General features: G+C 45.6%; 2 protein-coding genes across 2 annotated transcripts in view; one reads left to right on the top strand and one right to left on the bottom strand.

Moving 5' to 3' along the window:
• Positions 1-1,150: 1,150 nt before the first annotated feature.
• Positions 1,151-35,843, bottom strand: DNAJC11 (DnaJ heat shock protein family (Hsp40) member C11). Its single transcript, XM_087702048.1, has 16 exons — positions 35,716-35,843; positions 26,461-26,590; positions 21,957-22,030; positions 14,036-14,137; positions 13,762-13,890; positions 13,506-13,628; positions 11,597-11,670; positions 11,066-11,255; positions 10,319-10,404; positions 8,410-8,526; positions 7,195-7,350; positions 5,458-5,527; positions 5,073-5,130; positions 3,786-3,928; positions 2,328-2,457; positions 1,151-1,252 (listed from the first exon to the last, which is right to left on the bottom strand). The coding sequence occupies exons 1-16, from the start codon at positions 35,788-35,790 to the stop codon at positions 1,227-1,229; spliced, it is 1,683 nt and encodes a 560-aa protein (XP_087558174.1). The 5' UTR covers positions 35,791-35,843; the 3' UTR covers positions 1,151-1,226.
• A 14,937-nt stretch (positions 35,844-50,780) lies between these two features.
• CAMTA1 (calmodulin binding transcription activator 1) overlaps positions 50,781-60,948 on the top strand; it is a gene marked incomplete in the record, with an annotated part of 220,140 nt that continues 209,972 nt past the window's right edge. Inside the window, 1 exon segment of the mRNA XM_087702256.1 lies at positions 50,781-51,176. Within this exon segment, the coding sequence (XP_087558382.1) occupies positions 51,152-51,176 (25 nt within the window).

Genomic DNA, 60,948 nt, shown 5'->3' with positions numbered 1-60,948 from the left:
CGTCACCCCAAAAAAACCCGGAGGGGGGGGGGACCCTCCTGGTGCTAGCTGTGGATCTCGATCGGTCGCCAAGATCTGAGGGAGAAACGGGAATAAAACCACAGCGGGTGGAATAACAAGCGCCGAAAAGGGCTGCTACGAGGATGATGATGGTTATTATTATCCCAACCTTTGGAAGTTGAAAAATTAGGGGGGGGGCAGCGCAAGGGAAAAAAGGAGGATTTGGGAAGTGTGTGTCTGTGTGTGAACCAAAACACCAATTGTTTTCTTGCCTGGCGGGCATTGGCTTAAAATCCGGGAGAAATACCTTGTTTTAAGACCCGACCACGCGGCCTTTGCGGCGTTGAGGAGAAGCCGGCGGGTTTTCCAGCGTCGGAACATCCAGGATGGTTTTTTCGGAAGGGGAAGGGGATTCGGAAAATGGGGAGGGGGGGTGTATCTTTCCCCCAAAGAGCCCATCTGCTGAGGAAGGGGATGACTGCCTTGGTCTTGCATCTGGCGTATCGTCCATGCCAGCCCTCGCGGGGGCCGAGCAAGCAGCGGGAGTCTTAAATAGCACTGGGTTCTTGGCGGGTGAGGGCGGCTGATCCCGTAGGCGGAGTTAACTTCCTTCGGCTTCCAACCGAGAAGATCCTGGTTTGATCTAGAAAGAAGGCTAGCGGGATCCCGGCGGGGGAATGAAGCGCGGAGAGGGTCACGCTGCCCGTCTCTGGTCCCTAATCGGGTGGACGGCTGATTTCTCCCCCCCGCTTCTTTTTCATGTTTTTTACGAGAGAGAGAGAGAGAGAGATGAGGTCAGCGAGCTTTACCCGCTGGAGATGGCGAGAATCCGAAAAAATGCGGAGGTCGAAAGAAACGCCGGGTGTCGGAAGTGTCGGGACGATTGAGTGGTTAAAACTGGCCTTGCCCCTTGGACAAGGGGGCTGCGTGGGGGGCGGAGGACGTTGATCTTGGACACCTCCTGCCACCCACAGCGTGCCTGGGGTGATGGGAGGGTGGGGAGAAAGCACCCTGGGGCACCTGTAAAAATAAATTGGCTGTTCCTTCTCAATTCCACGGTCACGGGTGTGAAAGCCGCTTCATCCCCCCCCCCCCCCAGGTCTCTCCAAAGGGTGTGGAAGCTGTTTCGAATCCAGGAACGGAAGCCGGAGGGGGGGAGTGTGTCTGTTGAGGCCGGGGCAGAAGGTAGCCCCCCCCCACTCCACCCGCCGCTCTCGGCTGCTGCATTAGCTGTCCATATCGATCCGGTGGGCTGTTGGCGGAAGAAGAGAAAAAATGAAAGAGAAATTAAAATAGGCCGGACGGTTATGGGGGGGAAGGAGTGCATAGGGGTCAGCAGATCAACCTGCCCCCCCCCCCATGGAGAAAATCTCCACCCACCAAACAGGGATGTCTCCCCTCTTAAGGAGGATCAGGAAGAAGGGGCTTCTCCGTGGTGGTTCCTGGCCAGCTTTCATGCTTAAGGCGGGACTAGAACTCCCAGGCTCTTGGCGATTGGCCTAAAGTTATGCTTTTCATGCTTAAGGCGGGACTAGAACCTCCAGGCTCTTGGTGATTGGCCTAAAGTTATGGCCAGATCTAACTGCTGGCAGTGGGCAGAATCAGTCTTCAATACTGTATTCTAAGCACTGTAACACCAAGGAAGGAAGGAAGGAGAAAAGGAGGGAAGGAATAGAAAGAGAGAGTGAGGGGGGAAAGGAAGGAGAGAAGGAAGGAATAGAAAGGAGTGAGGGGGGAAAGGAAGGTAGGAAGGAAGCAAGGAGAGAAGGAAAAAGAGAAGGAATAGCCCTTAAGACTTATATACCGCTTCACAGTGCTTTCACAGCCCTCTTTAAGCGGTGTACAGAGTCAGCCTCTTGTCCCCCAACAATCCGGGTCCTCATTTGACCCACCTCGGAAGGACGGGAGGCTGAGTCCACCTTGAGCCAGTCAGGATCGAACTGCTGGCAGTGGGCAGAATCAGCCTGCAATACTACATTCTAACCACTGTAACATCGAGGGAGGGAGGGAGGGAGGGAGGAAGGGTGAGGGGGTGAGGAAGGAAAGAGAGAAGGAAAGAAGGAATAGAAAGAGGGAGTGAGGGGGGAAGGAAGGAAGGAAGGAAGGAAGGAAGGAGAGAAACAAGGAGAGAAGGAAGGAAGGAATAGTCCTGAAGACTTATATCCCGCTTCACAGCGCTTTTACAGCCCCCTCTAAGCGGTTTATAGAGTCAGCCTCTTGCCCCCAACAATCTGGGTCCTCGTTTGACCCACCTGGGAAGGACGGAAGGCTGAGTTCAACCTTCCAACTAATTTAACGGGTGGTTTAAAGGATTTTAAAGGACTTACACTGCTTTGGTATCCGAAGGGCCTCGTTATCCGCCGACATCACTTGGTGGAGAACGCCGCGAAACTGGTAGAGCACTTTCAAGTTTTTGTCTTCGCCAACGCAGGGGTCGTAAAATCCAGGCAGGCCGGCCTGTGGGAGTAAAAAACGAAGGCTCCTGGAACCGGCTCCCCCCGTGGGAGAACGGAGCTCCTGAGCTCGTGCAGAGCGGCCACCCAGAATAGAATAGAATGGGAAAGGAACAGAGTTGGGCGGGGCCTCGGAGGTCTTCTAGTCCAACCCCCTGCTCAGGCAGGTAAACCCTATACCATTTCAAACATAAAAATCTCTTCTTAAAAATCTCCAGTGATGGAGCACCCACAACTTCTGGTGGCCAGCTGTTCCGCAGGTTAATCGTCCTCACAGTTAGGAAGTTTTCTCCTTAGTTCCAGGTTCCTTCTCTCCATTAACAGAGTTTCCCATTAACATTAGTTTCCCTCCATTAACAGAGTAAGAGACTAACACAGTTGGAAGGGACCTTGGAGGTTTTCTAGTCCAACCCCCTGCTCAAGCAGGAGATTCTAGACCATTTCAATCAATCAATCAATCAATCAATCAATCAATCAATCAATCAATCAATCAATGAGAATAGAGCTGGAAGGGACCTTGGAGGTCTTCTAGTCCAGCCCCCTGCTCAAGCAGGAGAGCTAAGACTATTTCAGATAAATGGCTCTCCAACATCTTCTTAAAGACTTCCAGTGTTGGGGCATTCACAACTTCTGCTCCACTGATTAATTGTTCTAACTGTCAGGAAATTTCTCCTCAGTTCTAAGTTGCTTCTCTCCTTGATTAGTTTCCACCCATTGCTTCTTGTCCTGACCTCAGGTGCCTTGGAGAATAGCTTGACTCCCTCTTCTTTGGGGCAGCCCCTGAGATATTGGAAGACTGCTATCGTGTCACCTCTAAACTTCCTCTGTTTGACACACAACTTCATACAATAACAGAGTTGGAAGGGACCTTGGAGGTCTTCTAGTCCAACCCCCTGCCTAGGTAGGAAACATCATACCATTCCAGACAAATGGCTATCCAACATCTTCTCAAAGGCTTCCAGTGTTGGGGCATTCGCAACTTCTGGAGGCAACTTCTGTCCCACTGGTTAATTGTTCCCACTGTCAGGAATTTCTCCTAAGTTGCTTCTCTCCTTGATTAGTTTCCACCCATTGCTTCTTGTTCTACCCTCAGGTGCCTTGGAGAATAGCTTGACTGCCTCTTCTTTGTGGCAGCCCCTGAGATATTGGAAGATGCTATCCTGTCTCCCCTGGTCCTTCTTTTCATTAAACTAGCCATGCCCAGTTCCTGCAACCTTTCTTCATATGTTTTAGCCTCCAGTCCCCTCATCCTCTTTGAATCCTTCGCCCTGAGCCGAGAAGAGCCGAGGAAACATGTTTGTCTGCCTCACTCCGTCCTGGCACCGTCCTTACCTTGGAGGCTTCGGTGAGGATGAGTTTCGAATCCTTGACCAGGCACTGTAAGGGCACAGTCACATCGATGACCTTGGCTTTCTCATCCCGCCTGCTCTGGTCATTGACGAACTTCCCATACCAGGAGTTGACGATAATCAGGCCTTTTGAGGAAGGAGAAGGGAAACGGTGTCAGATTGGGGGGGGGGGGCGCTTGTCCCCCAGACTCCCCAAAGCAAGGAAATATCCCCCCTGAGAAATCTACCCCCTCATCCATACCCACCCACCCATCTATCTAATCTTTCATTATCTAACATCTATCTCTCTCTCTTTCATTATCTAGCTTTCATTCATTCATTATATATTTATCTATCTTTCATTATCTCTCTATCATTCACTATCTATTTATCTATCATCTATCTATCTATCTTTCATTATCTATCTGTCTTTCATTATCTATCTATCTTTCATTCATTATCTTTCATTCATTATTTATCTATCACTCATTATCTTTTATCTCTATCTTTCATTCATTATCTATTTATCTTTCATTATCTATCATTCATTATCTATTCATCTATCATCTATCTTTCACTCATTATCTGTCTTTCATTATTTATCTATCACTCATTATCTTTTATCTCTCATTCATTCATTCATTCATTCATTATCTTTCATCTATCTCTATCTTTCATTCATTATCTATCTTTCATTATCTATCATTCATTATCTATTTATCTATCATCTATCTTTCATTCATTATCTATCTCTCTTTCATTCATTCATTCATTATCTATCACTATCTTTTATCTATCTGTATCTTTCATTCATACCTATTTATCTATCTATCATCTATCTCTCTCTCTCTCTCTCTATCTATCATCTATCTATCTATATCTATTTATCTATCTATCTCTATCTATCTTTATCTCTATCCATCTATCTATTATCTATCTATCTATCATCTATCATCTACCTACCTACCTAATTATCTATCTATCTATCTATCTATCTATCTATCTATCTATCTATCTATCTATCTATCTATCTATCATCTATCTATCTATCTATATCTATCTATCTCTATCTATCTTTATCTATCTCTATCCCTATCTATTATCTATCTATCTATCTATCTATCATCTATCTATCTATCTATCTATCTATCTATCTATCTATCTATCTATCTATCTATCTATATATATTTATCTATCATCTATCTATCTATCTATCTATCTTATATCTATCTATATTATTTGACAAGCGGGGAGGAAGGAAGGGCGAAAGTGTCAGACCAGCTTTACGCACCCATCCTGGCTTCCTCTGCTTCGATGATCCGCCGGACGGACTCTTGCATCAGCCGCACCTGCGTAGCAAGGTTAAGCATGTCAGGCTTTGCATTGGGACGTCATCCTCAAGCCACGATCAGGCCTGTTTGTGGCTTGTTGGCTTGGCAGGCTGCGGGGGGGGGGGGGGCCCTCCAGAAGCCTTGATACAGAAAGCCGGGCGCGCTCTTCTGGAAATGGGAGTTTCTCAACTTTTTAAGACCTGTGGACTTCCGCTCCCAGAATTCACCAGCCAGCCACAGGGAATTCTGGGAGCTGAAGCCCACAAGGTCTTAACAGTTGCCGCGGTTTGAGAAACGCTGCTGCAAATATTCCTGGCGGGGATTCAAAGGGAGGCGGAGACTTACGGCAGCTTCAGCTTCCTGCTTCTTCTGGAAGGTGTCACTGGCGCAGCTCTCCCGCTGCTTCTCCAAGTCCCTAAGGCCAGAAAGGGGGGATTTTGTGGGGTCCAGATCGGCTCCTCCCTCCCTCCCTCCCTCCCTCTCTGCCAAGTCCCTGGAGGGGAGGTCCAGCAGGAACACGGGGACCCCTGGCAATGCGTGTCTGTCTGTCTTTCATCTCTCTCTCTTTCTCTGTCTCTCTGCATTTATCTATCTATCATTCATTATCTATTTAGCTATCTTTCATTCGTTATTATCTATCATCCATCTATCATTCATTATCTATCTATCTATAATCTATCCATCTTTCATTTATCTATTTATCTATCATCTATCTCTTTTGTCTTTTTGTCTATCTATCTATCTATCTATCTATCTATCTATCTATCTATCTATCTATCTATCTATCTATCTATAATTTATCCATCTTTCATTTATTATCTATTTATCATCTATCTCTTTCATCTATCTATCTATCTATCTATCTATCTATCTTTCTTTTTCTCTCATCTATCTTTCATTATCTATTTATCCATCCATCTATCTTTCATTATCTATCTATCTATCTATCTATCTATCTATCTATCTATCTATCTATCTATCTATCTATCTATCTATCTATCTATCTATCATCTATCTATCTATCTTTCATTCATTATCTATTTATCCATCCATCCATCCATCCATCCATCTATGTTTCATTATGTATGTATGTATGTATGTATGTATGTATGTATGTATGTATGTATGTATCTATCTATCTATCTATCTATCTATCTATCTATCATCTATCTATCTATCTTTCATTCATTATCTATTTATCCATCCATCCATCCATCCATCCATCCATCCATCCATCCATCTATGTTTCATTCGTTATCTATGTATGTATGTATGTATGTATGTATGTATGTATGTATGTATCTATCTATCTTTCTATCTATCTATCTATCTATCTATCTATCTATCTATCTATCTATCATCTATCTATCTTTCATTCATTATCTATTTATCCATCCATCCATCCATCCATCCATCCATCTATGTTTCATTCATTATGTATGTATGTATGTATGTATGTATGTATGTATGTATGTATCTATCTATCTATCTATCTATCTATCTATCATCTATCTATCTATCTTTCATTCATTATCTATTTATCCATCCATCCATCCATCCATCCATCTATGTTTCATTCATTATGTATGTATGTATGTATGTATGTATGTATGTATCTATCTATCTATCTATCTATCTATCTATCTATCTATCTATCTATCATCTATCTATCTATCTATCTATCTATCTATCTATCAATCAATCAATCATTATCTATCCATCCATCCATCCATCTATCTTTCATTCATTATCTATTTATCCATCCATCCATCCATCCATCCATCCATCCATCCATCCATCCATCCATCCATCCATGTTTCATTCATTATCTATCATCTATCTATCTATCTATCTATCTATCTATCTATCTATCTATCTATCTATCTATCTATCTATCTATCTATCTATCTATCATCTTTCATTCATTCATTCATTATCCATCCATCCATCCATCCTGTCAAATCTGCCATCTGACAAAAGCTGAAAAGGCCGCAGCCCTCAGCTCCGGTGGTCAACTTCCATCAGAGCTAGGCGAGAGACCCCCCCCACCTCCCCTGCTTCCCACAGCTCTGGGCCACTCACTTCTCCTTCTGCGCCCGCAGGTAAGGTTGGATGATCAGCCGGTCCATGGCGAAGTAGAAGATGAGAGGCCCAGCCGTGGCATAGAAAACGGCGCTGGGCAGGAGTTGGTCGGTCAAGTGAATGGGGAAGAAATAGGTCTGGCTGGCTCTGTTCAGCCTAGATGGCAGGAGAAGGAAGGAAGGAAGGAAGGGAGGGAGGGAGGAAGGAAGGAAGGAAGGAAGGAAGGAAGGAAGGAGGGGGGGAGGAGGAGGAGGAGGAGGAAGAAATACGTTAGCGTGCACAAATTCTAATTTCTTTGGTTGCTGTATATATTTTTTAATTTGGGGGCAGGCAGTTTCCAAACCAAGCTTTTTCTGCACGCTGCAATGGTGGTTTCCCCTTGAAAGTCCAGAATGCAGCTGCGCGAGCGATACTGGGTGTACCAAGGTACGCCCACACTACACCTATCCTCCGCAAGCTGCACTGGCTTCCCATTGGTTTCCGGGTGCGATTCAAGGTGCCGGTTATCACCTTTAAAGCCCTACATGGCCTAGGACCCAGATACCTGCGAGACCGTCTCCTGCCGCACACCTCCCTGAGACCGATAAGATCGCACAGGATGGGCCTTCTCCGGGTGCCTTCAGTTGGACAATGCCGACTGGCGACGCCTCGGAGTAGGGCCTTCTCTGTTGCCGCTCCGGCCCTATGGAACGAGCTACCCCCAGAGATCCGGACCCTCCCCACTCTCATGGCCTTCCGAAAGGCTATCAAAACCTGGCTTTTCCGGCAGGCCTGGGGCTGTTGACCTCTGGATTGAGGTCCAGCCCCGCTTAGACTGGGTTCATGTTGTGTTTTTTCTTTTTAATCCACTGTGTCTTATCTGTTTTTAATCTTTTAATATTTCCTATTTCTGTAAGCCGCCCGGAGTCCTCCGGGATTGGGCGGCCTATAAATTCAATAAATAGAAATAGAAATAGAATAGCATCTGTGGCATCCGTGGGTCTATGAATGAATTCCTCCTTGAGGAAATAGATCCTCTCTTGCCACTCCAGCTCCTATGCGCCAACTAGGCCCCCGTCCGTCAGAGCCGAGGGGTAGAAAAGAGACTTTAGACTGGGGCGATGCCCGTCTATGCCATCCCTCCTGGCACACGCACAATGGTGAGACCTCTGCCCCCTCCGCCCTGCCGGTTCTGGCCAGGAGGAGCAGGGATTCAGTGACCGAGGGCTGACTTACTTGATCTTCAAGGAGACGCCTTGAGGTACCCCGACGCTGACCGTCGCCCCCAGGACGCTGTGTTTGGAGATCTTCCGCTCCGCCCCGTACTCCACCATGGTGCCGAAAAAGCCAGCCCTGGAAGGAACCAAAATTGAGATGCCGTAAAGGAAGCCAGGATAGCGGCGTTGGAAGGGACCTCGGAGGTCTTCTAGTCCAGCCCTAGACCATTTCTGTCCAGCCTCTTCCGAAAAGCCTCCGCAACCTCTGAAGGGCGGCTGTTACGTCCATTCATCCTCCATCCACCCCTCTGTCTGTCTGAGCTATTTCAGAATCACGAAACCGTAGGGCTGGAAAGGACCTTGGAGGTCTTCTAGTCCAGCCCCCTGCTCAAAGCGGAAAACCCCTCTGTCTGGACAAATGGTTATCTAATCGTCATCATTTAACAACCCCCTAATCCCTTTGCGGGGTGGAATCTGGGCAACTGAATGAAGCTGAATGTTTACTGGCCGTCTGCCCTTCCTGTCCCCACTGTGGAGTTTTTGTTCAGCAGCTTTATTCTCATTGTGCCCAGAGGAAGAGAAATATCTGCCTCCACCTAGGCTCGAACTCACAGCCTCTTGATTGTGAGGCCAGAGCCCCACCCCTTAGGCCACCGCACTCACTCCTTAAGACAAATGGTTGTCCAATCTCTCCTTATCAACCTGCAATGACGGAGCGTCCACAACTCGTTGCAAGTCGTTCCATCCATCCTTCCTTCCTTCCCTCCCTCCTCATCTGTCTGTCTGTCATGCATCTTGCCCATCTATCTCAGAATCGTAGAATTACAAGGTTGGAAGGGGCTTTGGAGGTCATCTATTCCAACCCCCTACTCGAGCTGGAGTCCCTCCATCATTCTGGACATGTCTCTTGCGGGGATTTTTGGTGTTATATCCCTCCCTAATCCAGCCCCACACCTCGGAAGGATTTTTTTTTTCCTCATATATACATTCACAATTATATGATCTCATAACTGTTATTAATAATATGTATTTGTAACAATTTTTCTCCCCTACAATTGACAATATACTTGAAATTGCTTTCTTACCATCCCATAAACCTATCTTATCTTACAACAATCCTACTTCTTCTTCCTTCCTTCCCTCCTTCCTTCCCTCCTTCCTTCCCTCCTTTCTTCTCTCCTTCCTTCCCTCCTTCCTTCCCCCTTCCCTCCCTTCTTTCTTCTCTCCTTCTCTCCTTCCTTCCCTTCCCTTTGATTTAAAAAACAATAATCTATGATAAAGATTAACATATTTTTCGGAGTATAAGACGCAACAAGATTTTGAAGAGGCAATTTTTTAAAAAAAAGTTTTGCACTCTGCAGACGTCCCAAAAACGACCCATTTTTCACAAAAACAGGCCCGTTTTTTGTCAGAAAAAAGGACATCCATAGCCTTTAGGAGGCTTATAGTGTGCTCCTACGGGCTGGGGGAGCAAAACTGAGCGGAAAATGGCCCGTTTTTTGCTCATTTCTGCCCTCCCCAGCCCCCAGGAGCACTCTGGAAGCCTCCTATATGCTATGCATGGCCATTTTGGTGAAGGGGTTTCGGGAGGTCAAAAATGCTGTATTCAGTGTATAAGACGCACCCAGATTTTCAGCCTCTTTTTTGAGGGGGGGGAAAGGGTGCGTCTTATATTCCGAAAAATACGGTATGTCAGTGTTTGCCAGCCTTCGGGAGCGGGGGATTCTGGGAGCCGCTGGGGAATTCTGGGAGTTGAAGTTCACACCTCTTAAAAAGTTGCCAAGGGAGGAGAAGAGATAAGGACACTGGTGCCCCACATCTTCCTCCGAAGATTAACCCCCCCTAAGGGCTTCCCTGTCCTAATTTCACACACACACACCCACACCCCCAAGGGCCCATCTAGCGCCCAGCCACCGGTTCCGACATACTTCAGGGATCCTTTGACCCGCGTCTGATCTTCGTCCTGGAACTTGTGCTGGTAGCTGACCATGACGAAGGAGTGGGGGATGCCCAGCTGCAAGATGGCAAAGACGAAATAAATAAATTAAATCAAATAAAACAAGTCAAGGTTCAAGGTCACCTAGTTGGCTTTCATGCCTAAGGCGGGACTAGAACTCCCAGCCTCCTGGTGATTGCTTCAAAGTCATCCTACTGGCTTTCATGCGTAAGGCAAGACTAGAACTCACCATCTCCTGGTGACTCGCCCAAAGTCACCCAGTTGCCTTTCGTGCCTAAGACCGGACTAGAACTCACTGGCTCCTGGTGACTGGCCCAAAGTCACCCAGGCGGCTTTCATGCCGAAAATGCAACTAGAATTCCCAGTCTCCTGGTGATTGCTTCAAAGTCATCCTACTGGCTTTCATGCCTAAGGCAAGACCAGAACTCACCATCTCCTGGTGACTCGCCCAAAGTCACCCAGTTGCCTTTCGTGCCTCAGACAGGACTAGAACTCACAATCTCCCGGTGATTTACCCAAAGTCACCCAGCCAGTTTTCATGTATAAGGTGAGACTAGAACTCATTGCCTCCTAGAGTAATTGGCCCAAAGTCACGCTTCCGACAAGCAAAGTCAATGGGGGGAAAGCCAGATTCAGTTAACAACCTCATGAATCGCTTAATGACCGCACCAATTCACTACCGCTGCCTGAAAAGAAAGCAAAGAGGGAATCATCTCACCTGGAAGGCCATGGTGAAGTGGCTGGTTTTGGTGTCCCGGACGACACTGGTGTTCATGGCGGACTGGAGGCCCCAGCGCCACTGGAGGTAGCCCATGGTGTTCTTGTCCAGATTTCGTGCCAGGACCGTCGTAAAACCGGGACGGATGCCGCGCGAGGAGAACTGGAGGGCACAGTTAGTGGTGACGAAGCTGCCCAGCGTGCCAAGACAGAAAGAAATGGAGCACAGGTGAGAATCAGGCCCTAAAAATATCCATCGCGGCTAGTCCTTGACTTACGACCACAAAGGGAGCCCGACATTTCTGTCGCTAAGTTGTCAAGCGAGCTTTGCCCCCATTTCACGGCCTTTCTGGCCTCGGCTGTTAAGTGAATCACCGCAGTTAATTTAGTTGCAATTTGGTTGCGAAGGGAATCCGGCTTCCCCCCCCCCCCCCCTTTGACTCTGCCAGTTGGGACGGTCGCAAAAAGGGGAGGAAAGTCACACAAAAACTCTTCTGGGGAGTATTTTGTGGTTCCTTCGCACAAACCTTACCATCGTTGCGTGAGATTGCGAAACATCTTCAGGCCAAAAACGGGACCCTGCAGGTCTCCGGCTCCGAACTCCAGCTGTGGGAACGGAAGGGGAGGAAGAGGAGTTACAGGGAGTCCTCGTCTTACGGCCGTTTCTATTCCGTTGTCTTCTGCTTTCTATCTTCTGTATTCTATTTTGTCCTGTATTCTATATTCTGTTCTGATCTTTATTCTATATTCTGTTCTGTACTCTATATTCTGTTCTGTTCTGTATTCTATAGTCTCTGTTCTTTATTCTATATTCTGTTCTGTATTCTATATTCTGTTCTGTTCTTTATTCTATATTCTGTTTTGTATTCTATATTCTGTTCTGTCCTGCATTCTATATTTTATACTATATTCTATTCTGTTCTGTATTCTAGTCTCTGTTCTGTATTCTATATTCTGTTCTGTTCTTTATTCTATATTCTGTTTTGTATTCTATATTCTGTTCTGTGCTGCATTCTATATTCTATACTATATTCTATTCTGTTCTGTATTCTAGTCTCTGTTCTGTATTCTATATTCTGTTCTTTATTCTATATTCTGTTCTGTATTCTATGTTCTGATCTGTATTCTATATTCTATTCTGTTCTGTCCTGCATTCTATATTCTATACTATATTCTGTATTCTATATTCTGTTCTTTTCTGTATTCTATATTCTGTTCTGTATTCTATATTGTTCTGTATTCTATATTCTGTTCTGTATTTTATATTCTGTTGTTTTGTATTTTATATTCTGTTCTGTTCTTTATTCTATATTCTATTCTGTTTTGTATTCTATATTCTGTTCTTTATTTTATATTATGTTCTATCCTGCATTCTATATTCTATACTATATTCTATTCTGTTCTATATTCTAGTCTCTGTTCTGTATTCTATATTCTGTTCTTTATTCTATATTCTGTTCTGTATTCTATGTTCTGATCTGTATTCTATATTCTATTCTGTTCTGTCCTGCATTCTATATTCTATACTATATTCTGTATTCTATATTCTGTTCTTTTCTGTATTCTATATTCTGTTCTGTATTCTATATTGTTCTTTATTCTATATTCTGTTCTGTATTCTATATTCTGTTCTTTATTCTATATTCTATTCTGTTTTGTATTCTATATTCTGTTCTTTATTTTATATTATGTTCTATCCTGCATTCTATATTCTATACTATATTCTATTCTGTTCTGTATTCTAGTCTCTGTTCTGTATTCTATATTCTGTTCTTTATTCTATATTCTGTTCTGTATTCTATGTTCTGATCTGTATTCTATATTCTATTCTGTTCTGTCCTGCATTCTATATTCTATACTATATTCTGTATTCTATATTCTGTTCTTTTCTGTATTCTATATTCTGTTCTGTATTCTATATTGTTCTGTATTCTATATTCTGTTCTGTATTTTATATTCTGTTGTTTTGTATTTTATATTCTGTTCTGTTCTTTATTCTATATTCTATTCTGTTTTGTATTCTATATTCTGTTCTTTATTTTATATTATGTTCTATCCTGCATTCTATATTCTATACTATATTCTATTCTGTTCTATATTCTATTCTGTATTCTATATTTTGTTCTGTTCTTTATTCTATATTCTGTCCTGTCCTATGTCCTATGTTCTGTTCTACTGTACTCTACTCGTTATCCTTCTCCTCCTTTCTCTCCTTCACTCTTTCTCCTTCCTTCTCCCTTCTCCCCTCCTCCTCTTCCTTTTTGCAAACCACACCCGGTTCTAGAACTGATCAGGTTACCTAGTTGGGTCATGAGACGTCCGCAAGAAAACTCCCAAGCTCTGGGACCGCCAAGGACCCCCATGGTCCAACCCAATTTCCTCCACTTTTGAAGCAAATCCAATCAGCCTCAAAACCTGCCTCCCCCACTCCCCCCGTTTACCTCTCCCCATCCTTTGGCGGAGGTCACCCGTCGGAGGCCCAGGCTGACGGAGCCGCCGCCGTTGCCGTTCTGCGTCGAGAGGTTTCCCGAGAGGATGGCGGTGTCCGTGGTCGTGAGCGGGGCCTGTGCAAGATCGAGCAAGCGAGCCAAGTTAGAGAGAGGAGTCAGAAGAGGTGCTTTAAGAGTGTGAGGCACCCTCTGGGGGACACAACTGGGAAAAGACACACAGACACACACACAAACACACGGCTCTTACCTCGATGGACTGCGATATGTGCATCCGGTTGATTTCGATGTGGGGGAAAGCGCTGGCCGACACATCTTCGAACTCCTCGTCGTAGCGGTCAAACAGGTCGGTCGCGTCCACTCCGACGCTAATCGTGCCCTGCGGAATTGGGACAGACCCTTGCGGTTAACGGACGCTTGCGAGCCTCCGCGCCCGGATCGCAGGCAGACCCACCACCTCCGTCGAGCCCAACGGGGGACAGCCACGGTTCCTCGGAGGATCCCGAATGACTTCGGAGTCTTACTTTGGGGTTGGTCCGCTGCTGAAGCCGCCTCTCCTCCCTCTCGCGCTGCAATTGTTCAAATTCCTCCCGGATCTCGGCCGGGGTCCTCCTCCTTTCCACCACCTAAAACCGGGACAGGAATTCTTTTTTTTCCCCCAAAGAATTTTTCATTTTTTTTATTCTCTTACATACCATTTTAAGTCTACATTCACATAATTCTTCTTCTTCTTTACATTTGTCATTCTTATACATTTGTATTTTTTTTTTATTTAACATTTATAGGCCGCCCTTTTCCCTGAGGGGACTCAGGGCGGCTTACAATAATGAGGGGAGGGGAGTGAAAGACAAAATACGACAAAAAGAAAAGTGAAATAACAAAAAGTGCTAAAACACAACATTCACTCAGCATTTATTATTCCATTTAATAGGTTATAATGTACAGTTTGGGTTGCTTTATTTACCATCCCTTCCTCCTGTTGTAACACTACCTTATTTTCCCTTTCTTTTCTCCCTCCCTCCCTTCTCTATTTTCTTCCTTCCTCCTCTCCTTCCCCTTCCTTCTTCCCTTACCTTTCTCCAACTCTTCCTCTTCCCCTTCCTACCCTCTCTCCTCTCTTCCTCTCCCATCCCTCTCCTTCCCTTCCTTCCTTCCCTCCTCTCCTTATCTCTTCCTTCTTCCCTTTCTCCTACTCTTCCTCTTCCTACCCTCTCTCCTTCTCTTCCTCTCCCTTCCACCTCCTTACCTCTTTCTTCCTTCCTCCTCTCCTTCCCTTCCTTCTTCCCTTGCCTTTCTCCTCCTCCTGCTCTTCCTCTTCCCCTTCTTACCCTCTCTCCTTTTCTTCCTCTCCCTTCCACCTTCTCCTTACCTCTTTCTTCCTTCCCTCCTCCTTCCTCTTCCTTCTTCCCTTACCTTTCTCCTCCTCCTGCTCTTCCTCTTCCCCTCTACCCTCTCTCCTTCTCTTTCTCTCCCTTTCATCTTCTCCTTACCTCTTTCTTCTTCCCTTACCTTTCTCCTACTCCTACTCTTCCTCTTCCCCTTCCTACCCTCTCTCCTTCTCTTTCTCTCCCTTCCATCCTCCTCTCCTTACCTCTTTCTTCTCCCCCCCATCTTCCTTTCTTTCTCTCCTCTTCTCTCCCTTTCTTTTTCTATTATTGTTGGTGTATATTTCAAATCTCAGTTTATGTTTCCTTGGGATGGTATTTCCGTCAGCCCAAATATAATTTATTATAATTTCTTATTCCCTTCCCTTTGCTACTCTACCTTAGTTATGTTTCCCCCCCTTTATATCTCACTCTTTAATATAGACTTATATATTTAATATTTCACATCCTGTTTTCCTCTTCTCCCCACCCCCTTTCCATTTAATAGTGCTTTATCTGGGTACTTTATCTTCTCCCTATTTTCTTTTCTAGCTCGCTTTCTCTAGCCAATCATAAAATCTTCCCCATGCCTTGAAGTACTCCGATTCCTCTTTATCCTTTATTTTCATTGTCAACCTATTCATCTCTGCACAATCTAGCAGAAATTCATTTTTAAATTCGCTAGCAAAGTGGAAAGGCTGAACCCGGGTTTCCATTCAGAAGACCATCCGACCTGCATCTCCCTCCCGCTCGCTTGCCAAACCGGTTGCAGAGTTATTATTAGCCTTGGTTTAGCGTCAGAGAGGAGACCTGGGACGGGCCCCTCAAGGTCTTCTAGTCCAACCCCTTGCCCAGGACAGGAATCCATGTCAAAGCATCCCAGTCAAGAGAGACAATTAGATCACTTCATTGGTTCCTGATTCCTGGCCAAGTTCTGCAGAGATCGGCCTGGCAGCTCTCCAAGCCAGATAAGGTCTGTGACTGTAAATCCTCCCTTGAAAGACTTGGCTGGATGGGAATGAGCAGAATTCACAGGGAATTAATAAAAGGGGTTTCTGTCGGGACCAGGAGTTGGCTTCCGGCTCTCGGGGAGAGAGAACGTCCTTCGACAGAGATTTGGGGAAGAAATCCCACCCACCCACGTCCCCCCCGGCTCAAGCTCTTAAACCCAGGGGATTAAATTATCCGATGGACCAAGAAAGGTGAAATTGATGGCAAAAATCCTGCAGCAGAGCAAGAAGGAATGAATTTATAGTAAATGACTTTTATCTCCGGGTCTCTTTTGGGGGCAGATGGAAAGGACAGGAAGAAAAAAAAGGAAATAAAAAATCACTCCCAGGACTTGGATATGTGCGGCCACAAAAAAGCACCATTTAGAGAGTCCGGGCACATCTGCAGGGACTGACCCCGAGGTTAAAAACATCTGGCCCCCAGGGTAATCTCATTGAGGGCGCTTTCCTTGGGGAAATGGGCGGGTCAGGGGGGTCGAGAGAGATTTGTTCTGCAGCTGAACAGAAGGAGGTCGGCCTTATTTTGCCAGGGGAGTTGGGGGGGGGAGAATAAGGCTGGGGTGGGGGAGAAAAGCCAGGCCAACTAAAATGCCCCCTTCTCGGCTGTCTTTCCTCCCCAGCTACGGCCTCTCGGCAGCCAAAAGAGACTCCATGTCGTATGATGCATAAGTGGGCATGTGCATAATTTTGCATTATTTATTTTGTCGTGTTCGTGTACATTGGAGAGGGAGACCCCTCTGAGAGCTACAGGCAATGAAATTCCTTTTTTAATGTCTGCTGATTAGTCTACGTTTAAAGTGACAGCAAAGTTTCTATTCTGTTCTGTTGTCTATTTATTATAAATTCTTCATTATTCTATTCTATTCTGCGTTCTATATTATTCTGTTTTATTCTATATATTCTATATTATTCTACATTCATCTATTCTATATTATTCTATTCTAGTCTACTCTATATTATTATTCTATTCTATTCTAAATTATTCATTATTCTATTCTATTCCGTTCTATATACTATATTATTCTACATTTATCTATTCTATATTATTATTCTATTCTATATTATTATTCTATTCTATTCCTATTCTATTCTAATTCCTTATTTGATTCTATTCCATATTCTACATTATTCTATTCTATTCTGTATATTATTCTACATTTATCTATTCTATATTATTATTCTATTCCTAATCTAATCTATATTATTATTCTATTCTATTCCATATTCTATATTATTCTATTCTATTCCATTCTGTATACTATATTGTTCTACATTTATCTATTCTATATTATTATTCTATTCTATTCTATATATGTCTAGAATATAGAATAGAATTCTATGTCTAGCTTAGTCTTTTATTATTATTCTATTCCTATTCTATTCTAAATTATTCCTTATTCTATTCTATTCCATATTCTATATTATTCTAGTCTACTCTAGTCTATTCTACTCTAAGTCTAGTCTTTATTATTATTCTATTCCTATTCTATTCTAAATTATTCCTTATTCTATTCTATTCCATATTCTATATTATTCTATTCTATTCCATTCTGTACACTATATTGTTCTACATTTATCTATTCTATATTATTATTCTATTCTATTGTATTCTAAGTCTAGTCTAGTCTATATTATTATTCTATTCCTATTCCATTCCATTCCAATTCTATTCTATTCACATTGGAAATATGAAGCCCAATTGTGGTCTTAAGTCCTGTCTACTCTTTCAACAGAATCTTTGATTATTATTATTATTATTTTCTTCCTTCCCATCTCATCCCTCAACTCACAAAAACAGCACGATTTCAATTTCCACTTTCGGCCAAAAAGAAGATCAATTGGAAAAAAAGAGATGGCACAGATATTGTTGTTTTTTTAAAATGTCACCGCTGTTTCCCGAGCCCCTGCCCCATCACTCTTCGCAAACATCTTGACACTCTGCGGCATCTGAATTTCCTGCTCTTTAAACCACTCGCTCTTTTCTTTTTTTTAAGTATCTCTCTCTCTCGTCTCTCTTTCTCTCTCTTTCCTCTTTCTCTCCTCCCACTCTCTCTCTCCTCCCTCTCTTTCCATCAGCACTTTGATGGACATTTCCTACGGCGGTGCATTATTTTATTCGATTCTATTTTATGTTTTAAAATCAGCTCCTCCTCCTGTCTATTTTTCATAAATTCACAGCCATGATCAGACCTTTGGAAGGCAATGCTTCAAATTATAGAATTCTCGCTGGTTTTTTCTTCTTTCTTTCTTTCTTTCTTTCTTTCTTTCTTTCTTTCTTTCTTTCCTTCTTTCTTTCTCTTTCTTTCTTTCTTTCTTTCTTTCCATTGGAAGGGTCTGACACCACAAGCCAAAACTAATTATGGGTTGTTGTTTTTTTTAATGATCCACCCATCAAATCCGTCACTATATCGGCCGAGACAGGAATGAAGTCCGAGCAAAGACGCTCGGACGCTCCGAAGGGACCCTGAATGTCCTTCAAAAATCAAAGTCTTGAGTTTCTCTTTTTCAGCAAACCCCGGTGGGATTTTAGGTTTTCCTAGCACTGCTAGAGTGACAAGTGTGTCGGAAGGTACCCTAGAGGTCATCTAGCCCAACCCTCTGCTCGAGCAGGAGACTCGAAAAGAGGGTTGTGTCAGAGGCAGAGAGGGGGCCAGGGCCGTCCGACAGTCATCAGCTGCCTTCGGAGTCAGACATCAGTGAGGCAGAGGAACAGCTGGAGCCTGTTCCCAGTGTGCGCATGCACAGAGTGGCCAGACAAACAGCTGAAGAACAGGGGTGGACTTGGGAGTAAAGCCACAGGTGGACGGTGAATGCCCCCTCCCCCAGAAGAAATCGAAGAGGAGCGAAAGAGGAGGGGAGTTTGCAGGAGACCATTCGTTCGTTCGTTCCAGGAGTGTGGAGATCTGTCCGTGAATCTCAGAGACTCTGTGCCAAATCTTTCCTTGCACAGCGCCACCTTTGGGAAATATCGATATGGCAGCTTTCCAAGCTAGATAAGCTCTGTGGTCTTAAATATTCCTTTGAAAGATTGAATGGGAATGGGAGGAATTCACATTCGTTTAATCCAGTGTTTCTCAACCTTGGCAACTTTTAAGTCCTGTGGACTTCAACTCCCAGAATTCCCCAGCCAGCTATGCTGGCTGGGGAATTCTGGGAGTTGTAGTCCACAGGACTTAAAAGTTGCCAAGGTTGAGAAACACTGGTTTAATCAAAGGGGTTTTCTCGGGACCAAGACTCTTCCTCCTGCTTTTTGGGAAAGCCGAAGTCAGAAGAGAAAGATTGTAAAACGGAGGGGGGGGGATCACCAATGGTCTCACTTAGCAACATAAAGTTTAGACACAATTGTGATCATAAGCCGAGGCCTCCGTGTATTCTATGTTCTCTTTCTGGGAGTGGAACAAAATTTGCCCCTAAGGAGTCTTTTTTTCCCCCCCCTCACCTGGCCTGCCAATTTTTCCCGTCACGGCTGCGTCGACCACTTGGCCATAAAAAGCTAAATACACACGGAGTTATTTTTAACAGAAAGACCTTTAAAGGTTTTTTTTTTAAAAAATCTCTTGAGCTGAATGCCAATATCTCCACTATTTTATTATTGCAAGATAAATCACCTAAGTGAGGTGGAGGTGGAGGGCGGGGGAGAGAAGAAAGAAAGAAAGAAAGAAAAGAAAGAAGGAAGGAAGGAAGGAAGGAAGGAAAGAAAGAAAGAAAGAAAGAAAGAAAGAAAGAAAGAAAGAAAGAAAGAAAGAAAGAAAGAAAGAAAGAAAGAAAGAAAAGGAACTCAAAATATTGTTGGGTAAATATTGCGTTTCTCACTTAAGAGCCAAGGTGGCGCAGTGGTTAAATGCAGCACTGCAGGCTACTGCTAGATCAGCAGGTCAGCGGTTCAAATCTCACCGGCTCAGGGTTGACTCAGCCTTCCATCCTTCCGAGGTGGGTAAAATGAGGACCCAGATTGTTGGGGGCAATATGCTGACTCTCTGTAAACCGCTTAGAGAGGCCTGAAAGGCCTATGAAGCGGTATATAAGTCTACTGCTATATTGCTATTGCTATTGCTAATTCCCTGATGCAGAATATCGGCAAATATTAAACGCGCCCAGACTTCAGTTAAGACATTTCCATACGTCTCTATCACCAGGTGGTCTCGGACTTACGACCGTTCATTTAGCGACCGTCCAAAGTTGAAACAGCCCTGGGAAAACCATGTTTCACACTTACGACCTTTGCATCTTCTCCGTCGTCACCTAGTCGAAATTAGGACGCTTGGCACCTGACTCATATTTACGACGGTCACGTGATCCCCTTTCGCGGCCGCCTGACAAGCAAAGTCAAGGGGGGGAGGGGAGACGGATTCGTTTAACGACCACGTGACTCGCTTAACAAACGCAGGGGTTCGCTTAACAATGGTGCCAGGAAAGGCCGTAAAATGGGGCAACGCTCACTTAGCAACCGTCTCGCTTAGCGGTGGGAATTTTGGAGGGCCGAATGTGGTCATAAGTCGAGGATTACCGAGTGTTACACGTTAAACAAATCCATTGCGGAAAATCCCCCCCCCTTCTTTTCAAGAGATCTCTTCAATTCTTTATTTTAAGGAAAAATAATAATTAAACAGCAAGGAGATTACAGGTCGATAGCCTAGCTGAGCGTTTTTGCAGTGTTTATAATGAGTGCATTACTTCCTTTTTTAAAAAAAAAAATAATAATCATTTTTTTTGAATGCCCTCCTGGCCCAATTTTTCTGCAATCACTAACACATCCTCCACTTGACAGATTTTTCGCTGTCTGTCAACAAGGTGCAAGACCAGCCAGAGCGACCGTTCCCGTCGCTGGTATTTTTAGCTGCACAGAAGGGCAGAATCTCTGCTGAAAAAGTGGAGCTTTCCAAAGTCAAGAGGTTGTGAAAAGCACAGAGAAGAGCAACAAAGAGGACTAGGGGACTGGAGGCTAAAACATATGAAGAACGGTTGCAGGAACTGGGTCTGTCTAGTTGAATGAAAAGAAGGACCAGGGGAGACATGATAGCAGTCTTCCAATATCTCAGGGGTTGCCCCAAAGAAGATGGAATCAAGCTATTCTCCAAGGCACCTGAGGGCAGAACAAGAAGCAATGGGTGGAAACTAATCAAGGAGAGAAGCAACTTAGAACTGAGGAGGAATTTCCTGACAGAACAATCAATCAGTGGAACAGAATTTGCCTCCAGAAGTTGTGAATGCCCCAACACTGGAAGTCTTTAAGAAGATGCTGGATTGCCATTTGTCTGAAATCGTCTATAGAGCCTAGGCAGGGGGTTGGACTAGAAGACCTCCAAGGTCCCTTCCCCTCCAAGATCCCCAACTCTGTTATTCTGTTAATGACAGAACATGACAGCAGTCTTCCAATATCTCAGGGGTTGCCACAAAGAAGAGGGAGACAGTGAGAACAATTAATCAGTGGAAAGAATTTGCCTCCAGAAGTTGTCAATGCCCCAACACTGGAAGTCTTTAAGAAGATGCTGGATAGCCATTTGTCTGAAGTGATGTGGGGTTTCCTTCCTAAGCAGGGGGTTGGACTAGAAGACCTCCAAGGTCCCTTCCCCTCCAAGATCCCCAACTCTGTTATTTTGTTAATGACAGAACATGACAGCAATCTTCCAATATTTAAAGGGCTGCCCCAAAGAAGAGGAAGGGGTCAACCTGTTCTCCAAAGCTCAATGAAGGCAGGACGAGAAGCAATGGATGGAAACTAATCCAGGAGAGAAGCGACCTGGAATTAAGGAGGAATTTCCTGACAGCGAGGACAATTAGCCAGAGGAACGGCTTGCCACCAGGAGTTCTACGGGTACTCCACCACTGGAGGTTTTTTAAAGAAGAGACTGGACAGCCATTTGTCTTTGAATTGTAGAGGGTTTCCTGCTTGAGCAGGGGGAGGGTTGGACTAGAAGACCTCCAAGGCCCCTTCCATCTCTGTTACACTCGTCCGTTTCTCCTTCCCTGCCCTAAACAGACGACCAACCCAAAGCCAAGAGGGTGACCAGACAACGTGGATAGTAGCATCTCTCTCTCTCCCTCCCTCCCTCCCTTCCCCTTCTACTTACCTCCCATCCTTCCATCTCAAGGCCTCGCTTTCCATAAATGTCATAGATGGCTCGAGTCTGGGGATCACTGAGCACTGGAAATTAAAATCGAGACATGATGATTATCCGAAGCTGCCACGTTGGAGGCTAAGTTCACGGCCGAGCCCCCTCACCCAGTCCGTGCAAACACATTCCCTGCGCCTTTTCGCTATTATTTTTAGAAGAAAGGGGGGGGGGAAACAATCCACGCAATTCACACAGGATGATAGGGCTGTCGGTCTCTAGAAAGATATTTTTAAGCCTATTTTTTTTTAAATGCATTCTGCCCAATCCTAAATCCCAGCACCTTTCCAAAAAAAAAAACCGAATTTCAAACTGGGGTGCTGGGGAAGCGAAGACTGGAAGGTTTTAGGGGGCAGTGGGCGTCCACTTTTTTTCCAGCTCCTCTGGGGCTCCCGTGTGCCCCAAAATTCCGATTAAGGACGTTGTAAATCGGTGTTTGCCACAACCGCGGCAACTTGAAGGCGAGCGTGGACTTCGGGTCCCAGAGTTCCTTAGCCAGCCACGCTTGCTTTTTCTCCCCCGCCCCGTTCTCCAGAGCGGAGAGAATGCAGAGGAAGGGATTGTAAGAGAGTAAGCGGGGCCACAATGAGGATGTATATTGGAAAGAAGGGAGGAAGGGAGGAAAAAAGAAAGAAAGAAAGAAAGAAAGAAAGAAAGAAGAGGGAGGGAGGGAGGAAAGAAGGAAAAAAAGATCGCACAAGAAAGAAAGGGCAGGTGGGAGAGGGAAGGAGGAAGAAAGAAAGAAAGAAAGAAAGAAAGAAAGAAAGAAAGAAAGAAAGAAAGAAAGAAAGAAAGAAAGAAAGAAGGAAAGAAAGAAGAGGAAGTGAGGGAGGAAGAAAAAGAAAGAAGAGGGAGGGTGGAAAGAAGGAAAAAAAGATGGCACAAGAAAGAAAGGAGGGCAGGTAGGAGAGGGAAGGAGGAAGGAAGGAAAAAGAAAGAAAGAATATGGAGGGAGGGAGGGAGGTGAAGGAAGATAATGGAGGGAAGAGGGGAGGAAGAAATGAAGGGAGGGAGAAAAAAGAAAGAATAGGATGGAAGGGTGGGAAGGAGGGAGGAAGGAAGGAAAAAGAAGAAAGGAAGAATACAGAGGGAGGGAAGAGGGGAGGAAGAAATGGAGGGCGGGAGAGGATGCCTGGAGAATTCTGGGAGTTGAAGTCTCCCCTACCCCTCTTAAACCGGGCAAGGGGGAGAGAGAGAGGGGGAGAGAGAGGGAGAGAGGGAGAGAGAGATAGAGAGATAGAGAGAGAGAGAGAGACTGCAGTCTATCATTCTGTTCACATCCAGAGGAATTGGGAGTCCAGAAATGCTGACCCTTCCAAAAAACTCCAGAGCCAAATTTCTCCGGCTAATCTCTGGGATTTAATAAGAAATCATTTATTTACTATTTCCCTCTGAGCAACGGACGCCCCCCCCCCCAAAATTGCTGGCCTTGCAGTTTTGCTGGAGGGAGGGCCCGGGGGGGGGAGCCAAATCTGGCCAGCTGCTCATTTCCTTCAGCTTTGGTGGCCCCTCCTTCCCTCTCCCCCCACCCCGCTTGCCCCGGATCTCCCCCCAAAAATTGCTGCAAGCTATCAATAATGGAGAGGCTTGGAGGATTCCTTCGACCCACCCGGGATCAGGGAAGCTTTTCATGGAAAGCTTGGCCGGCATGGCTTTTGCAGGACTGAAAGAAAAATGAAAATATCAACCCTGGCATCTCACATCATGGCAAGCGGTGTGGATCCATTATGGTTTTTTTTTGCACAGGTTGTTGATTCCCCTCTGGGGTTCTGTTCCATTGGCAAACTTTCACTTCTAAGCTTTTCTTAGGGCCAAAATCTTTCTTTTAAAATCTCTCTCTCTTCTTTCTCTTCCCTCCTTCCTCTTTCTCACCTCTCTCTCTGGCTCCTCTATCTCTCCTTTCCTCCTCCTTTCTCTTCCTCCCTACCTCCTCTCTTCCTTCCTTTCTCCCCTCACCCCCTCCTTCTCTCCTTCTCACCTCTCTGTCTCTTCCTCTCTCTTCCTTTCTTTCACCCTCCCTCCCTCTCTCCCTCTCTCTCTCTCTCGCCTTTCTCTTCCTCCCTACCTCCTCTCTTCCTTCGCTCCCTCTCACCCCACTCTCTCTCTCTTTCTCTCTCTCCTTCTCACCTCTGTCTCTTCTTTCTCTCTTCCTGTCTTTCTCTCTCCCTCCCTCTATCTCTCCTCTTTCTCTCTCCTTTCTCTTCCTCCCTACCTCCTCTCTCTCTTCTTTCTCTCCCTCCCACCTCACTCTCTCTCACTCTTTCTCTCCTTCTCACCTCTCTGTCTCTTCTCTCTCTTCCTGTCTTTCACCTCCTCCCTCCCTCTATCTCTCCTCTCTTCTCTCTCTCCTTTCTCTTCCTCCCACCCTCCTCTCTCTCCCCCCCTCTCTCTCCTCTCTCTCTTCTTTCTCTCCCTCTCACCCCATGGTCTCTCTCTCTCTCCCCTCTCTCTCCCTCTCTCTCTTCTTTCTCTCCCTCTCACCCCACTCTCGCTCTCTTCTTCCTCCCTCCCTCCCTCTCTTTCTTTCACTCTCTTCTTTCTCTCCCTCTCACCCCACTCTCAGTCTCTTTCTCTCTCTATCTCTCTCCCTCCCTCTCTCTGTCTCCCTCTCCTCTCTCTCCCCTCTATGTCTCTCCCCCTCTCTCTTCTTTCTCTCTGTCTCTGTCCTCTCTCTCTGCAGAGGGAAGGAAATGCCGTGGGGAATTGGGAGAGGAGGGAGAAAATCGAGCCCTTTGGGTAACCTTGGAGACCTCACACACTACCACCCCCCAGTCCCCTCCTGGTGTCTGTCCGACGGAAAGAGCAGACGCATTAACTGGGAAGGAGCTCTGTGGCGAAGCCCTTTGCGGAGAACGCCCGCCGTCTGCTGCTGATGGGCCGGACCAGAAGTGCCAGCGGGTGAAGCTCTTACGGGAAAGGCACACGAGAGAGGCTCACGCGGGCAGCTAAGAAACTTGCGGGGGGGGGGGGGAAGGTTCATCACGGAGAGGAGCCCCGTCTGGTCTTCAGCACTTCCAGCATCTGACATATCGGTAATGTAAGAACGGTGGGCTTTAAAGGGAGGGGGGGATTGTGGGTCTACATGGTCTCTGCTTGTTTTCGGTAGACGTTTCATTACCAAACTAGGTAACGTCATTAATGCTGGAGAGGAGGAGGAGGAGGAGAACTGTAGGGCCCTTGGTGCTCTCGGAGCTGGCTTATCTCTTGCAAGATGTTTCGTGACCCCCGCTAGGTAACATCACCAGTGCTGGAAGGGGGGTGGGATTTGAGAGTTGGGCGGAAAAAGGAGGAGGAAGATCGTGGGCTCCTTAATGCTCTCTGAGCTGGTTTCCTCACAGACTTTTCATCAGCAAACTAGTAACATCATTAATGCTAGAAGGGGGGAGGGGGAGGAGGAGGAGGAGGAGGAGGAAGAAGAAGAGGAGGAAGAAGAAGAGGAGGAGGAGGAAGAGGAGGAGGAGGAAGAAGAGGAAGAAGAGGAGGAGGAAGAAGAGGAGGAGGAAGAGGAGGAGGAAGAGGAGGAGGAGGAGGAAGAAGAAGAGGAGGAGGAGGAAGAAGAGGAGGAGGAGGAGGAAGAAGAAGAGGAGGAAAGAAGAGGAGGAGGAGGAGAAGAAGAGGAGGAAGAAAGAGGAGGAGGGAAAAAGAGGAGGAGGAAGAAGAAGAGGAGGAGGAGGAGGAAGAAGAAGAGGAAGAGGAGGAGGAAGAAGAAGAGGAAGAGGAGGAGGAGGAGGAAGAGGAGGAGGAAGAAGAGGAGGAGGAGGAAGAAGAGGAGGAGGAGGAGGAAGAAGAAGAGGAGGAAAGAAGAGGAGAAGGAGGAGGAGAAGAAGAGGAGGAAGAAGAGGAGGAGGAAAAAGAGGAGGAGGAAGAAGAAGAGGAGGAGGAGGAGGAAGAAGAAGAGGAGGAGGAGAGGGAAGAAGAAGAGGAGGAGGAGGAGGAAGAAGAAGAGGAAGAGAAGGGGAAGAAGAGGAGGAGGAGGAGGAGGAAGAAGAAGAGGAGGAGGATGGTTGCATCCTTAGTGCTCTCTGATCTTAGTGATGTTCTTGCAGAGATTTCATGGCCCAACTAAGTAATATCATCAATGCCCCACAAAACACACAGTCAGTGGTAGGCCGCCCTGATGATGTTCCCTAGCTGGGTCACGAAACGTCTGCAAGAAACCCACCAAGCTTAGAGGGCACCAAGGACCCCACAGTCCTCTTCCTCCTCCCTTCCCATCATTCCTTCTCCTTCCCCCATTCTCTTTCTCCTCCCCTTCGTTCCTTCTCCTTCCTTCCTCCTCCCCTTTTCTTTCTCTCTTCCTTCTCCTCCTCCTCCTCCTCCTCCTCTTCTCCACATAACCCCACTCCCTCCTAGCACTGATGATGTTCCCCAGTTGGGTCATGAAAACGTCTGCAAGAAAACCAAACCCTGCTCGGAAAATAGAAGGGAGACACCCCCACCCCCCCCACCCCCGGCCTCTCACCTTCATAAGCCTGATGGAGGAGGTTGAAGAGCTGCTCCGCCTGGGTCTTGAGTTCGGGGTCTCTGTGCTTGTCGGGATGGTACAGCATACACAGCCGGCGGTAGGCGGCTTTTAACTCCTCTTGAGAGGCCTGGAGAAAGGGGGGGGGGAGAAAAAAAAAAAGACCAGAAATCCCCATTAAACCAGCAATCGAGGCTCCTGAAATCTGCTACATAAGGAAAGCCGAGCTTTTTGACGGTCGCAAAAGAGGAGGGGTTGGACTAGAAGACCTCCAAGGTCCCTTCCATCTCTATTCTGATTGATTGATTGATTGAAATGGCCTAGGGTCTCCTGCTTGATCAGGGGGTTGGACTAGAAGACCTCCAAGGTCCCTTCCAGCTCTATTCTCATTGATTGAGTGATTGTGTCAGGCCTGCAGCGATTCCTTTAAGAATCTTTGGCCTGCCACACTCTCATTAAGGGGGGGCATAGTTTTGCCTTTGACTCTGATTTAATTCTGCATGATATTTGGAACGCTGACAGATTGATTAAAATGGTCTAGGGCTTCCTGCTTCCTGCTTATAGCAATAGCAATAGCAGTTATACTTATATGCCGCTTCATAGGGCTTTCAGCCCTCTCTAAGCGGTTTACAGAGTCGGCATATCGCCCCCCACAGTCTGGGTCCTCATTTCACCCACCTCAGAAGGATGGAAGGCTGTCAACCCTGAGCCGGTGAGATTTGAACCGCTGAACTGCAACTAACAGTCAGCTAAAGTGGCTGCAGTAAAGCACTCTAACCACTGCGCCCCCTCGGCTCTAGCAGAGGGTTGGACTAGAAGACCTCCAAGATCCCTTCCAGCTCTAATCTTAATGGATTGATCTTGGCGTCATCTCCTGGCCTTCACAAATTGAAGAGCCCAGCTTCTGTTCTTAAAGCAGCAGAAAACCACACTGTTTTTAAATATAAGTAGCGGGACTGGAGCCATTTCTGGAGTTAAGGTTTTTTTTTTTTGGTTCTGTTTTATATAAGATAGATAGATAGATAGATAGATAGATAGATAGATAGATAGATAGATAGATAGATAGATAGATAGATAGATAGATATAGATATAGATATAGATATAGATATAGATATATAGATAGATAGATAGATAGATGATAGATAGATAGATAGATAGATAGATAGATAGATAGATAGATATAGATATAGATATATAGATGATAGATAGATAGATAGATAGATATAGATATAGATATAGATAGATAGATAGATAGATAGATAGATGATAGATAGATAGATAGATAGATAGATAGATAGATAGATATAGATATAGATAGATAGATAGATAGATGATAGATAGATAGATAGATAGATAGATAGATAGATAGATAGATAGATTGATTTTTACAACCCCTGGTAAGCCCCAATTATGGGAGGAAGCTAACTGCTTCCATCATCTGTCAATCGGCTCGTCACAAGAGTCCATCACGACAGAAACCCAATATTTTTACTGTTGCCTTTGTTATATTTGTGTTTTTATATTTGTGCTGATAAATAAATAAAGGGAGACTAGTATAGATCTATTTCAAGCTATTTAGCTCTCATCAGCTAGCCATACCCTTACTGGGATTCGAACCTGGGCTATATTACATAATAGGCAGACATCTTAGCCATTTATTTATCAGCACAAATAAAACACACACACACACACACACACACACACACACACACACACATATAAATTCTTAGCTCATCTCCATGCAAATTGGACAAAACCTGCCAGTTTCCGAAAACGCATTTCACTGCCTCTCTCTTTTATACTTGAGAATTAACGCCAATGAGGCAGGAGTGGGCTCGGGCCAGGATTTTAATCAAACGGGTGATAAATGGCTTAATGTGCTATTGATTAAGTCATAGAAATGAGCCCGTTCAATTTTTTTTTCAACCCCCAACCCCCCCCTTGCGCGAATATCACGTTCATAAAATGCAAAATTGGGCTTTTTCATCACCGCCGGATTGAGAGGGGGGGGGGGAAGAAAATCGCTAAGGTCACCGGCTCAATATCCCATGAGTGAGCACGTCTCTCCGAGGCATTTCAAGTCGTAAGGAGACTTTCAAGTCGTGGATATGGGTTTTCCTCGGTTACGGCCACGACTGAGCCCAAAATTTACAGTTCGTAAAACGGGTGTTATGACGGTGTCTCACGGCAAAGGAAATCTGGAGCTCAATTATCGTCGCAAAATCATTTTCTTGCCGTTGCCAGAACTATTGGCAAAAGTCAGATCCTTCCTCCCCCCCCTCCAATATCTCATCTCACCCTGGTTTGTTTAACTCTGGTCTCCTTGGTCAGACTAACCAGGATAAGAGAAAGACAGAGGATCGGAGGTGACGGGGCTGCAAATTTTAATTAAATCATTGTGGTAGGATTTTTATTTTTTTTTAATTTTCCACTAAACAGGTCAGGGACGCGAGAAGCAATTACTCGAGACGCCTGCCCCGAAGCCAGCATTCAAAGCTTGGAGGTGCCTGGGAGCTCTAGCTTGGTTCAATCTTGATTTATAAGTTCCTCAATTAAACGGCCTGTCATAACAGCCTTATATTTTGAAAGGAGGCTGACAGGCTCCATGGCTCTATTCACCTGGGCTCCGTATTTTTTACAATCCCTCCTGGCGACTCATCGGATGGCGGAAATCAACCCAGCCATCTTTCCTATTTAATAAACATAGTTCTGGGGTTGTTCCTGCTCTGAATGCAGCCTAAAATTAATAACTATAAAGAACTGTCACCTTGACAAAATGTTTGCCCTGAACAGATTTGGTCCTCTGGGAAATAAATGGCTTTTTTTCTTCCCCCTATTTATTTGTTTAGCGTTAAGTTTAGTTAAAAGGGTTTTCTCGCCCACTTTTCAAGCACAGCCTGGGAAAAATGCCATCTTATGAAAGTTATAAAACCACAAATATTACAACCTGGGTACTTATTAAGGGGAACTTAACGAAGGACATGAAGCATAGCTCCAACTGTTTTTTTAAAATCTACTTGGTTCTTTTTTTAAATAAAATAACAATAAAATACAATAGATGAAATTGTGCCTGCTTCCACGGGGAACAAATTCACATAAACGTGAAGGCACTCAAAATAAAATTTTGCAAAATTAAAACTACGGAGTCCGTACTGCTCTCTGAGCTTGGCTGTTTCCTTGCAGACGTTTCACAACCTGACTAGGAAACATCATCAGTGTCGGAAGGGAGTGGGGTTCGTGGAGAGGAGGAAAGAGAGAGGAGAAGGAGGAAGAGGAGAAAGGGAAGGGGAAAAGGAGAGGAGTGGAGGAGGAAAAGGAGGAGGAGGAGAGAAGGAAAAAAGGAGGAGGCGAGGAGGGGGAGAAGGAGGGGAAGAAAAAATGGAGAGGAGGAGGAGAAGTGAAGGAGGAGGAGGGGAAGAGAAGGAAAAAAGGAGAGGAGGAGAGAAGGAGAAGAAAAACAGAGAGGAGAGAAGGATGAGAAGGAGGGGGAGAGAAGGAAAAAAGAGAGGAGAGGAGGGGGAGAGAAGAAAAACAGAGGAGAGAAGGAGAAGGATGAGAAGGAGGTAGAGAGGAGGAAAAAAGGAGAGGAGGAGAGGAGGAAAAAAGGAGAGGAGGAGAGAAGAAAAACATAGAGAAGGATGAGAAGGAGGGGGAGAGGAGGAAAAAAGGAGAGGAGGTGAGGAGAAGAAGAGAAGAAAAACATAGAGGAGAGAAGGATGAGAAGGAGGGGAGAGGAGGAAAAAAGGAGAGGAGAGAAGGAAAAAAAGAAGAGGAGAGAAGAAAAACATAGAGAAGGATGAGAAGGAGGGGGAGAGGAGGAAAAAAGGAGAGGAGGTGAGGAGAAGAAGAGAAGAAAAACATAGAGGAGAGAAGGATGAGAAGGAGGGGAGAGGAGGAAAAAAGGAGAGGAGAGAAGGAAAAAAAGAAGAGGAGAGAAGAAAAACATAGAGAAGGATGAGAAGGAGGGGGAGAGGAGGAAAAAAGGAGAGGAGGTGAGGAGAAGAAGAGAAGAAAAACAGAGAGGAGAGAAGGATGAGGAGGGGAGAAGAGGAAAAAAGGAGGAGGAGAGGAGAAGGAGAGAAGAAAAACAGAGAGGAGAGAAGGATGAGAAGGAGGGGGAGAGAAGGAGAGGAGGAGAGAAGGAAAAAAAGAAAAGAAGGAGGAACTGTGAGGTCCTTGAACTTTCTGAGCTTGGACGTTTTCTTACAGACGTTTCACGACCCAACTAGGGAACAACATCAGTGTTAAAAGGGAGTGGGGATTTCCTCTCCAGTTATATATGTCCCCACTCCTTTCTAGCAACTGGCATGTCTTTATGACTGTAAACTGAACGGTTGTAAGCCAAGGACTAGTGGTTTGCCTGCACAAGTGTGGAAATCACCTTCAGGCAATATGGCCAGGAGAGCAAGAACAAGAAGACAGGAGTTAAAAAGAATTACGCTTTGTCCTTTTTTAAAAATAAAATAAAATCGTGATTTGATAACAAACTCTTTATTTCTGCCGCCATCAAATATAATAAAAGCCGCAAAACTTTCGGAGCCGGATAAAGGGCCCGCGTGTCTTTCAATTAGCCATTAACTCTGCAAAAGGAAGCGATTCTACATTCTTGGCAGGACTGTTAACACTGATGATAGAAAAACAGAGTTTAGCGTCTCGTTCCAATTTTATTTCCCCCCTCGGGCAATTTAAAACCGGAGTGGGGTGGGGGGGTGGGGGGTGGGAGAAGAGGCGAGCCGTAGATCTGCTCCGACGGAAGCTCTCCCGAACTAATTAATCCCAAAATTTAACGCATAACACATTTAAAAGCACCGTTTTCTCTACCTCTGATGGTGCCAGTCGATTTGATATAAAAAGAGGCTTGTAGCTGAAAAATATGAGCTGAGTAAAAAAGGTAAAACATTGCCTAGTCCAGTGTTTCTCAACCTTGTCAACTTGAAGATGTCCGGACTTCAACTCCCAGAATTCCCCAGCAGTGGTTAGGACAGTGTTTCTCAACCTTGTCAACTTGAAGATGTCCGGACTTCAACTCCCAGAGTTCCCCAGCCAGCATTCGCTGGCTGGGGAATTCTGGGAGTTGAAGTCCGGACATCTTCAAGTTGCCAAGGTTGAGAAACACTGGACTAGTCAATAAGTAGTCCTCAACTTACGGCAGTTCGTTTAATGACTTAAGAAGAGCAAGGATTCACATAGCAAGAAAGGACGTCAAAAAGGGGGTGACATTCACTTAACAACGGTCTGGCTTAGCCAGGGAAAGTTCGATGCTCGATTGTGGTTGCAACTTGAGGATCACCTGCAAAGGGTTCCAAAATTTGGATTTTTGCCTCCTAAGAGGCCTCCCTCTGGCATTTGCCTTTGTGAAGGGGCTTCTTATCCATTTCCCTGAGAGCCTCTTTGACCCATTCTGGCTACCCTGTAGGACCTTTTCCAAGCCCCCACCCCACCCCACCCACGCTCCTCTAATAATAATAGATGAAGCTTTGTACCGTATAGCTATGGCCCTTAGATTTATATACCGTTTCACAGGGCTTTATGGCCCTCTTGAAGCGGTTTTACAGAGTCAGCCTCTTGTCCCCCAACTATCTGGGTCCTCATTTGACCCACCTCGGGAGGACGGAAGGCTGAGTCGACCTTGAGCCAGTCAGGATCGAACTGCTGGCGCTGGGCAGAATCAGCCTGCAATACTGCATTCTAACCACTGTAACAGCAAGGAAGGAAGGGAGAGGGGGGTGAGGAAGGAAGGAGAGAAGGAAGGAATAGAAAGAGGGAGTGAGGGGGAAGGAAGGAAGGAAGGAAGGAAGGAAGGAAGGAAGGAAGGAAGGGAGAGAGAGAGGGGGGGGGGAAGGAAGGAAAGAATAGTCCTGAAGACTTATATACCGCTTCACAGTGCTTTTACAGCCCTCTCCAAGTGGTTTTACAGAGTCAGCCTCTTGTCCCCCAACTATCTGGGTCCTCATTTGACCCACCTTGGAAGGACGGAAGGCTGAGCCGACCTTGAGCCACTCAGGATCGAACTGCTGGCAATGGGCAGAATCAGCCTGCAGTACTGCATTCTAACCACTGTAACAGCAAGAAAGGAAGGGAGAGGGGGGTGAGGAAGGAAGGAGAGAAGGAATAGAAAGAGGGAGTGAGGGGGAAGGAAGGAAGGAAGGAAGGAAGGAAGGAAGGAAGGAAGGAAGGAAGGAAGGAAGGAAGGAAGGAAGGAAGGGAGAGAGAGGGGGGGGGGAAGGAAGGAAAGAATAGTCCTGAAGACTTATATACCGCTTCACAGTGCTTTTACAGCCCTTTCCAAGTGGTTTACAGAGTCAGCCTCTTGCCCCCAACAATCTGGGTCCTCATTTGACCCACCTCGGAAGGATGGGAGGCTTAGTTGACCTTGAGCCTTGTGAGATTTGAACTGCCAAATTGCAGGCAGCCGGCAGGCAGCAGAAGTACCCTGCAGTACTGCACTCTAACCACTGCGCCACTTCAGCTCTTTGTAGTATCGAAGTAGTATACCGTAGTATCAACCTTGTTAACTCTCAAGTGTTTTATCCACTATGAATTTATACACACACACGCACACACACACGGTAGCTCAGTGGCTAAGACACTGAGCTTGTCAATCAGAAAGGTCGGCAGTTCGAATCCCTAGTGTCACGTAACAGAGGGAGCTCCCGTTCCTTGTCCCAGCTTCTGTCAACCTAGGAGTTCGGAAACTTTTAAAAATGCAAGTAGAAAAATAGGAATCACCTTTGGTGGGAAGGGAACAGCATATAAATACGTGTGTTTGTAAATGTGTGTATATGTGTACGTGTATGTATGTATGTATGTATGTATATAGTTAGTGTATCTAGTGTACATACCTATTTCCCTGGCTCAGCTGATAAAGGAGGAGAACCTTGTGGCTTAGTGGTTAACACATCTGCCTAATATGTAATACAGCCCAGGTTCGAATCCCAGTAAGGGTATGGCTAGCTGATGAGAGCTAAATAGCTTGAAATAGATCTATACTAGTCTCCCTTTATTTATTTATCAGCACAAATACAACACATACACACACACACACACACACACACACTAGATTGCCAAAAGTATTCGTTCCCCTGCCTTTACTCGCATATGAACTTACTATAAGTGACATCCCATTCCTAATCCATAGGGTTCAATATGACGTCGGTCCACCCTTTGCAGCTATAACAGCTTCAACTCTTCTGGGAAGGCTGTCCACAAGGTTTAGGAGTGTGTTTATGGGAATTTTTGACCATTCTTCCAGAAGCGCATTTGTGAGGTCACACACGGATATTGGATGAGTTTACGTGGCCTTCTGCTTCATGGCTGAGTTGCTGTCGTTCCCAAACACTTCCACGTTCTTATAATACAGCTGACTGTGGAATATTGAGGAGCGAGGAAATTTCACGACTGGATTTGTTGCACAGGTGGCATCCTATCACAGTTCCACGCTGGGATTCACTGACCTCCTGAGAGCAACCCATTCTTTCCCAAATGTTTGTAAAAACAGTCTGCCTGGGTACTTGATTTTATACACCGATGGCCATGGAAGTGATTGGAATACCTGATTCTGATTATTTGGATGGGTGAGCGAATACTTTTGGCAATATTATGTGTGTGTATGTGTGTGTGTGCGTGTGTAGGTGTACATATGTGGGTGTGTATGTATATGTATATATAAATCACATGTATGTGTGTTTGTGCATGGGTATAGAGCTAGTCCTCAATTTACAACAGTTCATTTAGCGACTGTTCAACGGCCCTGAAAAAAGTGACCTGACCGTTTTTTCACACTTACACCCATCACAGCCTTCCCATGGTCACGTGATCAGAATTCAGACACTTGGCCACTGACCCATACTCATGACTGTTGCTGTCACGTGATTCCTCTTTGCGACCTGATCAGCAAAGTCAACGGGGAAGCCAGATTCACTGAACGACCGTGTGACTAACTTTAACAACTGCAGGGATCCACTTAAAATGGGGCAAAGCTCACTTCGCAAATGTCTCGCTCAGTAACATAAATGTTGGGTTCAAATGTAATCATAAGTAGAGGACTACCTTGCATATGTATGCATGTATATGGAAAGAAAGAAAGAAAGAAAGAAAGAAAGAAAGAAAGAAAGAATATATATATATATATATATATGTATGTATATATATATAAATAATACGTTCATATTCATATGCATATTCATTCATATATATATAGTTTTCGTAGATTTTCACGGGTGTGGGTATGCTGGTCTTGTTATATTCGGGTCTTGCCAAGAGAATCTCAAATCTTACACGGGAAAAGACCCGAATACAACAAGACCAGCATATATATTTATGTATGTATGTATGCATACACACACACACACACACACATATATATACATATATACACATACACACACACACATATATATACACACACACACATATATACACATACATATACAGAGAGAGATAGAGATAGAGATTGATAGATGGATAGAGATAGATAGAATGAATATAGATGGATTGATGGAGGGATAGATAGATGATAGGATAGATAAATAGAGAGATAGAGAGATATTTAGGCAGAGAAATAGAAAGAATATAGAGGGATAGAGGGTTAGATAATGAGATAGATAGATGGATGGATGGATGGATAGATAGAATGAATATAGATGGATGGAGAGATAGATGATGAGATAGATAGATAGATAGATAGATAGATAGATAGATAGATAGATCGATCTAAGAGGAGGAGGAGGAGGTGGAAAAATATAGATGGATAGAGGGATGGATAATGGGATATAGATAGATATTGAGATGCATATTTAAATAGATAGATGATAGATATTTAGATAAACAGATAGATATAGATACAGTATATAGATACATTCTATCCATCTATCCATCCTGTTAAGAGCGGGCATCAGAATTTCATCCTTCGTCCCTGCCAGGGTGTACACAGAAAAACTGACAATAAAGGCTACTTTATCTGTGGGCCAAGGGCTGGACTAGATGACCTCTAGAGAACTCCCCCCCTCCCCTTTGGGCCCCTCCTCGGCGGGAAAGCCCCCAAAACCGAGATTTCCTCAGCCGTGGAGCAAGAGAGCGGGAGGCTCCTACTTCATCTCCCACAAGAGTTAATACATTTGACCGACATCCCCGCCCGCTTCCCTCCTGTCAATGACTGGCCGAGCCTCTCCGGCCAGTTCTCCCTCACGCCTCCCGGCCCGCGGAATGCCCCGAGGCGGATCCCTGGAGGTGGCCGCGTCCCCTCAGCGCCTCACCTCCCGCCGCACGTTCAGCAACGAATAATAGTCCTCATTGTCCGGCGCTTCATCGCCTGAAGAGGCCGCCGCCATGTTGCCGACCTTTCACCTTCCCCGCGCGCATGCGCCGGAGCGCAGGCGTCCTCCCTCCCCCCCCCGCCCGCACACGCGGCTGTTCTAGGAAAAGAACAAGCAAGCAAGAGGGACGAAGAAACAGTTGCGCCTGCGCGGAAGGGAACCAAAGAAAAAAAAAAAGCCGGCGGTGGAAAGCGGGACATGCGCAGAAGCGAGCAAAGGGGGAACTGCGCGGGGGGTGGGGAGGAAAGGACGGCCGCGAGGTTTTGAAGGAGGCGCCGCGCGTGTGCCTTTGCCGCGCATGCGTCCTAACTGGTGGGACGGCAGAGGGGGGGGAAACCCCGCCTACCTGTGGGCGGGGCTACACGCTGCCCGTCTAAGGAAGCTGGGGATGCCAGTAACGTGTGAACCACGTGCAAAAAATGTGGATTAAATGTTAATATATATTGCTAGTCCATGTATGATAGGCCATATACCCTAAAACAAATAAATACACGTGCAAAGGGCTGGTGATTAATTGTGAATTTATGCACATAGCATTTATGTATTTACCTATAGCCCCTATAGTAAAGCAGACGTAAAGTGAGATTTGGACATTAAGTGTGAAACCTACTGTGTCAGGCTGGACAGCCTCTGAGGGCCCCTTTACTTCTATAATTAAAGCCACATAGACAGAGTTGGAGCTTGCAAAAGAACAGGAAGCCAGTGCCTAACCACAGGATGTTCTAAGCCGATGTCCCTATGTCAAAACCTATGTCAAAAGTCCAAGGTTCAATTAAACTTCGTTAATGACACGTACCCCATAAACAAAAGGAGAAGTAAGACCCCATCTCCTTATAAGGCTTCTCTCCTCAAGGTAACCACTAAGAAATGTGTTAAGTGTTTCCGTGTTGCAATGCTTTTGAGAATGTATAAGAATGCGTGCTTCGATAATAAAGGTTGTTCAGAACTTGCAATGCTAGCCATTTTGCTAGCTTTCTGAACCTGGCTGCCAAATAAACTTTTCCTGTATCCTGAGAAGTCTAACGCCTGTCATTTTCTGCAACAATAGAGCTGTAGGCAACGAAATTTCATTTGAATGTATGGGGATCAGTGTACATTCAAAGTGGCAATAAAGTTATTCTATGTTGTAATATAGTTCCTTGTGCAGGTGTGTGTCCCCCATGGCCCAGTTCATACTAGGGCTTGCAGAGTCACGCTGAACCACACAGGAGAAAACAAACTCCTAAAACGCCATAACATCCTGATAGTGCATAACATAACATTCTGATATGTGCCCTACCATTGACGTCCAGGATTTGACCATATATAGACTGAGCAGTAGATTAGAAATTGTACTTTTACAGGCTGTTTTTACTCACATGCTATTGCTCCTCCTGCCTTTGTCCTATCTCAATAAAAGGGGCTCTCAGACCCCCAATCTGGGTCGCTCCATCTCGAGAAAGTTAGTGTCCTGTCTTTTCTCAACATTGGCCTCATGGTCGACCCACGGGAACATCACAATTCTATTCTATAGTCTCCATATATTATTCTACATGCATCTATATTATTATATTCTATATTCTCTATATATTATTCTACACGAATCTATTATTCTATTCCATTTCTATTCTATATTCTATTCTCTATATATTGTTCTATATTCATCTATTCTATATTATTCTATTCCTATTTTTTATTCCTATCCTATCCTATATTCTATTCTCTATATATTATTCTACATTCATCTATTCTATATTCTATTCTACTCTAATCCTGCCCTGTCCTGTCCTATCCTATCCTATATTCTATTCTCTATATATTGTTCTACATTCATCTATTCTATTCTATATTATTCTATTCCTATTCTTATTCTATCCTATGCTATTCTATATTCTATTCTCTATATATTATTCTACATTCATCTATTCTATATTATTCTATTCCTATTCCTATTCTTTTTTATTCCTATCCTATCCTGTTCTATATTCTATTCTCTATATATTGTTCTACATTCATCTATTCTATTCTATATTATCCTATTCCTATTCTTATTCAATCCTATGCTATTCTATATTTATTCTCTATATATTATTCTACATTCATCTATTCTATATTATTCTATTCCTATTCCTATTCTTTTTTATTCCTATCCTATCCTATTCTATATTCTATTCTCTACATATTATTCTACATTCATCTATTCTATATTATTCTATTCCTATTCTTTTTTATTCCTATTCCTATCCTATCACGTATTTATTAAATTTTTACAACAGCCATCTCCATGACAAGGTGACTCTAATTGGGTCTTAGTGACTCAAGCGACTTACGTCCATTTTTCACACTTACGACCCTTGCGGCATCCCCATAGTCATGGGAGAGGGAGGGAGGGAGGGAGAAAGGGGTGGATGGATGCCCAGGGCTTATCCCTGAAACAGATGTTTCCTCCTATGAAGTCCGACAACCAGCAGAACAGAAGTTTCTCCTCCAAAGGGACTAGAATGCTGCTCCCTTCTGTTAAACTAGCAGCCTTCGGCCACTTCTGGGTGATTCTGCCCGATGTCCTTACCTGGGCTGGAAAGGGAGGGGAGGGGGGTTGTTGGAGGGGAGGATTGAAGAGGCCGGAGGCTCCTGTTCTCCATGCAGATGGACAGAGCATGAATAATGCAAATTTCAATTCTTATGAAAATGAGGAGCTTAATTGCATTAGCCGAGGAGGGAGGGAGGGAGGGAGGAGGAGGCAAACATTTTCGGGGGGTCTGTTTTGTGCCCTCTCTGTTTTGAAGGTCCATTTGCCACCTCAGAGCTCTGGATCCCCTCCAGGATCCCACAGGGGATCTCCTCCTTCTCGTAAGATCTCAAGGTTGTCCTTCACTGCCTGATCTTCAGCTCTTCTCCAAGATCTCAAAAAAAACAAAATACGTGTCCTTTCCCTTCGAAGAGATTCCCCAGAAATGTCCTTCTCTTTCTCTACCTTGCAAGGGGATCGCACTGCGCCCGTCATAAATAGGGTTCCGTTGCCAAGCGCCTGCATTTCGACCATGTAACTGCAATGGTCGTAAGTATGAGTCAGCTGCCAAGCATCCGAAGTTTGATCTCTGTGTGAATTTGACTCTTAAGGGAAGCACCAAGCCGAGCATTCAGATGGCAACGTCTCCCCTGGGAAGAGAGGGAAAAGAAGGAAAAATAACATACTTTTTAAACAAAGCCTTTGGAAGAATATCGGGGTCTTCCAAACCTGGTTCAGTAAACCAAGATCTCCATGCAGCTTCTGGCTTGCCTAGCACAGAGAGAGAGAGAGAGGGTGGGATGGAGGGAGAAAAGAGAGAGAGAGAAAAGAGAGAGAGAGGGAGAGAAAGAAAGAAAGAGGCTAAAAAGGGAGGCAATGAGAGAAAGAGAGGAAGAAGGACAGAGAGAGAGAAGAGAGACAGTGAGAGGAAGAGAGGAAGAGAGAGAGAGTGAGAGGAAGAGAGACAGAGAGAGAGAGACAGTGAGAGGAAGAGACGAAGAGGGACAGAGAGAAAAACAGAGAGAAAAGAGACAGTGAGAGGAAGAGAGAGAGATAGAGGGAGAAAAAAGAGAAAGAGAGAGAGAAAGAGAGAGGTAGAAAGCGAGAGAGAAAGAGACACAGAGAGAAAAAGAGAGAAAAGAGAGACAGTGAGAGGAAGAGAGAGAGAGAGAGAGAAAAGAGAGAGAAAGAGAGAAAAGAGACAGTGAGAGGGAGAGAGAAAAAAGAGAGAAAAAAGAGAGAGACAGAGAGAGAGAAAGAGGGAAAAGAGACAGTGAGAGGGAGAGGGAGAGATAAAAAAGAGAGAGAGAAGGAGAGAGAGAGAGGGAAAAGAGAGACAGTGAGAGGGAGAGAGAAAAAAAGAGAAAGAGAGAGAGAGAGGGAAAAGAGAGACAGTGAGAGGAAGAGAGAGAGAAAGAAAAAAGAGACAGAGAAGGAGAGAGAGAGAAAGAGGGGAAAGAGAGACAGTGAGAGGGAGAGAGAAAAAAGAGAGAGAAAAAGAGAAAAGAGAGACTGAGAGGGAGAGAGAAAAAAGAGAAAGAAAGAGAGAGAGAAAGAGGGAAAAGAGAGACAGTGAGAGAGAGAGAAAGAGAGAGGGAGAGAAAGAGGGAGCACTCTGGGATTAATTAAAGTCCCTGCTTTCCACTCTGCCAGCCTAACCTTTCCTTTATGCCTTTCAGTAGGTGGAGGGCCCGAAAAAGTCAAGTCTATTATCAGCCCGGCTGGGAGGGAGAAGGATCCTGCCCCCCCTTGGAAGAACATGATGTTTAATGTTGCGTGAGGCTTCTGCTCCAGATGCTGCTGTCACAGAGGCTCAGGTGAGAGGCTGCGCTGGGAAGGGGGGGAGGGAAGGAGGGAGGGGGGTGTGAGGCTGCTAAAATCTCCCTCAGAGGAGAAGGAGGAAGAGGAGGAGGAATTGAGAAATAGGAGAAGAAAAAGGAGGAGGAGGAAGGAAGGGGAAAGAGAGGATAGAAGGAAGACAATGAGGAAAGGAAGGGAGGAAGAAAGGAGGGAGATAGATAGAAGGCAGGGAGAGAAGGAAAAAGGAAAAGAAAGAAGGAAGGAAAAAAGAAGAGAGATAGAAAGATAGAAGGCAGGGAGAGAAGGAAAGAAGGAAATGAAAGAAGGAAAGAAAGGAAGGAAGGAAAGGAGGAGAGATATAGAAAAATAGAAGGCAGGGAGAGAAGGAAAGAATGAAAAGAAAGAAGGAAGGAACAAAGGAGAGAGATAGAAAGATAGAAGGCAGGGAGAGAAGGAAAGAAAGGAAGGAAGGAAGAAATAAAAGATTAAAATAATGCAGAGGGGCTGCTGCCAGGCCCCCATGCAGAGCCCCTCTGTGCCCTCCGTTGGCGCAGCTCCTCCTCCTGGGTGCCCGGGCGTGCCCATGCCTGCTGGCTGGCGTAGGTGCCCTTCCTTCCGTGTCTTCTCTATGACCTTGGAAACTCCCAAGCCAAGCCAAGCCCTCCTTGGGCTACTTGGAGAGCCGAGGTGGCGCAGTGGTTAAATGCAGCACTGCAGGCTACTTCAGCTGACTGCTAGTTCTGCAGTTTGGCGGTTCAAATCTCACTGGCTCAAGGTTGACTCAGCCTTCCATCCTTCCAAGGTGGGTGAAATGAGGACCCAGACTGTGGGGGCGATATGCTGACTCTGTAAACCGCTTAGAGAGGGCTGAAAGCCCTAAGTCTAACTGCTATTGCTATTGCTATTGCTATTGCTATTGCTATTGCTATCTATCATCTATCTATCTATCTATCTATCTATCTATCTATCTATCTATCTATCATCTATCTATCTATCTATCTATCTATCTATCTATCTATCTATCTATCTATCTATCTATCTATCTATCTACCTACCTACCTACCTACCTACCTACCTATCTATTTATCTATCTATCTAAGAGCCGAGGTGGCGCAGTGGTTAGAGTGCAGTACTGCAGGCCACTTCAGCTGACTGTTATCTGCAGTTCAGCGGTTCAAATCTCACCGGCTCAAAGGTTGACTCAGCCTTCCATCCTTCCGAGGTGGGTGAAATGAGGACCCAGACTGTGGGGGCGATATGCTGACTCTGTAAACCGCTTAGAGAGGGCTGAAAGCCCTAGGAAGCGGTATATAAGTCTAACTGCTATTGCTATTGCTATTGCTATCTATCTATCTATCTATCTATCTATCTATCTATCTATCTATCAATCAATCATCTATCTATCTATCTATCTATTCTATCTATCTATCTATCATCTATGTCTGTCTGTCTGTCTGTCTGTCTCTATCTATCTATCTATCATCTATCTTATCTATCTATCTATCTATCTATCTAATCTCTGTCTATCTATCTATCTATCTATCTATCTATCTATCTATCTATCTATCTATCTATTCTATCTATCTATCTATCTATCTATCTATCTATCTATCTCTGTCTCTATCTATCTATCATCTATCTATCTATCTATCTATCTATCTATCTATCTCTATCTATCATCTATCTATCTCTATCTATCTATCTATCTATCTATCTATCTATCTATCTATCTATCTATCGGATTGTTGGGGGCAATATGCTGACTCTGTAAACCGCTTAGAGAGGGCTGAAAGCCCTATGAAGCGGTATATAAGTCTAACTATTATTGCTATATTGCTCTTTCTCTCCTCCAATGGAGCCTTTCTCCTTCTTCTCCAGCCTTGGGAGCCTCCAGGCGGGTGCCCACCAGAAGTGAGATTCAACCCTTGGTTTGCACCAACCGGTAGCGGAGATCGCTAAGTGAAAAAACCCACCGCTGAAATCCACGCCTCTTTCACATGTGTGAGAGCAGGCAAAATGCAGGAGGTCGGCCTTGACTTATCATCCTCTGTTTAGCGTCCGTTCCAAGTTACGACGATGCTGGATGAAAGGGCCGTAGGGCCAGTTTTTAGGCTTAAGGACCGTAGCGGCATTCCCCCCCCCGCGGTCACATGACTCAAATTCAGACGCTCAGCAACTGGCGATGGTCACGTGATCCCCTCCGCGAAGCTTCTGACTGACAAAGGTCAGTGAGAAAGTTAGATTCACTTCACGACTGTGGCAGGGAAGGTTGTAAAACGGGGCAAAACTCAACTGGGCAACTGTGTCGCTTGGCAACCAGAGTTTTAGCGGCCTCAATTGTGGTGAAAGGTCAAAGCGTCCCTAGATAAGGTCTCCTGCTTGAGGAGGGGGTTGGACTAGAAGACCTCCCAGCCCTAGGATGCTCTGTTCTACGGACATGCCAGCAGGCCTTCCTCAATCCTTCCTTCCTTCCTTCCTTCCTTCCTTCCTTCTTTCCTTCCTTCCTTCCTTCCTTCCTTCCTTCCTTCCTTCCCCTCTTTCCTTCCTTCCTTCCTTCCTTCCTTCCTTCCTTCCTTCCTTCCTTCCTCCCCCCTTCCTTCCTTCCTTCCTTCCTTCCTTCCTTCCTTCCTTCCTTCCCCTCTTTCCTTCCTTCCTTCCTTCCTTCCTCCCCCTCTTTCCTTCCTTCCTCCCCCTCTTTCCTTCCTTCCTTCCTTCCTTCCTTCCTTCCTTCCCTCCTTCCTTCCTTCCTTCTCTCTGAGCTTGATGGTTTTCTTGCAGATGTTTCATTACCCAACTAGGTAACATCATTAGTCATCCATCCATCCAACCTTCTTCCTTCTTTCCTCCCCTCCCCTCTTTTGTCTGTCTCTCTTCCTTCCTTTCCTTCCTTCCTTCTTCCCCCATTCTCTTTCCTCCTTCCTTCCTTCTCTCTGTGCCTTCTATCTTTCTCCTTCCTTCCTTTTCTCTGCTTTCTCTTTCTATCTCTCCTTCCTTCTCTCTCTGCCTATCTTTCTCCTTCCTTCCTTCCTTTTCTCTGCTTTCTCTCTCTTTCTCCTTCCTTCCTTCTCACTGCCTTCTATCTCTCTCCTTCCTTCCTTCCTTCTCTCTGCCTTCTGTCTTCTTGCTTCCTTCTTTGCCTTCTCTCTATCTCTCTCCTTCCTTCCTTCCTTCCTCTGCTTTCTCTTTCTCTCTCTCCTTCCTTCCTTCTCACTGCCTTCTATCTCTCTCCTTCCTTCCTTCCTTCCTTCCTTCCTTCCTTCCTTCCTTCCTTCCTTCCTTCCTTCCTTCCTTCTCTCTGCCTTCTGTCTTCTTGCTTCCTTCTCTGCCTTCTCTCTCTCTCTCCTTCCTTCCTTCCTTCCTTCCTTCCTTCCTTCCTTCCTTCCTTCCTTCCTTCCTCTGCTTTCTCTTTCTCTCTCTCCTTCCTTCCTTCCTTTTCTCCCTCCATTACTTCTCTCTCTCCCTTCTATCTAGAGATAGAGAGATAGAGGGGGGGGGGTTGTCTCCATTTGAAAGCAAGCCAGGGATTCCCCTGAAGCAATTGCAAAAAAAAAAAAAAAAAAGCAGAGAGGGCGTAGCGCCCCCCCCGCCGCACAGACCCTCCTACAGGGACACCCCTTCCCACCCACCCCCACCCCCCACGCCAATCCCTGCTAGGCTGAAGATCCTGCTTGCAACCTCTGGGAGACACAACCCCCCCCCTCTGCCCCCCACACACAAGCCCGTTCCAGAATCCGATTTGGAGAGAAGGAACCAAGGAAAGGAAATTAATTCTTTGCACAACCTAAGTGCTTGTGGGAGTTGATCACAGTTAAAACCCAAAAAGAAAAAAGAAAAAGGGGGGGAGGAAACTCCACCCAGGGCCCCAGAAGCATTAAATCAGATTCCTGGCCACCGCAAAAAAGCCTTTCGCCGCCTCGGATTAATTTCTGTGGGAAATTGGAATTGGGTTGCCTTTCACTCCCTCATCTGTCTTGCCTTCCCACGGCCTGGAGGGATACCTGACATTTTAAAACTCTTCTCTGGGTGGGTGGGTGGGTGGCTTGGTTTAATGCACCCCCCCTTTTTTCTTCCCCTGCGGGAAGAGATTTCCCCCCCTCCCCCTTTTATAGTCCCACATTCCAATTTAGGAAAAAATACGTCCCCCCATATCAAATATTGATGGGTGGAAAACAAATCAGGATTTTTTAGCGGCGAGACAGCTGGATGGATGGAACGTTAGACAGTCGCATCTCCATTGTAGCCAAAAAAAAAAGAGAAAGTGGGTAAGTGGGTTTGGTGGAAAAATAAAAAAAAATTAAAATTCCTTCCCTGCCAGGAAATTTCTCCTTCGTTCTCCGGTTGCAGAAGGGAAGAGAGAAAGAGAGAGGGGAAGGAGAGGGGAAGAAGAAAGAGGAAAGGAGAGGAGGGAATAGGGAGAGAAGGAGAGAGGGAAGGGGAAGGGGAAGAGAGGAGTAGGGGAGAGGAAGAGGAAGAAGGGAAAGGAGAGGAGGAAGGAAGGAAGGAAGAAGGGAGGGAAGTAGAAAAAGGAAGGAAAAGTAGGGTAAGCAAGGCAAATCCCGGATACGTATATTTTAACTCTTTATCTAGAAAAACAAACGTATAAATGCGATAAAATATAATAAGTATGAGAAAGTATACCTGTAAATGTATGTGAGAGATTAAAAAGAGAAAAAAAAACGTTTAAAAGAAAAAGAAGAAAGAGAGGGAAGAAAGAAGAGAAAAAAAGGAAGAGGAATTGATCGATTGATTGATTTGATTGATTTATTATATTTCTAGGAAGAGGAGGAGGAGGAGAGGGATGGGTTCAGGAAGGGCACGAGAGATTGCCCAGAGAGGATTTTGGAAAGAAAATTGAGAATATTACTGAGTTAAGGATGGTGGCGGCTCTCGGACAGCAGAGAAACAGTTCAATAAATTTCCCCCAAGGGATTATCAACAAGTGAGCCTCTCCTTCCAAATTTTCTTCTTCTATTTGGGGGGGGGGGATTTCATACACACCCCTGACTCTGCCACCGGTCTGATGTTATTGTGGAAAGGGCTGGTGTGTGTGTGTGTGTCCTTGTTGGTCTTTTGGGCCCGAGGAAACAATCCTTGTGGCTACAGAAAAGCCGAGGGGATCCATCCCACACCTGAAGACGCTTCCTTCCTCCTCGGTTGCCAGGCAAACAGAAAAGGTGGTTTCCAGGAAACGCTGAGAGCCATTCAGACAGGAGGATTGAGTCAGAAGGCTGAGATTAAAGGCCTTGGCACTTCCCCATCATTGTTTCCCTTCCTTCCTTCCCTCCCTCCCTCCTCCTTTTCCCATTCTCATCTTCCTCTCTTTCTTTCTTCCCTTTTCCCATTCTCATCTTTCTATCTTCCTTCCTTATCTTTTCCCATTCTCACCTTCCTATCTTTCTTTCTTCCCTTTTCCCATTCTCATCTTTCTATCTTTCTTTCTTCCCTTTTCCCATCCTCATCTTCCTATCTTTCTTTCTTCCCTTTTCCCATTCTCATCTTTCTATCTTCCTTCCTTATCTTTTTCCCATTCTCACCTTCCTATCTTTCTTTCTTCCCTTTTCCCATTCTCATCTTCCTATATTCCTTCCTTATCTTTTTTCTTTCTTTCTTCCCTTTTCCCATTCTCATTTTACTATCTTCCTTCCTTATCTTTTTTCTTTCTCCCCTCCCTTTTCCATTCTCATCTTCCTATCTTTCTTTCTTCCCTTTTCCCATTCTCATTTTACTATCTTCCTTATCTTTTTTCTTTCCCCCTCCCTTTTTCCATTCTCATCTTCCTATCTTTCTTTCTTCCCTTTTCCCATTCTCATCTCCTATCTTCCTTCCTTATCTTTTCCCATTCTCACCTTCCTATCTTTCTTTCTTCCCTTTTCCCATTCTCATTTTACTATCTTCCTTATCTTTTTTCTTTTTCCCCTCCCTTTTTCCATTCTCATCTTCCCATCTTTCTTCCCTTTTCCCATTCTCATCTTCCTATCTTCCTTCCTTATCTTTTCCCATTCTCATCCTCCTATCTTTCTTTCTTCCCTTTTCCCATTCTCATCTCTTCCTTCCTTCTCTCTTTCCCTTCCCCCTTCCTTTCCCTTTCATTCTTGCTCTCCATCCATATTCCTCTTCTTCATCCATTCACCCACCCACCATTCCTCTGATCTTCTGATCTATCTATCGATCTATCTATCTATCTATCTATCTATCTATCTATCTATCTATCTAACCTATCTATCATCTATCTATCTATCTATCTATCTATCTATCTATCTATCTATCTATCTATCTATCTATCTATCATCTATCTATCTATCTATCTATCTATCTATCTATCTATCTATTATCTATTATCTATCTATCTATCTACCTACCTACCTACCTACCTACCTACCTACCTACCTCTACCTATCCCTCCCTCCCTCCCTACCCTAACCCACCCACCACCCACCCACCCACCCATCCATCCATCCATCTATCTATCTATCTATTATCTATCTATCTATCTATCTATCTAATATCATCTATCTATCATTCACCCACCCACCCGTCCATCTCAGAATCCCAGGGTTGGAAGGGACCTTGGAGGTCTTCTAGTCCAACCCCTAGCTGAAGGCAGAGACCCTATACAATTCCAGACAAATGGCTATCCAGTCTCTTCTTGAAGACTTCCAACGATGCAGCATTCAAGACCCCAGGAGGCAAGCCCTTCCATTGGCTAGTTGATCTGGAATGACAGAATAACAGACTTGGTAGGGACCTGGGGGAGGGGTGTCTTCTAGTCCAGTGTTTTCTCAACCTTGGCAACTTGAAGATGTCCGGACTTCAACTCCCAGAATTCCTCAGCCAACTCCCAGCATTCCTCAGCGAATGCTGGCTGGGGAATTCTGGGAGTTGAAATCCAGACGTCTTCAAGTTGCCAAGGTTGAGAAACACTGATGTAGACTGTGGAGAAGGTCACATCCTCACACACGGGTCCATCAACATCTGGTAGAGCAGATCAACTCAACGAAAGAGACGAGGCAGAGAAGGCCACGAATTCTGCTTCTCTTCCTCTTCCAGGCACGATTCTCAGGCTGAAATATTTAAGATTTAGCTGCCTTCCTTCGGTAAATAATTGATGCTCCATCTCAGCTGCTGGAGAAGATCAACCCTGTGCATTGTTGACAAGCAGAACGGGGTCTTCCGAGGGGTTTGCTGGAAGTGAATTTGGAGCTCCTTGGGAAGGGGACATCTTGGGTTTTTTTCCAGCTCATGAACGGGGTTGCTGTCTCCCCCCCCAAAAAAAAGAACAGGCAGATCGGGAGGAAGGGGGCCTTGTGGGCAGGCAGGAATGGGCTCCAGGAGCTGTGGAGTCAGTTTTGATAGGGCAGAGGGTCCTCGATTTGCGACCGTTTGTTCAAAGGGCAAAAACAGGGGGCTTCCGGCCTGTTCTGGTGCTTTAGAGCAAGGGTCTCCAACCGTGGGGACTTGAAGGCCTGCGGACTTCAACTCCCAGAATTCCAGGATAGCTTTAAAAACTTGTGGATTCCCACTTCCTCCATCCTGTCTCTTCCTTTCTCCCTTTCTCTACCTTCTCCTTCCTCCCTCTTTCCTTCTTTCCTCCCTTCCTCCATCCTCTCCTCCCTTCCTTTCTTCCTTCCTTCCTCCTTCCTCTCCTTTCCTTCCTTCCTTCCTCCATCCTCTTCTTCCTTCCTGTCTCTTTCCTTCCTTCCTTTTTTCCCTTCCTCCATCCTCTTTTCTTTCCTCCCTTTCTCCATCCTCTCCTTTCTTCCTGTCTCTTTCCTCTCTTCCTCCATCCTCTCCTTCCTCCCTTCTTCCCTTCATGTCACTTTTCTTCCTTCCTTCCCTTCCTGTCTCTTTCCTTCCTTCCTCTCTTCCTCCATCCCCTCCTTCCTTCCTGTTTTTCCTTCCTCCTTCCTTCCTCCATCCTCTCCTTCCTTCCCTCCTTCCCTCCCTTTTCAATGTAGGAACTGCCTGACTTCCGACTGACAATGGGAGGCTCACTGGTCCTATCACCTGACGGACACGATATGCTGCTGTTACCTAGTACAAATTAAAGTTTATATTATGCAAATTCCCCCATTCTTTCGATTTTATCCATGTGGCTTATAAACCTGGAGGTTTGGGAGGCGGATAATTTAAATATTGCTATGGAGGCTTCATGGCACTGGATCTATTAAAGACGATGAAGAAAGGAATGAGTAGAAATCCATAGGAAGTTAAGCGAGATACGCCGTTGCTACAGGAACTGCATTGTAAAAATTATATTTGGGTTGTGGGGAAAGGTTTCCCAGCCCTCCTTAAAGTCAGAGAAGGAGCTGTTTGAATTACAAACTTTTTAGGGATACTAATTCCGTTAGAGGCAACAAGGGTAAATTTGTGTTTATCAAAGAGGGAATTACAAAGAGAGGATCTAATTATAAGATCAATATATTGTCCCAACTGCAATCAGTCGGTATTTATGCAATCACTATTTGCAAAATCTAAACTCATTAAGAATTGGAAATGTCATTAGAAAGGGGGGGAAACTTCAACCAAGTTTCGGATAACAAATTACGACGATCTTCTAAAAAGGCAACAGGGGAAATAGGACCATCATTTGGAAAAATCTCGGTTTGCGCTTAATTTATTTGATAATTTGGCGAGAGAAACACCCAGATGAGAAAAATCACACATGTCATTAAAAGCGACAAAGGCCAAATTTCACCTTTTTTAGGTTCGAAAAATGTTTTCTGATGGCATTTTGTCACTCAAAATTAGTTCCATATTAATCCGCCGCTATGCACCCGGTTGGGATTGTAGTTAGTCCTCAATTTACGACCAACACGGAGGGCCAACATTTCTGCTGCTAAGCGAGACAGTTGTTAAGTAGCCTTTGCCCCGTTTCACGAGCTTTCCTGCCGCAGCTGTTAAGTGAATCACTGCAGCAACCCGGTTGTTAAGTGGATCTGGCTTCCCCACTGGCTTTGCTTGTCAGAAGGTTGCAAAAGGGAATCACATGAACCAGACACGGGAACCGTCACAAGTATGAGTCAATTGCCGAGTATCTGAATTTTAATCCTGTGACCCTGGGGATGCTGCAATGGTCGTAAAGTGTGAAAAAACAGTCACTAAATGAACTATTCTATGTTTTATATTCTATTCTATCATATTCTATCCATAGTATCCTATCATTCTATTCTATTCAATTCTACTCTAATTCTGTCCTATCCGATCTTCTTTATTCTATTCTATTCCATATTTTCTATTCTATTCTATTTTATTCCATATTTTCTATTCTATTCTACTCTACTCTAATTCTATCCTATCCTATCTTCATTATTCTATTCCTATATTCTATTCTATTCTACTCTAATTCTATCCTATCTTCATTATTCTATTCTATTTCTATATTCTATTATATTCTAATTATATCCTATCCTATCTTCATTATTCTATTCTATTCTATTCTATTCTATTCTATTCTATTCTATTCTATTCTATTCTATTCTATGTACCTTAAATCCCCCCCCTCCACTGATGTGGGATTATTTTGGAAGGGGGGGGGAATCCAACTTTGTCACATTTTGCTCTTTTTATAATCACGAAAAGAGTTTTAGCAGACTATTTCATTCCCCCTTTTTCTTCCTTAATAGACGGTGGGAAGGCTGCTGATGTAATGTATCTTGATTTAAGCAAATAAAGAGCTTTGACCCAGAACCCCCGAGTTGTTCATAACAAGGCTGGCTGGGGAAAAAAATAGACCAAGGGGACCCTTCATCATCAGAGCCGCCCCAAGAATTCTTCACCGTTATTATTAATTTTTTAATCCTGCAGGGTTTGCTAACCATATTTTGCAATTAGAGTCCAGGGTGGTCGCAAAGAGGCATGACCTGAAATAAAAAAATAATAATAATAAGGAACAAATACTGGTTTTAATCAGAGAACCCGCATGCGTTCACGCGTTCACACGTGCAACGGGAATGCGTGCAGCTGCAAAAGGTGCATCCCCGGCCTTGCTGTGAAAGATGCACCGCCCTGCAAAATGCCGCTAAGACGCGATCTCTTCCCCCCCAAGCCTCCAACTGAAAGAGGGGGATCCCGGGGAATCTTCCCAATGACACGCGTGTCCGCCGGCCGCCACGAGACTCGCATTCCAGGGGAGGCGGGATCCCGCGGGGGTGGGCGGGGAAAAAGAAGAAGCCGCTGGCCAATCAGCGGCGCCGCTTCGCTCCGGCCCTTTCCAGGTGGCAGCTCCGCTCCCTCGCGTCTGGGCCAATCAGGAGCTTTGTTTAGGGTTAGCGGGCCGAGGAGGGCGCGGCTGCCTGTCAAGGCTGCCGCGCCAATGAAATCGCCCTTTGGGTTTTTTTCGCCCTGCCCCTCTGAGCGCTCGCGCTCTCCTTTCTACCCCCCCCTCCTCCTCTTCTCCACCCTTCCCTCCTCTGAGCCGCGCTACCGGTGCTCCCCGCTATTTGCGTCACTGACTTCTTCCCGCCTTTCGGAGCCTCTTCCAGCCGCCTATTGGCCGCCGGCCGCTGTCATCGCGCCGTCGCTCTCCCTCCGCCGCCTCCGATTCGCTACTGTCCCTCGCTCGGCACTAAAGAAGCGCCTCCTCCACCTTTCATCCTAGCTGCCCTCGCGCTTCCGATACGCCTCTCGGCCCCGCCCCCTTGTCAAGACCGCCCGTCTATAAGCCGGCGTGCTTGCCAGTCAAGGACCACCCTCTCCTCGCGCCCGCCTCCTCCCAGTGCCGGTTGGCTCACCTCGACGCCCATCCCGCCCAGCGGCCAATGGCCACCGCGGGCGTGTGTGAGGGAGCGTGAGGAGGACGAAAAAAAAGGCGGCGGAAACCGGGCCGTCGGCGGCGGCGAAGGCAGGGCCTCCCCGGAGGAAGCGGCGCCCGCCCGTAACCGCCGAAAGGGAAGAAAAGCCGGCTACGGGCCGCCGGGAAGGCGGGAGCGGAACCGGAAACGGAGGAGAGGAAGGGGCGGGGCCAACGGGAGAGGCGGCGACAGCAGCAGCAGCGGCGGCGGCGGCGGCGGCGGGAGCAGCGCGCGCGCCTGCCTGGATCCTGGTCGCGAGGAGGAGGCGGCGGAGGAGGATGTGGCGCGCGGAGGGGAAATGGCCGCCGAAAACAAGCCGGAAGGTGAGCTGAGGGAGCCGGCCGGGGCCGCCTTCTGAGTGTGGGGGGGACGAACCGACCGACTGACTGACTGACTGACTGTGAGGGGGGAAAAACCGGCGGGAACGCGCATGCGCGGCCCCTCCGGAATTGCCTCCTCCCTCACTCCTTATTCCTCCTCGCCTTCCCGCCCTTCTCTTTCCTCGCGGGGTGCGAGGGAGGGAGGGGGGGCTATGAGGCCTCGGGACCCCCCAAAGTTGGGAGGGGCGGGGCGCGGCGGGGCGCCTCCTGGGGAGGGGGCGGGGCCGACGAGAGGCCCCTCCTCCTTTTCCCCCCTCGCGGGAGGGGTTGGGGGCGGCCCGGCGTCGTTGCCTGGCGACCGAGAGACCCTCCTTCCTCCTCTTCAAACCCCTCCCCCCCGCCCAGAAAGTCCTCCCGGGTTGACTGGGGGGGGATATTGAAAGGGTCTCCCTCGTAGTTGGAAACCGCCCCCCCCCAAACCAAAGAGCGAGGGATCCCACTCCCATCCATTTCCCCCTCCCCCACTAAGTGCTCCTTGCCCCCCTGCCTTTGGCTGAGGAGAGGGTGGGATGCCGCCTGCAGGGGTCACCCGAGGATGGAGAGGGAGGGAGGGGGGGGAAAGAGAGGAATGGGAAATACCCCCTCCCCCATTTTTTCCCCTTTTCAGCATCCTCAACCTCAAGGGCACGTCCCCCTCCCACTCCCCCCACCGAGGTTTTAGGAGGGGGTGTGAATGCGGAGGAGGAGGGAAAGCAGGGCACTTCCTGGTAAGAAGAAGACGGGAGGGTCTTTTTGGGGAGGGGGGCTCAGAGAGGGAGGAAAGGGAGGGGGGGGCTACCTGCTGGCGCTGCGCCTGCTGGGTCTGGGAAGAGAGAAAGTGGGATGGAAACGTCCCTCTCGATTTAAAAATCCCTCTGAGCCTCTCTTGGGTCCCTGGTGCTCTGTGCCTGCCATCTCTCCCCCCCCCCCCCCAAAAAAAAAAAAAAAAGCCTGAGCTGTGCAGGAATAATCTGGGGTTGGACGTGACTTCCTAGATGGAGAAGAGGAAATAATTGACATTGATGCAGCCTTGTGCGTGTTTTGTAGATGCATACATACGTGCATATATATGGATGTACGTGTAGATGTGTGCATAGTGAGTGTTGATTGTCCATATCTATCATCTATAAATCTCAGTATCATCTATCCATTCATTTTTGTCTATGTCTATCATCTATCATCTCTATCATCTACCTACCTACTTCCATCCATATCTATCTATCTCTATCTATCTGTCTGTCTATCATCTATCATCCATCTATCTATCTATCTATCTATCTATCTATCTATCTATCTATCTATCTATCTCTTTCTATCATCTCTCTTTCTATCAATCTATTCATATATCCTGTCTGTATCTTGTCATCTCTTTCTCTGTATCCATCCAGACGCACGAATGCATACACGTATATATACACCCACATGCATATATATATGTATACAGCTACCCAGACAGGATTTTGGGATCATGACTGGCCTACATTCAGTGCTTTCAATTTAACACCTTCCTTCCTTCCTTCCCTCCCTCCCCCGCCTCCCTGTCCATAGAGCTGCAAGCCTAAAGAGAACAGGGACCGACCCCTCTGATTTTATTGCGGCTGCCTCTTGTTTCTGGCTGTAAATAGTTGAGAGAGGAGCAATATACGGTCACGGCGGCGCCTCCATTTCCCAGCCACCCTGAGAGCCGCCACGGTCTTGGTTCTCCCACACGTATGCCAGCCACCCTTGCCGGTGTGGCCTAAATGCTGCTGAACCGTAGGTGGCCTCTAGTTGCGCACCTCACTTGTTGGCAAGGTAGCGGTGGTCTTGGCCACGTCTTACATGGAGGGTTGGACCTGTTTCCCCGAAGGTATCCTTGCACACTGGGAGTGTGGAGTCAGCTTGTTCAGCGAATGCTGGCTGGGGAATTCTGGGAGTTGAAGTCCAGACATCTTCAAGTTGCCAAGGTTGAAAAACACTGTTTTAAAAAATAACCAAAACCGGACGTTGATAATCCTGGCTTGAGTTCCTGCCCTCTGCAAACCTGTTAAGAATCCCTTCGGCTACTAAGAGATTTCTGGGAAAGGCTTTGCAGATTTCAAGACTGGATGTTTTTCGCCAGTGCGAGAACATAAGAGATGAGTTGAAGGACTAGCCTGGCGCAAGGCAATTTCACACGCGACGCTGCTCCTCAGAGAAACTTAAGAAAGGTTGTTAGCCACCCCTGCCTCTTCTTCATACTTCCCGTACTAGATCCCATCCGAAAGGGCCTGGGAGGTGGTGAATGCTTCGTTGTTTCCGAAATGTTTTTAAAAAACTGTGAAAAATTCATCATCTTGTGCTTTTCAGTGGGGACACAGAGGTTGCCCCATTGAGCAATATTTCCATCTCCAAAGTTAAAAGAGCTGGGGGGAAAAACAACACCCCCCTCTCCCCGTCGTCATAGATGGGCTCAATCCAAGGCTCGTATTTGTCCTTGCATGCCTCCTTTCGTCTCACCTACGGGGCAGCGCTGTGTATTTATAACATCTTCCTGAACATGTTTGCGTGAGTCGCCGCCGCCTGTCCTACAAAACATTTGCACCGAGCGTTGGTGAAGGAGGAGGAGGCTCCACTCTTTCCCCAGTTCAGGAGACGCGTCGACCCAAGACGCTTTTAGAGCGTTTGAGAGAGGACTGGAAATAACCAGGAAGGTGGTAATGAAAACAATACGGTGGGGACATCGTACTCATCGCACAACCTCCTGGCCTCTATTTCTGCTGGAGATGATGGGGCTAGAGAAGGTCAAGATAGCCGATGGGCCATCAAATGCAAATATATATGTAGCTGGGCTGTGAAAGTCATAAGCGGCTGTGGACTTGAAGTCTGTTTGTTTTGGATATTGGAAAAAAATATTCCTTTTCCTGAGAAGTGTTGTCGTTTCACCGAAGAAAATACCGGGGGCAGGAGAGGGGAAGCTTTATAAAATGAATTTGTCATGTACTCTAATTCACATCTCTTTCTTCAGTTTGGTCCCGAGTCCATTTTAGAGATAAGCTTTGATAGGAATGCAAAGCTTCCTGTTAAAATGACGTACTTTCTCGGCACACAGTCAATAAACGGAGCCCTATGTTTTTTTTAGGGGTTTAGGGACAACATTACATAAATGGAGGCATTTTTGTTGCATTCTTCCAAACCTATGAAACTCCGGTGTAAAAATTGAGACTGGTGCAGTGCAAGTTGGTCTTCGGATGAACGTAGGGGCAGGTCATCCTCAGCTTTTGTGGGTGAAACAGGTAAATCCTGGGACGTTCTAGGTGAGATTTGCCCCCAAAGAATACAGTTTTTGGGGATTCGGAATCCACTGCTTCTAGCTCCTATCCACAAGGGGGTAGTGATGTACTGCTGGAGATAATCTGTAATGGAAATATTAGGAGATTCCTTTAAAAGAGAAATACAGATCGAGGTAGCACATTTGACTGCTCACTTGATGGCTTTTTAAAAAAAGAAGTTGGTAAAGGAAAACCTTTTAAGGGGTTAAAATGTTAGGGGCTTTATTCAGCTGTGGAATGGTCCTCCTCTGTCTGACGACACGAATCCACGTACATCATTTGCCGAGTTGTCAGTTATCACCCGAGCTGCTTTTTGGTTGCATCCCGACTTCTAAAGTGATAAAAGGCGAGATGACTTTAGGGGCAAGATGGGTCCAGACTTCATCCTGAGGGACGTAATAGTAGAGCACTTGTAACAACTAGGTGGTGCTTATTTCTGAGATTAAAAATCCGGGCTCATATCTCTCTGTCTCTCTCTCCTCTCCTCTCCCTCTCTCCTCTCTCTCTAATCTATCTATCTATCTATCTATCTTTCTATCTATCTATCTATCTATCTATCTATCTATCATCTATATATATATATACACACATACACACGTTTTGATTTTACAGGCTTTTGCATCACCTTATGAAGAATGTTGTTGTCTTGTTTCTGATCTTGGCTAGGACCGAAAAAAAGATTACTCTACTTTTAATACCCGCCATCAACTTTGGCAGTGAATAGAATCGCCCTCAAGTGCAGATTTTACCCGACGTTAATGCTAACTTGCATGGCTCTGCCTCCCAACTCCCTACCTCCGTGAATAACGTACAGATGAGTATTAGGAGATTAAAGTGATAGGATGGGGACGGCCGTTCAGAACTTTTCGCAAGGTTGAGAATGTCCTCTCTGCATATCCAGCAAACGTTTTTTTAAAAGAATAATTTCGAGTCGCCGCTTTTGATGCCTTTAATTCGTTATTTCTGACCGTCCACATGACTGGCTCTATATAAGGTTTCAGGATGTGCATCTTGCAGTAAGAATGACGTCAACTGGGATAATATTGCCGGAACAGGATAGATGACGGTGGTAGATTTAATCCCTTCCAAGTTTAGACGCTTGGTTGCCTCCCCCCCCCCCAACTTTCCGGTTGCAAAATCATTTTGTGGTGCGGTAAAAATGGAGTCTGCCTTGCTGATTTCCTGGGCTCCATCCGTGTAGTTTACTCGGTCACAGAGTAGGTAGTCCTTGACTTAAAACCCCAATTGAGTCTCAGATTCCCGTTGCTAAGCGCAGCATTTGTTAATTGAATTCCCCCCCTTATACGACCTTTCTTGCTGCCGTTGTTAAGTGAATCCGTCTTCCCCATTGACTTTGCCTGTCAGAAGGTCGCAAAATGGGATCCCGTGACCCCTGGGACACTGCGACCGTCATAAATATGAGCCAGGTGCCAAGCGTCTTGAATTTTGATCATGTGACCACAGGGATTCTGCCGAAGTCGTAAGTGTGAGACACGGCCATGTCACCTTTTTCCCAGGCCGTTGTGACTAAACGAATCGTCGTAAGTCGAGGACGAGCCGTGTCCAGCTGGTTCCCGCAGATTCCTCATCTTACGATATATCTTATCTCTCTCCCGCTAACAACCATCTGAAGTGTCCCAGCGTGGTTTTTTCCCCCTCCCCCATTCCTGGCAGCTGTAAGCACCGGTAGTAAAATGAATTTGAAGGATGGTATTACACTTACAAAATAAGAGAGAATAAAATCCTTATGAACTTTATTTCTCAAGTACCCTCCGGGCATGCTATGTTCTCATTACTTTTTTTTCTCCCCCCCCTTCTCCTCCTCCTCCTGTACCTGCCATATTTCAAGTTCTGCTCCTTTGAAAGAGAGAGAGAGAGAACATCCTATCCTTGGTACGGCATTATCTTTCCGTGGCTAAACGAAACCGGGCTTGCTGCACATTCTTAAAAACGGGCCACTCCGTCTTGGATGAAACTCGGGGTGTTCTAGACGTTGGGCCACTCTGTTTCCTCTACACGTGATAAATATTTGCCGTAATTGCAGCGAGCCGGTCTTATTTACGAACGCTCTCGTTCCCTCTCTCTTTTTCTGGAAGAATAGTGTGTTTACTACTTAATCATCAGATGTCAAAAGTATACAAGGAGTCGTTTCTCTTTTAATGGCCGTGCAAAGGCCAAGTTTTCACTGGTGGTTTATGCTGTCCTGGTTAACTTACGGAGTGTCAACTTTAATAACCTCTGGACTTCATGAAATCCAGTGGCCTGGCTCTCTCTGTATACGGGACCTGTTCGTTCAGCAGCCGAAGTTACGGCGGCAGTGGAAAAAAGTCCTCCCACTTATGACCTTGAGGTCACGTGATCAGAAACCAGTGTTTATTTACAGTGATGGCCGCATCCCAGTGTTGCGTGTTGCCATTTGTGACATTCCCAGAGAGTGTCCCCACAAGCCACAAGTCAATGGGGAAGCCAGATCCATTTAATGACTGCGGCAAACTGGCCACAACTTGCTTAACAACCACGTTGAAAGCTCTGGTCTTAATTCTGGTCGTAAGTCGTGGACTATCTGTAACTGCTACACTTTGATCAAGTCTGTCTGTCCATCCATCCATCTAATCTATTTATCTAATCTATCTAAATCAGTGTTTCTCAACCTTGGCAACTTGAAGATGTCTGGACTTCAACTCCCAGAATTCCCCAGCCAGCGAATGGCTGGCTGGGGAATTCTGGGAGTTGAAGTCCAGACATTTTGAAGTTGCCAAGGTTGAGAAACACTGATCTAAATCATCTGTATGTCCGTCCGTCCATCCGTCCATCCATCCATCATCAATCAATCAATCAATCAATCAGTCAATCTAATTACAATATTCTATCAGTATTCTATATACTGTAGTCAATTCTATAGATGTCCTTGACTTACGACCGCAATTGAGCCCAGCATTTTTATTACTGAGTGAGACATTTTTTAACCCGAGGTTTGCCCCGTTTTACGACCTTTCTTGCTACAGTTGTTAAGCGAATCCCTGCAGTCGTTAAATTAGTCGCACGGTTGTTAAGTGAACCCGGCTTCCGCATTGACTTTGCTTGTCAGAAGGTTCGCAAAAGCGGATCACATGACACCGGGACATTGCAATACGAGTCAGTTGCCAAGTATTTGAATTTTGATCACATACATGACCACCGGGATGGCTGCGACAGTGTTAAAAAATGGTCATGTCCTTTTTTTAATGATTTGGAGTCATTTGATGCTGTTACAGAGCCCCTTTAGGGGGCTAGGTGCTTATCAGACCCTAGTTAAGGGGGGGGGTTGCGCGGAAGAGACATTTCTGTAGAAACACAACAGATTATTCTTCTCCCATTTTCATGGTTAAGAACTTTTGGATATTTGTTCAAGAAAAGTACCTCTGTGCCCGAAGAGGCTTCCCTTGAGCGTTAGGTTGAGTACGTGACGTTCTGATTTTTATTTATTTTTTGCCTCAAATGTAATACAAGTATTGAAATGATTTAAAGCAGGACTTTGCTGTCATCATTTCTCTCCCCCCCCCCCTCTCACACACACACACAAATGAAAGGAGAAGCTTTAACTGCAGCTGCTGGCATTTTCTGCACCCCTTCTCCAAACCATCCACTTCCTGCTGCATTTTTTTTTTACAAGGGATTTTTCAACCACCCTAAAATGCACTTTTGTTGTGGCTTCTGCAATGTGCATCATGTGGGGCAGTTTATTTTCGAGCAGGCTGAAGTGTGGATTCTTGGAAGATAAGCATTGTGGTGTTTTCGTGGGCCCTTTGGCCTTTTTTTTTTTTTTTGAGCTCTAGCATTTTCTAGATCCAGCATTTCCTCCCATCTCTCCCAGTGTGGCCCAAGCAAGCAACACGTGGACGAAATCCCCGGGGTAGACTTCATGAGTTAAAAAACTCCGTTCCTAAGCGGGCCTGTTTGTTAGGCGGGTGTAGCATTTGGGGGTTTTATAAGTCGTCCTCGATTTACCACAATTCATTTAGTGACCATCTAAAGTTACTGGGTCGTTGGGGGAAAAAAAGGGGAGTTATGATTTTTCATAATCATAATTTTCAATAATCACCATTTTTTCTCATTTGCAACCATTGCAGCATCCTCAGGTTCATATGATCAAAATTCAGAGGCTTGACAACCGACTCATACTTATGACCGTTGCAGTGTCCCAAGTCACTGCACGTGATCCCCTTTTGCGACCTTCTGACAAGCAATGCCAGATCCGCTTATCAACCACTTAACAACCACGTTACTAACTAAACAACTGCATTGATTCACTGAACAACGGTGGCAAAAAAAAAAAAGTAATGGGGCAAAACTCACTTGAAAAATGTCACGCTTAGCAGCAGGAATTTTGGGGTCAATTGAGGTCGTAAGTCGAGGACTACCTGTGCCTTTGGGTGTCTAAGAGGAAAAATAATACACTGTGCTTGGATGCGAGGGGTAGTTTAGATGTCACGGGACTGCCCTTGCCTGGTGAGTAGATTTTCTTTTTAAAACAATTGAATATCATAGTGATTTGAGAGGGAGTTTGTTGCCTCTCTTCTGTGGCAAAAGAGAGCAGTTGCTTTGGAAGATGGAAGATTTTTGTGGCCATTTAAAGCTAAGGAAGGATGCAGGCTCTTCTAGAAACCGTAATGGTAACCAAAACTACTTTAAAGGGCTGAGGATTTGACCGGCTTTTGACAGTGTTTGATGAAAGAAATAAATATTAGGACGAAGCAGTTGCCTGGTGTTCAGCTGAAGAAAGAAACCTCAGTGTGTTTTCCCGGGATCACAAGGGGCAGGTGTAGAGGGACAGCCGTGGGAAAAGAGGTGGCTGCTTTAAAGGGTAGTTTTTGCTTCAAAGCCCCCTTTTTGGAATTCAGTCCAAAGCAGTGCACAGCCGTACTGAAACCTATGGAGGTTTTAATTTAAAGGCGACAACATTTCTCTCTCTCTCTCTCTCTCTCTCTCTCTCTCTCTCTCTCTCTCTCTCTCTCTCTCTCTCTCTCTCTCTCTCTCTCTCTCTCTCTCTCTCTCTCTCTCTCTCTCTCTCTCTCTCTCTCTCCCTCCCTCCCTCCCTCCCTCCCTCCCTCCCTCCCTCCCTCTCCCTCCCTCCCTCCCTCCCTCCCTCCCTCTCTCTCTCTCTCTCCTTGTGTTACTTGATGCACAGTTGTTGGAAGAGGCCCTCGCGCACGCTTGGAAGAGAATTTCTCCTGATTATCTGATTTGAGTCCTTTCCCAACTACAGAATGGATACCAGCGAAAAAGCCCTGAACTCTGACGCTATTGACAGCTCCAGATGTCAAATCATTGACAGAAAGATCTCCAGGGCGGAATGCGATGGTTAGCTGACCCGCCATCCGTCTTTTTTTTTTAACCTGGTTTGCAAGCTTGCAGAAAAGGGCCCCCGTTCAAACCATAAATAGCTTTTAGAGAAGGGAAACGGTTTCTTAAAAAAATAAAATGAAAGTGTGCTCTTTTTAGGGAATGGAGTCTTTGCCGTTTGAATAAGTCCGTCAACTTGGCTGTGCGGTGTTTGGATTCTTCAGATCATTAAAGCAGCCTTGTCTTTTGTGAGGTCGATGCGGCTGTGTTGATGGGCGCCCAGGGCTTCGGCCCACGCACAGCCTGTTTGCTGCTGCTTTCCACCATTGTAAGAGAGAAGCGTTATTCGCCTTTAAGTACAGGTAGTCCTCGATTTACAACAATCCACTTAGTAACCAAAGTTTCAACGTCCCTGGAAAACGTGTCATTTTTCACACAGCCATTGCCACATCCCCGTGATCAGATGCTCAAAATTGAGGTGATTGGCCACTGACTCATAGTTGCGACCATGAGACTAATTGAACAACTGCAGCGATTCCCTTACTAATTGTGGAAGAAAGGTCGTAAAACGGGGTAAAACTCACTTAACGACACAAATTTTGGGCTCAGTGGTGGTTGTAAGCCAAGGACTACCTGCAAAAGGCTTTGAAGATGTTTCCTATCACAGAAGGGCTAAGCTATTCGAGGTAACATCCGACAAGGAAAGATTTGAGTTGATGAAATTATGCAATAATATGGCTGTAGACATCTTACAAATTATTAAAATGCAGGAATATGCGGTCGATAGATAATTGATTCAGTTTGGACCAAGGAAAACTTCGTTTGCCGTGCTTTGCATAAGTAACTTAAAGGATTCACCATTACCAGATACAGAGATTGATATTTAAGAAAATGAGAGAAATTCTTGGCAGAGGAGGCCTAATTAATTGCTCTCATCCAAATCCCAAGTCGTGTCCCAAATAGATTGCAATCTAATTTGCCACATTTATCTGACTTCTGTTTAGTAAATCAAACCAACAAATACCCCAAAAAAAATAAAAAAATTGCTATCTTAATTTCCTGCGCTGTATAAATTTCTCAGAAACACCTTTCCATCATCCGGAACTATTTGAACTGAAATTCTG

This window comes from Thamnophis sirtalis, unplaced genomic scaffold (assembly GCF_051295495.1).
Source record: "Thamnophis sirtalis isolate CommonGarterSnake01/CBP01778 unplaced genomic scaffold, rThaSir2_p1.2 scaffold_15, whole genome shotgun sequence".
NCBI classification, from domain to species: Eukaryota; Metazoa; Chordata; class Lepidosauria; order Squamata; family Natricidae; genus Thamnophis; species Thamnophis sirtalis.
Note: the sequence above shows the minus strand (reverse complement) of the source record. Positions and strands in the feature narration are given on the sequence as shown.

Bases quoted from the DNA above. Each gene is read 5' to 3' on its own strand.
- DNAJC11 (XM_087702048.1), bottom strand. From the start codon at position 35,790: ATGGCGGCGGCCTCTTCAGGCGATGAAGCGCCGGACAATGAGGACTAT. The intron at 13,891-14,035 runs GTAAGACTCCGA...CCAATTCCGCAG, and splicing joins AGCAGCGGACCAACCCCAAA to GGCACGATTAGCGTCGGAGT. The intron at 8,527-10,318 runs GTATGTCGGAAC...GGTTCCTTCCAG, and splicing joins CGGGTCAAAGGATCCCTGAA to GGCTGGCTTTTTCGGCACCA.